The sequence below is a fragment of the Tamandua tetradactyla genome, chromosome 2, assembly GCF_023851605.1.
Source record: "Tamandua tetradactyla isolate mTamTet1 chromosome 2, mTamTet1.pri, whole genome shotgun sequence".
Taxonomy (NCBI): Eukaryota; Metazoa; Chordata; class Mammalia; order Pilosa; family Myrmecophagidae; genus Tamandua; species Tamandua tetradactyla.
In genome coordinates this window covers 21385859-21457947 of record NC_135328.1, presented here as the reverse complement: position 1 = coordinate 21457947, position 72089 = coordinate 21385859, and the positions used below count along the sequence as shown (strand labels likewise).

The 72089-nt window shown below is 35.9% G+C and overlaps 1 long non-coding RNA gene and 1 other non-coding gene across 2 annotated transcripts; both read left to right on the top strand.

The window, feature by feature from the left end:
• The first annotated feature begins 802 nt into the window (after positions 1-802).
• Positions 803-873, top strand: TRNAG-CCC (transfer RNA glycine (anticodon CCC)). The gene has a single exon. It is a non-coding gene; the product is annotated as a tRNA-Gly (tRNA).
• Positions 874-26705: 25832 nt separating this feature from the next.
• Positions 26706-64853, top strand: LOC143659168 (uncharacterized). The gene is made up of 3 exons (XR_013163445.1): positions 26706-26807; positions 63824-63878; positions 64779-64853. It is a non-coding gene; the product is annotated as an uncharacterized LOC143659168 (long non-coding RNA).
• Positions 64854-72089: the final 7236 nt, after the last annotated feature.

Sequence of the window (72089 nt, the reverse complement as noted above, 5' to 3'; positions counted from 1 at the left end):
CATGGCGAACATGGCAGCATCTGCTAGCTTTCTCTCCAAGCCTCCTGTTTCATGAAACTCCCTGAGAGGTGTTTTCCTTCTTCATCTCCAAAAGTTGCTGGCTGGTGGACTCTCTGCTTCGTGGTTCTGCGGCGTTCTGAAGCTTTCTCCAAAATACTTCTTCTTTTATAGGATTACAATAATCTAATTAATTCCAGTAAACCACTTAAAATGGGTGGAGACATACCTCCATCTAATCAAGTTTAATACCCACACTTGATTGAGTCATATCTTGGTGAAGATAACCTAATCAACTTTTCAACGTATAGTGCTGAATAGAGATTAGAAGAAACCGTTCTTCCCTCAAGATTGTTTAGGACTAAAACATGTTTTTTCTAGGGTACATAAATCCTTTCAGACTGGCACAATGATCTAGAATACATTTTACTGGATTTGATCACTTTGTGCATCAGTTCCTTCATTAATAAAATCGGTAAAATAGTCATTTTTAATGCATAGCTTTGTTATAAGGATGAAAGGTTAATATATATTAAAAGCTTAGATTAGAGTCTGTGCATTATAATTTCTCAATGTGTTAATTGTTATTATTATTATTGTTAGAAAAGGAGGATGAAAAGGCTATAGCCTCAGCAAATAATTTCCATTATTTATACATAATGTAGGATTATAAACTGTCATAGCTAATTTAAGGAAGTTTATGAGCTTGATTTTAATATTTTAGAATGAGAGGGGTGTCTTCTTCATAGATGGTGCCATGGGCTCTTGAGGCTATATCGAGTTAAAAAATATATCGTTGGGCGGTGCAAGGGTAGTTTAGTGGTAGAATTCTTGCCTCCCATGCGGGAGACCCAGGTTCGATTCCCGGCCCATGCACTTCTCAAACAAAAAAAAGAAGCCAACAAAAACAAACAAACAAATTCAACAAATGGTGCTACAGTAACAGGATACTCACACGGAAAAAGAATGAAAGGTGACCCCTACGATACAGCACACACACACATATATATATAGTTATAGTTATAGTTTATTTAAAACACAGCTTAATAAATCCATACTAAAACAAACCAAAGCCTCTCTGCCTTGCCGCTGGCCTTGTTTCCCCAGCTCTGTGTAAGTGGGATAACTCACGGCCATACATGCAAGTTGCCGTGTTAGCCAGCTGTGAAGAGAACATTGGCTCTGGCCCCAAACAGATGACGTTTATATTTATTTCCTGTGATCTGAGCAATCGGCTGGACCAGCTACTGTAGGATTCTGTGTTGTGTTTTTTCCACTGCAAAGTCTCCTTCATGCCAGCTAAGCCCAGAACACACCCACTAGGCTTGAAGTTTGGAATGTCAGGAAGTTCCAAATATGCAGCCCACCCTACTTTCATTGCCCCTAAGAATGTGCTTCTGCCTGTCTTCTTTTCTCTCAGTTCTAGCTCAGTCCCTCTGCTTAATAATACAAAAGCATCTAAAAAAGTGAAGTTTTGATCTGAGTATCACTGTCAGGTACTCATATGCTGAAAGTCATATTGTGTTTTGTTTATGGCAGCCACATTCCTTAGGCCAAGAAACTTGGGAGTCCAGTATCTTTGGCACATTTCCCTCTAATATCACCCCGCTGAACTGATTCCCAAAACTTTCACTTTTACTTGAATTTCCCATTAACTTGCTATGTTTTTGTTTGTTTGTTATCGTATGCTGTATTTTTCCATGTGAGTATCCTCTTATTGCAGCGCCATTTGTTGAATTTTTGTTTGTTTTGTTTTTTCGTTTGTCTGTTTGGGAAGTGCATGGGCGGAATTTGAACCCGGGTCTCCTGCATGGCAGGTGAGAATTCTACCACTGAACTACCCTTGTACCCCTCTAGGTATTTTTTTTTTTAAGCGTGGGTAGGCACTGGGAATCAAACCCGGGTCTCTGGCATGGCAGGGGAGAACTCTACCACTGAGCCACTGTGGCCTGCCCCCGCTATGTTTTTTGATAGACCAAGTTTGTCAGTTCTTGTTCCTTTTAGTCTTTGATCCTGTGTTGCCAAGGATCTGTCATGAAGGGTTAAGAAGACAAAAATATTGTCACAGTCAGTGCCCTACATGTTTACGGCAGGGTGGCTCCGTAGTCTTAACAAACTTCATTTGTTCCCTCTTCTGTTCTGCTATACAATAGCAGAGAGGTAGAGGGTAAATGGTATTATTTTTGCTGTACAAACTGGACCATACTAACGTCTATAAAATCATTTTAATATAAACCTTTCCAAACAATGTACAAGGACAATAGGATTTAAAAGTAGTTATCCTTATTTACCCAATGGAAAACCTGAAATATAACTTAAGTCATGTACCTCTGATCACTAGGGATTTAGCAGCAACAAGCAGGGCTGAAACCCAGCAGGGACTCTGCAAAGGCTTGTTCAATGACAGAAGGAACATAAGCCTCAGCTTAAGATTCGGTGTTCTGTACAGAACATTGCCCATTTGTGTCTTCTGGGCATGTTCTCAGCAATCACAGTTGCAATCACCCTAGATGTAATTAGAGTTCAAAGGGAGTGGGGAAGGACATTTTTCACTTTTAATTAAAGAGAGTGTGTCCCTGTTAAGCATCAGCAGTGTGTTTGTCACTCATTCCCAGGAATTGAAATCGTGGCTTATTTTACCTTAGAGGAAGTCTTAAAATTATAGTCAAAGAGAGTTGGAACAGTCAAAACTTAACAGCTGAAAAATATGTGTATTTATTTAACAGACTAGAACAACCTCTCTATTAGAATATCATTAATAGTGAGGTAATATGTGGGAAACAATCTACATAAAATAATCAAATAAAGTTTTATAACTACTAAATTAAGTTTTTAAAGATTCTGGTCCAGTTTTAGTATGACTAGTAAAATGGTATGATCATGAGTTAGAAATGGAAGTCTACATTTTGAAAAAAATTATAGTATTAAATACCATAACATACATGCATTGTTTCATTCCGAAGTCCTCTTAATTTAAACTTTAAAACATAGACATGTACCTAGCTATAGTTTTTAAAAAATATCTTTCGTATTTGCAAAACACAGAGACAATGTTAAAGTATAACATGGAAATTATGGTTTCATGAGTGAATTGCAGGTTTCTCAATTAAACATTTAGCAGTGATAAAATTACAATGGCCAAAAAACAGGTAATATGCTTATTATGTAATTATAAGCAAAAATAGAATATAAAATATACACCAAAGTTATAAGAGTATAAATTATGTATGTGTAAAGATAAAGTGGTGATTATGCAAAACATGAAATCAGTTGCTTTAAAAATGTGAATAGAAAATGATGTACTTTTCTGCTAGATTTACTTTATAACCTTGTTACGATAGCATTGCTGAAATGAAATATATGAGTGTAAATAGGTTGATTGTTACCCTTTTGTATGACTGTTGGTGAATTTTTTTTAACTATTTCAAAACTGTAGTATGAATTATTTCTAAATAGCCAAATGAGGCTATCCTTAAGTCTGAAATCCAGAGTTAAGGTGGGACCTTCATGTGCAAAATGAAGACCAAGATATCAGTTGAGGCAACAAATGATCTCTCCTTTTTTTTGTCATTGGCGTAAAAAGATTTAGAAATATTTTCATATTTAATGTTAAATATTATTTAATATTGCTTTATTGATATCTCACATTTGAAATCTTTGCTGTAATTACAGTGGGCTTTCTATTCAGAAATGCTTTGAATTGTCCCTAGAGATTCAAGTACTGTGTGACTTTCCTGAACTATGGATAAGTGTTGGTGTAACGTCTGATATAGCAGATGCATATTTTCCTCGAAAGTTTTTCAGATATTATTTGACATAAATATCTGAGTAAGTTACTCCTAAAATCATCACTGCTTTAATGAAAATACTTCTCCTATAAAATTGATACCGTGAGAAAATGTTATTGTATGATGGACATGTGAAAACTCTTGTTCATAGGTTTATGTCCTTATGAGAAAAAGTAAAAATCTCAGTCTTTTTCTTCCATCTATTATATTAAAATCTGTTGTATAAAGTTTATTGAATCTGGAAATATTATAGGTCCTTGGCATGGGCCTAGAAGAGCAAAATCATAGAAAATCATTATTGTTCTATTTTCTTTATTGCTTTCATTAGTTTCAACATGTATTGAGGCATTTTAGAGGAAAATCACAACCATGAAAGAGCAAAAATAAATCACAACTCACAAAAAGGAAGCGAGTGTTATAAGGGGAGAATGAAAAATGTTATAAAAAATTATGAGAGGGAGTTACACTAAATTAATATTAATCCTGATTCTACTCCCTTCTATGTTAGTGAGAGGAACATAGTAAGGGAACATAAAGGGTTAGAAAACTCTAATATTTAAAAGAAGTTCTTGTGGACAGCCATTTTACGCATCCTAACCTTCTGGAAGATTTATCGCAGGTCTTACGCTACCTGATGCTTGCTGCATGTTTTTTATTAGTAAATGGTAAATTGCATTTGGTCAGGCCCCAAACTTCAAGTCATCCTGGAACCCCTCTATTTCTATCACATGACAAATCCAACCCATCTACAACTCCTTTTAGGTCTACTTTCAAAATACATCTATAATGTGACTACTTATAACCATCTTCACAGTCAAACCACCTTGTCCAAAACACCACAATCTGGATAATTTCCATCACCTTGCAACAAGCCTTTCTACTGTCCGTATTCTCTTGCAATTTTTTCTCAGCAGTGCTAATAGCATGAGCCGCTTAAACATAAAACAGATCATCGCACACCTCTGCTCAGAGCCTTTCCGTGCTGTAGGGGGGTTTCTCAGCAGAACCCTACTCTTTTTTCTTCTTCTGCCACTTTCTATTGTGGTGGTTGTGCTATAGTCTCACTGGGTTTTGTGCATCAGGCATTTGCTCCTCAGAAATGTTCTTTCTGCTTCCTTCCTCTGGCATGCTCTCTTCCCCAGTGGGCTGCATATTCTACTCGCGTATTTCACCCACATCTCTCCTTGGAGGTCACTTATTAACAGGCACCTGTCATGATCCTCAGTTATAAAATCACACCTCCTCTCCATACCACCTGTTCTTACCCAACTTTGTTCTTTGCTCCTGAGCATTTATACTGCAAGTTCTCAGGCATATAGTTACTTTGTTTATTTGTTATAGGCTGAGGAAGGAAAGAAACTCAGGAAGTAAAAGACACAGAGACCCCTACTCTGGTTCTTAGGTTTTGTTGGGGCTTGCAATGCAAACAGATCCTGACTTTCCACACCCTTTATAGTGGGATAATTTAAGCCGCTTTAAGTCACAATGCTCACCTCTCCTTCCTCGATGATGTGAAGAGAGCCTGGGGAGGTATCACTATGTTTCATGTATCAGAGTGCACCCACTATGTGGAGCCATCCTCTCTGGGCACACCTGTTTGTTTTGTTTTATAAGTTCCTTGTAATTTTCATGAATCTTCCAATATGTTTAGCTTCTATGCAAAGGTTAAGTTTCCTCCCTCCCTCCCTCCCTCCCCTGGACCACCTTCAAGCAAGCCACGATTATCGATGATCTCTTTTTAGACAACTGTAATAGCTTCCTAACTAATCTGCTTTTTCCCTACTAAAGTTTTTTTTCCTTTTGTAGCCTGAGGTATTTAAAAAGTGATCACACTCTTTCCCTGCCTCAAAGCAACCAGTGGCTTCTCATTTCATTTACAATAAAATTTAAACCCCTTATACTGACCTACAAAGCTCTGTACAATCTGCCTCCTGCCTTTTTTGCTAATCTAATTTCCTACTATTCTCCTCTTTGCCCTTTTGCTTCAGTCTTGGTGGCCTTCTTTCTTTTCCTTAAACATGACAACCCTCTTCCTAGATGGTACTTATTGATACCTCTTCCAGGAATGCTTGGATCCTGGATATAAACGATCATCCCGTCTTTGAACCACAGTATATCATCCTGTCTTATTGTCCTGACAGCTCTGTCTGAATCGCCATGCTCCTTTTCTGTCAACACGCTCTAGGCAATTAGTATGAGTTGAGGCACCCTGTGTTTCTCGTGCATGCCTCCATCTGCAAGACCTACAAAAGGGCCTAGCATCAAGTAGACACTCAATACTTATTTTGAATAAACTCGTGAAAGGAACACCTGTAAATCCTAATGGTCTAAATACTCACATGCTTCAGATTAGAGTTTATGCAAGACAGTAAGCCATTATCTCTCCATTTTCATTTTTAATCAGATAAATTTGATGCATTTATAAATAGGGTGTCACTAATCATTGTCTCTTGACAAGTGTCTCCAGCTTGTTTGTTTTCACACTCTAAAGAGAGGAGTTTGGGCTTCTCACTATAACCTTCCAATGGCTTCCAGGGCCCTCCTGTTTGAACTTACAGGTTCTGGGGGAGATTGTGGTGGAGATGTGCACATAAACTGTCAGCAGGCGAATTTACCACAGATGAAGCCATATTTTCTGAGGCAGAGAAAGGAAGATCAATTGATTACAAGCAGTGGAAATTCTCTCCCTCTCCACTGCTAGGTAAAGGCTAATAAAGACGTAGCTTCTGTGTGACTTCTGGAAACCCAAAAACATCCATTTATCTTGAGGTTTCACTAGGTTGGGTCATATGACTCTTCCAATGTAATTCCAGGACAACTTACCTAGCATGAGTTCCCAGACATTGGGGGACTGACTGTCCACTTCATTTGAAGTTGCACCCCAATGATCTTGTGAATTCTCACAGGCACACTCATTTTATTCTTATGTCCAAAATGAAGGAAACAACAACAGGAAAACTACTAATCAACTTATAGTCCTATTGTCCTCTTGTTTCTTTCATAGTGAGCCTTGTTGGTCCATTAAGTGCAGAACCATGGATCATTAAAACATGGTCCCCTTTCATTAAGACTGGCTTCCAGATGGTGAAAGGGCATATTTGCATTACTCTTTTGCAGCAAAAGAAATAAAAAACAAACGAATTCTATTTTTACCCTAAAACAGGCTATAAGTTGATGTTATTAGGTTAAAAAATCCTTTCCCCTCAGGGCTGAAAAATGGGAATGGGGTGGGACAAGTGGTGGAAGAAAAAGAATCTAGTATAGTCCTTTGTGAGGAGTTACACAACCAATTATTTCTTAAGGGAATAAGGAAGTCTGTTTTGCCCCATTGGTGCCATAGTTTCCTAGAACCGCTGTAACAAAATACCATAAACTTGGGTGTTTAAAACAGTTGAGATTTATTGTCTCATAGTTCTGGAGTCTAAAAGTCCAAAATCAAGGTGACAGGGCTATGTTCCCTCTGTAGGACCTCGGGGAGAATCTTTGCTTGCCTCTCGTAAGAGCTACTAGTGTTCGCATGCAGGTGTTGACATTCCTGAGCTTGTACATGCATCACTCCATTCTCCATCTACCATGGCTTCATGGGGCCTTTTCCCTGGAGTATCTCTGTCTCTGTCCAATTCTCCTCTTCTTATAAGGACACCAGTCATATTGGATTAGGCCTGTCCTCCCCCACCCCCCTACCCTACAATCTAGTATGACCTCATCTTAATAATACCTTCTTCAAAGATCCTATTCCTAAATAGGGAAACGGTCATGGGTGGTTAAGACCTGAGCATATATATATATATATATATATATGTTTTTTTCTTTTTTTTAAATGGGGTGGGGGGTGGATTTAATCCAAAGCCGTGGGCATGAAGAACTGGCATTGGATGGTGTCAACCAGCTCAGTACAAAATGAGATTCATAAGGAGTTTAAAAACTCTGATCCATGGGAAGCCCCAAGGCAGCACATTTAAAACGACTCTGCCTTCCCAATTCCGATGAGGAGTGTGACCAAGGCAAAATAGGCAGATCAGCAGTTCCCATGCTCTTGGTTTCCCTGAGGGCCTTGAGAAGTGATGCTGACCCTTTCAGAAGTGGATGAAGACAGGGCAACGATGCCACAGTGCATAATATCATGGGAAACAGACTGGCACCTTTCTCAGGGGTTAGTGACATGATAATGCCAAGGCAGACAATGCCATGCAGTACGGAAACCCTTAGGGAGTTCAGTCAAGATACAGTGTGAAAATACTTGCATGCAGATTTCTCACTAATTTTAAAGTATTTCCTGCTACTTTTTTAAGGCAAAGGAAACCCAGGAAAAATGCTTAAAGCTTTTAAATTACCTGTCAATGATCATAATAATCAATGTAGTAGAAGGAACAAGAGATTTGGAAAGACGAGATTCTGAATCAAGACTCACCATTACCATTTATTAGATAATCATAGATTATTTTTGCTGAGCTACAGTTTCCTTATCTATCACAGCAATGATAGTTATAACTCTCGTGCAAGGTGGCTGTGAGAATTAAACTTTACATAAAATGTTCTAAATCATCTTCTAAATGTCACTCATTTTTATTTCTGTTATCACTGCTAACCTGCTGTAAGCACAAGATTGAGTGCCTGTAGCCTCAGTTTTTGGTCCATGGAGTACGAATATTTTGTGATGATCACAGAATTTCAGCATTGGGGAGGAATTTTCCTGAGCATCATCTAGTAACAGCACTCACTCAGTTCACTGTAGAGCCCATGCCAGTCAGCTCTGTGAACCCCCTTAGTGACAGGAAATTCACCAATTCAAAAGATTTTAGTCTTTAATCAGTATTGACTGTTAGAAGGGCCCTCTTCGAGCTGGGCTGAAATTTATCTCCAGTGAATTTGCATTCAGTGTTTTTGTACTGCATTGCGTTGTCTATTTTATACTCATCTCTACAATGCACAGTAAATGACCTTTTTCCAGAGTGTATTAGTAATTCAAAACTTGAAATTTTTAGGAAGATATTACTTCTCCTTCTATTTAGCAAGAATCACCTCATTGCATTCATTTCCCAAGGCAAATTGAACACAAGGTGGTGGTCTGTAATAGACTTTACCCAAACATGTGGGTGTCAGGGCATTGTGGGGCAGTGTGGACATAGGTGGTTACGGGGTGCACTTACGTGTTGCATAAACCAAAGGTTTTGGGAAGCACCATCTTAATTCAAAGAGATCTCTCTATTCTGGTAATCAGAGGATTCAAGTTGTCATGTTCATAGCTGATAATTGGGTCAAGATAGAGGATATAAAATGTCTTTATAAGTTGTTATTTTATGTATGCAGAGATGCTAGACTGCAGAGTTGAGTATGTTTGTGTCTTTGACCTGATTTTTTGACTTGAAAACAATCATCTTTGGTATCTCAGTTTTCATCTTGTAATTTAGAGTAATAATGGTTGATGATGACTAGCATCTAAGTTAGATGCACGTTAAATGCCTTACTTGGAGGATTAGTGATGTATCTAGAATGATAAATATTAAAACAAGTATTGGTGATATTTCCACTATTGAAGAATTTTGAAATATTTCATTCCCAGGGAATATATATTTTTTTCAAATTAGGAAAAGCAGAATCTAAATTTACTTTTTCTTATATCATAATGAATTTTCCTGTTTTATAAATGAGAAAAAGATGTTAAAAAAGGCAAAGTAACTTGCCTAGCTTGCATAGGTAGCAGATAGTGAAGGAGCTGTCATTCAAGCAGTGGACTATAAAACGTCAAAATCATTTCCCAATGCTGCTTCTTATGCAAGGATACTTATACATGTTTGATTTATGATAACCTTATTACATATCATTCGTGCATATAGGCTGTTTTATTTTTTAATTTATAGCCCGACTTATCTTTCTTGGGTAATCAAGATGTGAGTTTATAATGGATTATATCTACCAAAGTGTTTATTAATACAAAATATTGCCCCTTTCATCAATGTCTCTGACACTATTTGAAGTGCTGGGTACAGGAACATGAGAAAAATACACTCAATTTTTACAATCCAGGAAGGAAGACAGAAGCAATCAAACAAACAAAAAATAAATCAAAACAGAAACAAAAAAAGGTAAAAATGCTCTGATAAGGGAAAGAAAGTGTGTTTGGGGAGCAAATCATAAATTCCTCTTTTAGAAGGAATGATTTTAATGCAGAGATATAAAGAATATGTCACAGTGAGAAAAAGATAGAATATTGTGGGAGTGTCTGCTGGTAATCAAGAGCATCATGAATTTAAGAAACTGAATGGAAGTTCTTTAGCGCTGCATCATGAGTCTAAGAAGAGAAACTCTATTTGGTAAAAATAAAGACATAGGCAGGGATCAAGCCATGAAAATTCCTGTTGGCTCCTCAGAGAATTATCGCTTGATCCCAAAGCCAAAAACAATACTTAAAGGATTTGAGCAGGAGGGTAAGATGGGTATTTGCTTTTAAAAAGAATTACCTTGGATGGAAAGTAATTTTAAGTGGGAGTCGGGGGTGGGGAGTTGGGGTGTAAAACTAAAGATAGGGAACAAGATGAGATTTTTTTTTTTTTTTAACACGGGCAGACACCGGGAATCGAACCCAGGTCCTCGGGCATGGCAGGCAAGCATTCTTACCTGCTGAGCCCCCATGGCCCTTCCCAAGATGAGATTTTAAAAGCTTGATTTGTGCAAGAGGATAGATGTTGGGGACAAAAAAAGTATATAGAATTGCAGGATTTTTTAAGTGGGAGAAACAACAGGTTTTTGTGATTCATTGAATATAGGGAGGTGATAAATCAAAGTCAAGAATGCAAGTAACCTTCAAGTTTTATAACTTGGGCAACTGGGTGGATGGCCAATCTCTGAAGTTAGATAAATGGGAAGAGGAGCATGGTGGGACAAGGAGTAGGTGAGAAGTGATGGTCAAGGATATAATTTGGTTCAGGTGGAATATCTACATAAATGAAGAGAAGGGCGTATCTGATCTTAGTACATCTGATCTTGGTGGACATATTTCTGGAAATAAATGTATGATGGAAACATCAAAAATTTCAGGTTTGGAAATCATCAAGAAAAATCCATTCAGAAGAAAAATGGCCAGAATTTGAAAAATAAAACTGATAGAGAAGAATGTGAAAATAATTCCAGTGGGTGATGAGTTAAAGGCAAGGGCTCTTTTCTGAGTTTTATTTAGGAGTTGAGGGATGGGGAATCTTTCGAGGACTCGGGATGAATTGGCAGCTTCCAAAAAAAGACTGTTACCTAAGATCCATATGACATGACTCCACCCTGTGCCCTCTGGCAAGGAATAGCGAAAATTTCTCCTGGATGTTATTGATGAATTGAGTGACGCTTATTGATTTGCTAGCTGGCCACTCATTGGTTCCAGGTGACGACATAGGTGCCTGCAAATAGTTGGATACTGAGTGCACATGGCTGGAATGAATTGATATCTGTGTGTAATGGGGTAGATGATAGAGTTCTGAACAAATCTGAACAATATGTAGGATTAGAAAGCCCAGTGGAAAGTGTGTAGAACCAGTGAAAAATCAGTTGCTCTTTGGGAACAGTTTCCTGTGCCCACAATTCCCACTTGGGGTGTTAAGAATGATGGTAGGCGGTTAGTATGGAAAGAAGATATCTATTGTGTACCACAGTTCCAACTGCAACAGGAGTGAAAAAAAAATACCTAATGAGATGATCTTTGGAAAATGTAAAGCAATATACAAATATCAGGTATTAGTTATCTTTAGTGCTAATATATCCAGGTAAAGTTGCCACAATTAAACTATCTTGAGAGGCTTGTACTTCACTATGTTTAATAAAAACCACTGTGATTATTTGGGGATGTAATAGTAATTACATCCCACAGGATATTTAAGGATATTTGGTTATCTTACATAGTTATTTTCCTGACAAGCAACTTTAAAATTTGACATTTATTCACTACTTAATATGTGTCAGAATTTTTGCCAGTCACTTTCACATTTATTTTTATGTTTAAAATTCATAAAAATGTGAAATGAGTGTTATTATCCCCTTTGTATTTCTGAAGAAACTCAGAGAGAAGTTGAGAGTTATCTTTTTAGTGCCATTAAAAATGTGGAAATTGTTTATCCAGACTGAATAATTTAATCCAGAGGACCTTTTAAGTACTGTTCATTCCATTTCTATTGCTTATTTATTTGATATATACCATCTAACTTTTTTAAAAAGGAAAATACCACATACATTTAAAAACAAATTAATTCCCTGTACTCATCATTCTTAACCATTCAGAGTCAAGTTTTATGAGTATAAATGTATGCTTCATATTTCTTGGTTACCTCTCTTGTTTCCTGGTTGGATATATTCAACACTTCTATTCCAAAAACATTGTTGTGACATTTAGCTGATCTTCTTTTGAGCAGTCAATGTACTCTAACAAAAATTGCAATTACATTAAAATCTAATACTATGTTTATGTTGGAGGCTGAGTAGGACAAACCCAAACTAGATGATACTGCAAAGAAAAGTTTAAATAAACAGTTTTCTAAAAACCATATGCAACATATCTGGTGGAACATTTTTCTTCTCATTTAACCCATCTGTGTGCAACAGTACACTTTTTGGCATTGGGACCAACAGAAAGAAATTAATAGCAGATGTGGAGAATACAACATTTGATCTGTGGCTATTATACAGTATATATTTCCGGTCTAGGTTAAATATACCCTTATTTTAAATGCAGGAAGGCAGAGGAAACTAATCTCTTCCCATCAGCATTTTGCTTCTGGGATTTTCCCCTCCTGTTTCAAAAAGGACTCATATATGTGACTCCACTCTTTCTATAATAAAATGCTAAATCTGGTTTAGTGTGCCATTATGAATGAATCTGGAGATACAACCAAATTTCTCAAGAACCTATCAAATCTAACCACAGGGGCTTTTCATTAAATCCTTCAAAAAATGTAGTCAGACTCAAAATGCATAAGCATCTTGTGTGTATAGCAAATCTTAAATATAATATAAATATTGTCAGGAGAGGATATAAACCAAGCTGTATTTAGTAAGGCACCCTTTAGTAAACACCCCACTTTCCAAATTTCACACCATCATTTCCAGATTTCTTCAAGGAGATAACGCCTTTAATATTTCCAATTAAAGTAATTCAATATATATGGAAGTATTTAGTGATATATATATATTCCACAGAATATGACTCACTTAAATTCAATTTAAAAAATAGAATTATATTCTTAAATTCAAAAGTTAAAAAAAGAGTATTTTGAACATTTTAAAGTATCTTAAACAATGAATTACTATTGAAACATGTTTATATTCCAATTGTGACAAATTATAAATCTAGTTGTGCTGGTTTGAAATGATGTATGGACCCTAGAAAAGCCATGTTTTAATCCTAATCCCATTTTATAAAGGCAACAGCTTCTTTCAATGCCTATTCAGTATTGTATGTTTGAAAATGCAATCAGATCATCTCCCTGGAGATTGTGATGTAATCGAGAGTGGTTGTTAAACTGGATTAGGTGACAAAATGTCTCCACCCATTTGGGTGGGTCTTGAGAAGTTTCTGGAGTCCTGTAAAAGAAGAAACATTTTGGAGAATGGGAGATTCAGAGAGAGTAGAGAATGCTGCAGCACCACGAAGCACAGAGTCCATGATCCAGGGACCTTTGGAGATGAAGAAGGAAAACGCCTCCTGGGAAGCTTCATGAAACCAGAAGCCAGGAGAGAAAGCTAGCAGATGACACTGTGTTCGCCATGTGCCCTTCCAGCTGAGAGAGAAGCCCTGACTGTGTTTGCCATGTGCCTTCTCACTTGAGAGAGAAACCCTGAACTTCATCGGCCTGCCTGAACCAAGGTATCTTTCCCTGAATGAATGCTTTAGATTGGACATTTCTATAGACTTGTTTTTTTTTTTTTTTATTAATTAAAAAAAGAATTAACAAAACAATTAGAAATCTTTCCAATCTACATGTACAATCAGTAATTCTTAATAACATCACATAGTTGCATATTCATCATTTCTTAGTACATTTGCATCGATTTAGAAAAAGAAATAAAAAGACAACAGAATAAGAATTAAAACAATAATAGAAAGAAAAAAAACAAAAAAAAAACAAAAACAAAAAACCTATACCTCACATGCAGCTTCATTCAGTGTTTTAACATAATTGCATTACAATTGGGTAGTATTTTGCTGTCCATTTCTGAGTTTTTATATCCAGTCCCATTGTACAGTCTGTATCCCTTCATCTCCAATTATCCCTTCTCTTTTTTTTTTTTTTAATTAACGGAAAAAAAGAAATTAACCCAACATTTAGAGATCATACCATTCTACACATGCAATCATTAATTCTTAACATCATCACATAGATGCATGATCATCATTTCTTAGTACATTTGCATTGGTTTAGAAGAACTAGCAACATAACCGAAAAAGATATAGAATGTTAATATAGAGAAAAAAATAAAAGTAATAATAGTAAAATCAAAACAAAACAAAAAAAAACAAAACAAAAACCTATAGCTCAGATGCAGCTTCATTCAGTGTTTTAACATGATTACTTTACAATTAGGTATTATTGTGCTGTCCATTTTTGAGTTTTTGTATCTAGTCCTGTTGCACAGTCTGTATCCCTTCAGCTTCAATTACCCATTGTCTTACCCTGTTTCTAACTCCTGCTGAACTCTGTTACCAATGACATATTTCAAGTTTATTCTCGAATGTCTGTTCACATCAGTGGGACCATACAGTATTTGTCCTTTAGTTTTTGGCTGGATTCACTCAGCATAATATTCTCTAGGTCCATCCATGTTATTACATGCTTCATAAGTTTATCTTGTCTTAAAGCTGCATAATATTCCATCGTATGTATATACCACAGTTTGTTTAGCCACTCTTCTGTTGATGGAGATTTTGGCTGTTTCCATCTCTTTGCAATTGTAAATAATGCTGCTATAAACATTGGTGTGCAAATGTCCGTTTGTGTCTTTGCCCTTAATTCCTTTGAGTAGATACCTAGCAATGGTATTGCTGGGTCGTATGGCAATTCTATATTCAGCTTTTTGAGGAACCACCAAACTGCCTTCCACAGTGGTTGCACCCTTTGACATTCCCACCAACAGTGGATAAGTGTGCCTCTTTCTCCGCATCCTCTCCAGCACTTGTCATTTTCTGTTTTGTTGATAATGGCCATTCTGGTGGGTGTGAGATGATATCTCATTGTGGTTTTGATTTGCATTTCTCTAATGGCCAGGGACATTGAGCATCTCTTCATGTGCCTCTTGGCCATCCATATTTCCTCTTCTGATAGGTGTCTGTTCAAGTCTTTTTCCCATTTTGTAATTGGGTTGGCTGTCTTTTTGTTGTTGAGATGAACAATCTCTTTATAAATTCTGGATACTAGACCTTTATCTGATATATCATTTCCAAATATTGTCTCCCATTGTGAAGGCTGTCTTTCTACTTTCTTGATGAAGTTCTTTGATGCACAAAAGTGTTTAATTTTGAGGAGTTCCCATTTATTTATTTCCTTCTTCAGTGCTCTTGCTTTAGGTTTAAGGTCCATAAAACCGCCTCCAGTTGTAAGATCCATAAGATATCTCCCAACATTTTCCTCTAACTGTTTTATGGTCTTAGACCTAATGTTTAGATCTTTGATCCATTTTGAGTTAACTTTTGTATAGGGTGTGAGAGATGGGTCTTCTTTCATTCTTTTGCATATGGATATCCAGTTCTCTAGGCACCATTTATTGAAGAGATTGCTCTGTCCCAGGTGAGTTGGCTTGACTGCCTTATCAAAGATCAAATGTCCGTAGATGAGAAGGTCTATATCTGAGCACTCTATTCGATTCCATTGGTCGATATATCTATCTTTATGCCAATACCATGCTGTTTTGACCACTGTGGCTTCATAATATGCCTTAAAGTCAGGCAGCGCGAGACCTCCAGCTTCGTTTTTTTTCCTCAAGATGTTTTTAGCAATTCGGGGCACCCTGCCCTTCCAGATAAATTTGCTTATTGGTTTTTCTATTTCTGAAAAATAAGTTGTTGGGATTTTGATTGGTATTGCATTGAATCTGTAAATCAATTTAGGTAGGATTGACATCTTAACTATATTTAGTCTTCCAATCCATGAACACGGTATGCCCTTCCATCTATTTAGGTCTTCTGTGATTTCTTTTAGCAGTTTTTTGTAGTTTTCTTTATATAGGTTTTTTGTCTCTTTAGTTAAATTTATTCCTAGGTATTTTATTCTTTTAGTTGCAATTGTAAATGGGATTCGTTTCTTGATTTCCCCCTCAGCTTGTTCATTACTAGTGTATAGAAATGCTACAGATTTTTGAATGTTGATCTTGTAACCTGCTACTTTGCTGTACTCATTTATTAGCTCTAGTAGTTTTGTTGTGGATTTTTCCGTGTTTTCGACATATAGTATCATATCGTCTGCAAACAGTGATAGTTTTACTTCTTCCTTTCCAATTTTGATGCCTTGTATTTCTTTTTCTTGTCTAATTGCTCTGGCTAGAACCTCCAACACAATGTTGAATAATAGTGGTGATAGTGGACATCCTTGTCTTGTTCCTGATCTTAGGGGGAAAGTTTTCAATTTTTCCCCATTGAGGATGATATTAGCTGTGGGTTTTTCATATATTCCCTCTATCATTTTAAGGAAGTTCCCTTGTATTCCTATCTTTTGAAGTGTTTTCAACAGGAAAGGATGTTGAATCTTGTCGAATGCCTTCTCTGCATCAATTGAGATGATCATGTGATTTTTCTGCTTTGATTTGTTGATATGGTGTATTACATTAATTGATTTTCTTATGTTGAACCATCCTTGCATACCTGGGATGAATCCTACTTGGTCATGATGTATAATTCTTTTAATGTGTTGTTGGATACGATTTGCTAGAATTTTATTGAGGATTTTTGCATCTGTATTCATTAGAGAGATTGGTCTGTAGTTTTCTTTTTTTGTAATATCTTTGCCTGGTTTTGGTATGAGGGTGATGTTGGCTTCATAGAATGAATTAGGTAGTTTTCCCTCCACTTCGATTTTTTTGAAGAGTTTGAAGAGAATTGGTACTAATTCTTTCTGGAACGTTTGGTAGAATTCACATGTGAAGCCATCTGGTCCTGGACTTTTCTTTTTAGGAAGCTTTTGAATGACTAATTCAATTTCTTTACTTGTGATTGGTTTGTTGAGGTCATCTATATCTTCTTGAGTCAAAGTTGGTTGTTCATGTCTTTCCAGGAACCCGTCCATTTCCTCTAAATTGTTGTATTTATTAGCGTAAAGTTGTTCATAGTATCCTGTTATTACCTCCTTTATTTCTGTGAGGTCAGTAGTTATGTCTCCTCTTCCATTTCTGATCTTATTTATTTGCATCCTCTCTCTTCTTCTTTTTGTCAATCTTGCTAAGGGCCCATCAATCTTATTGATTTTCTCATAGAACCAACTTCTGGCCTTACTGATTTTCTCTATTGTTTTCATGTTTTCAATTTCATTTATTTGTGCTCTAATCTTTGTTATTTCTTTCCTTTTGCTTGCTTTGGGGTTAGCTTGCTGTTCTTTCTCCAGTTCTTCCAAATGGATAGTTAATTCCTGAATTTTTGCCTTTTCTTCTTTTCTGATATAGGCATTTAGAGCAATAAATTTCCCTCTTAGCACTGCCTTTGCTGCGTCCCATAAGTTTTGATATGTTGTGTTTTCATTTTCATTCGCCTCGAGGTATTTGCTAATTTCTCTTGCAATTTCTTCTTTGACCCAGTCGTTGTTTAGGAGTGTGTTGTTGAGCCTCCACGTATTTGTGAATTTTCTGGCACTCTGCCTATTATTGATTTCCAACATCATTCCTTTATGGTCCGAGAAAGTGTTGTGTAAGATTTCAATCTTTTTAAATTTGTTGAGACTTGCTTTGTGACCCAGCATATGTTCTATCTTTGAGAATGATCCATGAGCACTTGAGAAAAAGGTGTATCCTGCTGTTGTGGGATGTAATGTCCTATAAATGTCTATTAAGTCTAGTTCATTTATAGTAATATTCAGATTCTCTATTTCTTTGTTGATCCTCTGTCTAGATGTTCTGTCCCTTGATGAGAGTGGTGAGTTGAAGTCTCCAACTATTATGGTATATGAGTCTATTTCCCTTTTCAGTGTTTGCAGTATATTCCTCACGTATTTTGGGGCATTCTGATTCGGTGCGTAAATATTTATGATTGTTATGTCTTCTTGTTTAATTGTTCCTTTTATTAGTATATAGTGTCCTTCTTTGTCTCTTTTAACTGTTTTACATTTGAAGTCTAATTTGTTGGATATTAGTATAGCCACTCCTGCTCTTTTCTGGTTGTTATTTGCATGAAATATCTTTTCCCAACCTTTCACTTTCAACCTATGTTTATCTTTGGGTCTAAGATGTGTTTCCTGTAGACAGCATATCGAAGGATCCTGTTTTTTAATCCATTCTGCCAATCTATGTCTTTTGATTGGGGAATTCAGTCCATTGACATTTAGTGTTATTACTGTTTGGATAATATTTTCCTCTAACATTTTGCCTTTTGTATTATATATATCATATCTGATTTTTCTTCTTTCTACACTCTTTTCCATATCTCTCTCTTCTGTCTTTTTGTATCTGACTCTAGTGCTCCCTTTAGTATTTCTTGCAGAGCTGGTCTCTTGGTCACAAATTCTTTCAGTGACTTTTTGTCTGAGAATGTTTTAATTTCTCCCTCATTTTTGAAGGATAATTTTGCTGGATATAGGAGTCTTGGTTGGCAGTTTTTCTCTTTTAGTATTTTAAATATATCATCCCACTGTCTTCTAGCTTCCATGGTTTCTGCTGAGAAATCTACACAAAGTCTTATTGGGTTTCCCTTGTATGTAATGGATTGTTTTTCTCTTGCTGCTTTCAAGATCTTCTCTTTGTCTTTGACCTCTGACATTCTAACTAGTAAGTGTCTTGGAGAACGCCTATTTGGGTCTAATCTCTTTGGGGTGCGCTGCACTTCTTGGATCTGTAATTTTAGGTCTTTCATAAGAGTTGGGAAATTTTCAGTGATAATTTCTTCCATTAGTTTTTCTCCTCCTTTTCCCTTCTCTTCTCCTTCTGGGACACCCACAACACGTATATTTGTGCGGTTCATATTGTCCTTGAGTTCCCTGATACCCTGTTCAAATTTTTCCATTCTTTTCCCTATAGTTTCTGTTTCTTTTTGGAATTCAGATGTTCCATCCTCCAAATCACTAATTCTATCTTCTGTCTCTTTAAATCTATCATTGTAGCTATCCATTATTTTTTCTATGTTTGCTACTTTATCCTTCACTTCCATAAGTTCTGCGATTTGTTTTTTCAGTTTTTCTATTTCTTCTTTATGTTCAGCCCATGTCCTCTTCATGTCCTCCCTCAATTTATCGATTTCATTTTTGAAGAGGTTTTCCATTTCTGTTCGTATATTCAGCATTAGTTGTCTCAGCTCTTGTGTCTCATTTGAGCTATTGGTTTGTTCCTTTGACTGAGCCATATTCTCAATCTTTTGAGCGTGGACAGTTATCTTCTGCTGCTGGCGTCTGGGCATTTATTCAGATTTCTCTTGGTGTTGGACCCAGCAAGGTTGTAATATTTTTCTGTGAAATCTCTGGGTTCTGTTTTTCTTATCCTGCCCAGTAGGTGGCGCTCATGGCACACGTTTGTCTGCGGGTCCCACCAGTAAAAGGTGCTGTGGGACCTTAAACTTTGGAAAACTCTCGCCGTCCTGGGGGTTCGCTAGCCGAAGCGGCTTGAGCCGGCCCGGGGTCCGAACGCAGGGAGGGTGTCCGAACGCAGGGAGGGTTGCTGGTCGCCGCAGCCAGGGAAAGAGCCCGTCCGAATTTCCTAGTCGGCCCTGGGCAACAAGCGTGGCGGGAGGGCGCCAGCGGCAGCGGCCCGCCCGAGAGAGTGCACGTTCCCCGGGAGTCACGGGGTCACCGTTCTCCGCGGCCTGGGGGTTTCCGATCCAATTCTCTCAGTTGGTCCGGGGGCTGCGCGTGGTGTGGGCGCCAGTCGCCTTGGTTTCAGGGGACCACCTCTCCAATTCTCCCAGCTGGCCCGGGAAGGGGGAAGGGAGTAACTCCGGCCGCTTGCCACCCCGCCCGGTAAGGCCCGCGCGCCTCGGCGATCTCACCCGAGCTGCTTCTCTCAGCCAGCCAGCCGTTCCAGGATGGGGTACGCTGTCTTTTTTATCTCTGTTGTGGCTTTGGGCGCTTTCTGTATCGTTTCTACTCCCCTAGTAGGTGTCCTGGAGAAGAAACTAAGATCCGCGCGTCTTACTAAGCCGCCATCTTCCAGGAACTAGACTTGTTTTAATTGGGACATTTTCTCAGCCTTAGTACTGTAAACTAGGAACTCATTAAATTCCCGCTTTTAAAAGCCATTCCATTTCTGGTATATTGCATTCTGGCAGCTAGCAAACTATGGCACTAGTTAATATATTTTGAATTTCCTATTTGAAATATAGATCATTATTCATAAAAATCAATCATGTTTTTCTCAGTAAACAGACTAATTCTAAATGTACTAATATTGCAAGAATTACATTTATGAGGTAAGTTTTATTTGTCAATGAAATATTTAAAAATTACTTTGAGAACATAAATTTCCATCCATATCTAAATTAGAAAATAGGAAGTATTCACGAAGGAGGTATACATATTTATTATACTCACTCCATTACATATATGTATTTAAACTAATGCTGTCTACATACACATATATACTAATAACCTGAAAACATGAATAATATTGTAAAACAGGCATTAATCTATAATTGTAATTTGTGTATAGCCCTACTTTCTTGAGTAGTTTGCTCAACATATGACTCTCATTTTAAAATTAATTTTAATTTTTCTTATTACTAAATAATTCATTCTGATTTTAAAACTTAGATGTTATGAAAAATTAAAAATGGAGGAAAAACCCACTCTTTATCCTGTAACGGTTAACTTTTTCAAGCATTTACCTCCATTCTTTTTCCTGGTTTGAGTCGAGGTAGCTAATTCCTTTCATTTAGCATGTAAATGCATATCATGTTGTTGAGGATTGAATTACATACACTCAAAAAAGACATGTTCTCAATCTTATTCCACATTCTGTGGGTGTGAACCCATTTGTAAATAGGGCCTTTTGAAGATATATTGTCGAGTAAGTGGTGGGCTCATTTGTGCATAGGGCCTTCTCAATTCCTATTTTGGTGTGGGACACCCTAATCAGGATGGGCCTCAATCCATATGACTGGAGTATAGCAGAATTACATGCAGAAAACATTTGGGTGCATCAGTCAGAGAAGGCTGTGGGAAGAAGCCAGAAATCAGTGGAACCTGGAAGAGCAACACAAGGAGAGAGACATGACCAGGCTACAAAAAACAGAAATGCAAGTTATGGAATTCCAGGGATTGTGGTAAACCATTACAGAATATTACTCACTCTAGAAGAAAGCATGGGCTTACTTAAATCTTGACTTGGGACTTCTGGCCTCTAAAACCATGAGCCAATAAATTCTTATTATGTGAGATACTCTATTGTATGGTCTATGTAATAGCAGCTCTAGCAAACTAAGATATATATGTTCTTAACTCTAAGATTAAAACAAGTTTTTTCATGAATTGTTACAAATACTTCATAAGTCTAATTTAATAGTTATTCACTGTTCTGTCAAATGAAATATTTCTCAAAATCTCATCAATACAATCTGCAACAGAATCATCCTGAGGTACTTGAAGCAGAAATTGCGGGATTGGAGCTCAGTAATGTGCATGTTAATCTTCCCAGGTGATTCTGATACACTCAATTTTGAGAAGCCATGGTTCATTCACTGAACCATAGTTGTTTAACCTTTTTCTCATTCCAGTCACTTGTTTTCTATATTTTTATCATAAATAATAGCATTACATTTTTTTCATTTCAGATTTTTTAGGAGCTTTATTATATAAATCACATACCATAAAATTTACCAATTTAAAGTGTATAATTCAGTGTCAATTAATATATCTTCAAAGTTGGGGAAAATCGCTAATATTAATATTTGGGACATTCTCATCATCCTAAAAGTAATGCCCTACCCCAGGCAACTGTTTTCTGTCTCTACAGATTTACTTCTGGATATTTCATATATATGAAATAAGAATATGTGGTCTTTTCTGACTTGTTTCTTTGACTTAGCATAATGTTTTGAGGTTTATCCATGGGTTTCATTCCTTTTTTATTGTTTTTTTAATTGCTGAATAATATTCCAGGGTAGGGATATACCACATTTTGTTTGTCATTCATCAGTTGATAGAAATTTGGTTTGTTTCTACTTTTTGACTATTATTAATAATACTGCATGAAAATTATGTGCATGTTTTTGTATGGATATATGTTTTCATTTCTCTTGGTTATAAAACTAGGAGTGGAATTGTTTGGTCTGTGTTTAATACATTGAGGAAATAAGCTATTTTCCAAAGTGGCTGCACCACTTTCATACAAGCATCTTCTCATGTGCTTGCTGGCCATTTGTATATCTTCTTTGGAAACATGTCTATTAAAATCTGTCCACTGCCATGCTGGAGACCCAGGTTTGATTCCTGGTGCCTGCCCATGCAAACAAAAAACAAAACAACAACAACAAAAAAATTGTCCGATTTTTAAACAGTTGGGTTGTCTTTTCATTTTGAGCTGTAATAGGTCTATATAGATTCCAGGTGCAGAAATATGATTGGCAAATATTTCCTCCAATCTGGAAGTTATCTTTTTATGTTTTCTGATGATTTTGTTTGTAGCACAAACATTTTAATTTTGATGAAATGTCACTTATCTAGTTCTCTCTTTTCTCATTTTTCATTTTGGTGCCATAACCTATATACAGAATGATGTCATCTACAAATAGAAATAGTTTTACCTATTTCTTTCCTTACTGGATGCCTTTTATTGATCTTATCTAATTTCCCTACATACAACTTCTATTACCATGTTAAATTGAACTGGTGAAAGTGGATAACCTGTCTTCTTCCAGACCTTAGACATAAAATTTTCAGCATTTTATGATGTCTGATGTTAACAGTGGATTTTTTTGTAGATATCTTTTATCAGGTTGAGAAACTTCATTTCTAATCTTAGTTGAGAGTTTTATCATGAAAGTATATTGGAATATGTCAACTGCTTTAATTGCTGCAGTTGAAATTATCATATGGTTTCTATCCTTGTATTAATATGGTGGATTGCACTGATTGATTTTAAGATGTTAGAACAGAATTGTATTTCTGGGATAAACCTCACCTGGTTATCATGTATAATACTTTGTTTATGTTGATCAATTTGGTTTACTAGCATTTTTTAAGATATGTGCATCTATATTCACAATAGATATTGGATATCAATCTGTAATTGTGGTGTATGTGTGTATGTAAATATGAATAATGACTTTATTTGATCTTGCTATCAGAGTAATACTGATCTCATATAATGACTTGGAAGCATTCTTTCCTCTTTTATTTCTTGTAACAGTTTGTGAAGGATTGGTATTATTTCTTCTTTGAGTTTTTGGTATAATTTACCAGTAAAGCCAATGGGTTTCTTTGTATTAATATTTTGATTGTTAATTTGACATCTCTCTACTTGTTATCGGTCTATTCAGATTTTCTATTTCTTCGAGTCCTTTTTGATAGTTTGTGCATTTCCAGGAATTTGCTCAATTTGTCAGAGTTTTCTAATTTGTTGGCACACAGTTCTTTGTAATATTCCCTTATAATCATCTTTATTTCTGTAAGGTCAGAGGGCATGTCATCTTCTTCATTCCTGCTTTTTAGTAATTTTATTCCTTTTCATTTCTTAGTCTAGCTAAAGATTTGTCCATTTTCTTGGCCTTGACAAAGAACCAACTTTTTATTTCATTGATTTTCTCTGTTTTTCTGTACTCTATTTTATTAACTTTGCACCAATCTTTATTATTCCATCCCTTCTGCTTGTGCTGAGTTTAGTTTCCTAAACTAAACTGGAAAATGTTCTGTGTGCGTTTGAGAGGAATGCACACTCTGCTGTTGTGGGGTGTACTGTTCTATAGGTAGATATTAGGTCTAGCTGGGTTTATAAAAGGATGTCAGTAATAGGATTGTGACTATCCTGCCTTAACTGAAGTAACCTCATCAGAGAGTCCAATTTGCAATGGGTTCACACCCATAGGAATGGATTAAGTTTAAGAATATGTTTTTCTGGGGTACCTAGCTTAAAAGCACCATGACTGACCTTTCCTTTTAGCATGAATTACTCTCTTAGATCAGGTAAAGCAAAACTGTTACTTTATATTTAAAGTATGTGTAATGATAAATAGAAAGATGCCATAGTTTTGATACATAAAGATTTCTGAAAAGTAAATTTTCAATAAGTACATTTTTATATTCTGAATGAATATTTAAAATATTTTAAAATATTTAAAATATTTTAACATGAATTTATTTTTTCATTTGTTATTTGTTTGTTGGTTCGTTTATTTGTCATGTGTGTGGTATGGTTTTGCCTGCTATACCTTTTACTTTTATCCTCCTGAACCATAAGACAGTACATACCATTGATCGCTACTTCCCATTTGGAATCTCCTAAAGAGGATTTTTACATTTCACACTTCCTTTTTCCTACTACATGCCATCTTTTTCAGCATAAGGAAAATGGCATTTTTATTACCAGTGTATTATTTTAAGTTGACTCAATTAGCATTGCACCTGAATGACATTTCTCAATTTCTTTAGTGATTTTAGAACCAGTTCTAGTTTTCTAGTTCCCAACTATTTTGTTAATTTTATTTATTTTACTAGAGGAAGATTTTGTAAACTTGCAATTTATGTCCTTATCTTTCCTAGAAATGCTGAAGTTAATTTCCAATTACTGTTCAGTTTACAATATTTAATGGATTATTTTCACATATATTTCACTTGTATCACTAATTAACTCATTTAGTCAGTCGTTTGGCTAAAATTTTTCTGGACCCGTATTTTATGAACAACTCTTTGAAAGTACATAGAAATGAATGCAATACAATTCTTGTTTGCTTGGGCCTTGGCTCTTATGGTTCATATGAACAGTCTGACTATTTTTTAGAATTCAGTAAAAGTATAGGCTGATTTGATTCATTTTTCTCAGAAAAAACTCTTGGTCAGAATTTTGTGACCTGTGGTTTGGATAAAAGCTAGATGGTAATAGTTATGAAGTGAGCAGGTTCTGAGACCTCCAGATCTTGGGGTGAGGTGACTCCCCTCATTGCTGAGGGTAATCTCCTTTGTTGATTGTAGATTCAGTCAGCCATAGATGCAATCAAGTATTGATGGCTAGTCCATCTACAAAATAACCTCACAGTAACAATTATGCCAGTGCAACTGGACACAATAACCCAGCCAAATTAACACATGATAATAACTATCATACCAAGACTGCTTTCTTTATGATAAAAATAGAATACCTGAACTGATCACAGCATAAAATGTACCCACAGAACCTCACTGGTACTCTCTTTCTTCATTACCTGAAATCTGTGATACAGCAAGACTTTCATAATACAGTCCCACTTATGTCTCTGATATTTAAACCCTGTCCTAACTGCCTTCACTGAGGGTTGTGGTTCTTTCTGGCTGTGGTGTCAAGATGTTGTCCTTTTATGACTGGCCTCTCTTTAAATAAATTTTGGTGACCTGTTTTGTTAAGCATCTAAAATCCTTAGGGATCCTTGAAAATTGCCATTGGCTTTTGAGCTTTAAAAGGCACTATTAAAAAATATATTGTTTTTGACAAATCTTCACACACATACATTCCACACATGGTGTACAATCAGTGGCTCACATCATCACATAGTTGTATACACATCACCATGATCGTTTTTTAGAACATTTGCATCACTCTGGAAAAAGAAACAAAAAGAAAAAAGGAAAACATTCATACATCCCATGCCCCTTACCCTTCCCTCTACTGTGTTTCCATCTACCCAATTTATTTTACCCCTTTTCCCCCTATTATTTATTTATCCATATATTTTTTTACTCATGTCCATACTCTGGTTAAAAGGGGCATCAGACATAACGTTTTCACAATCACACAGTAACATTGTAAAAGTTATATTTTTATACAATCATCTTCAAAAATCAAGGCTACTGGAATATAGCTCAACAGTTTCAGGTACTTCCACCCAGCCACTCTAATACATTATGAACTTAAAAGAGATATCTTATATAACACATAAGAATAATCTCCAGAATAACCTCTCAACTCTGTTTGAAATCTCTCAGCCATTGAAACTTTGTCTCATTTCTCTCTTCCCCCTTTTGGTTAAGAAGATACTCACAATCCCACGATGCTGGGTCCCTGCGAATCCCAGGAGTTCTGTCCCACATTGCCAAGGAGAAAAAGATCCCACCAGCAATATTGAGTGAGGATTAATGAATTTGGCTTTTCTGGGATACACAACAGATTCAAAGCAGCACAGCTTCCTTCATATCTCTAGTTGAAGTCTGATCATTTTCTCAACTTTTTAAACAGTTCTTGTATGGATTGCTGACTTTCATTGCTTCAGAGCTCTAACTATGAGTCTCAGGTGTCACATGAATACTCAAAGTTAAAAGACACTTTTAAGGATCTTATTTTTAGAGACCAAACAGATACTTTCAGTGTTGTTCTTCTCACTACTACACACTACTTAAACAGACTAGCACCATGTTTTAGAATTATGTACATGATTTTATTTTACTATGAGCTGAATGGTCTATTAGACCATAGTGATGCTCAGAAAAAATATTCCTTTTCACTTCCTTCAGGGCACAGAGGAGGATTGTATTTCACCATTCCTTTGAAGTTAAACATAACCATGTGACTTGCTTTGGCTAAAAAAATATATAAGCAGTAATACATTATCTCTTTTCTTGACAGAAGCACTTCAGAGTCAAGACACAATTTTTCACCATCCCCTTTCTCCTGCACTCTGCCATTGCAATGTTGTTCCAAATGATACAACCTATAATTTGTTCAGAAGTGGTCTGTAAGGTAAGAAATAGACCTTCGTTGGGTTAAAAACTGGTAGTTTAGATATGCACCAATATCTAGCATAACCTGACTGATTATAGACATGGACCCCTAAATTCTCTTTATACTTTTTATGCATGCAGATTTATGAATTATAAAACTTTCCTAAATATATGCTATTGGGCATAGAGTGATCAAGTAGTAATTACATGAACGGTCTTTGCCTAATGTTGGGGACAATTAAGGTAGCATGTATAAAATCCGCCCTCAGCGATGCCGGAAACATGCAACATGGCCGCCAGGGCTGAAACAAAGAACAGCCTAAACTATAATCAGCCTTCTTCACGGAAGTAATAGTAGTTCGCGCCTAAAGTTTGCACCAAAAGTACTAACCGTACATCTGCCCTCTGCCCTAGCAACAGCAGTCACCAATCCCAAATCATCCCTTTGTCCTTATTCACCCAATTAGAGATCGTCACCTATCCCTACTAGCTACCCCCTCTCCTAGAGTGTATATATACCTAACCTTTTCAATAAACTTTTGCAGCTTGATCAGAATATTTGTCTTGCTGCCGTTCTTCGCGTCTCTTTGTCCCATGCCATTCTTCCCTCACAGGAGTTCGAGCTTCGGTTGATCGTCCCGCGGGCCGGGACAGCCTAAGGAATATTTAATGCTATACCCAGGGAGTATTATAAAAAAGTACCTTGGGCTTCAACAACTGTTACCATAGTATCTTTCCTATTGCATTGGCAGAAGACTCCAGAATGCTAACCACTGCAGAAAGAACAGTTCTGCCAATGATGTGAGACTGAACACATAACCTAGATGGACTGGAAGCATCATGAATAGAGACGGCCTTTTACATGTTGGAGGAAAGCACAGCTTCCATGAAGACAATGTGAAAGCGTACTTCCAGCAGGTGACCTGGAAAAGAATAAGGCCTCAGCTGTAAGGCTGAACAAATAAATACACTTTCTGGTGAAGATAACACTGGATAAGACAAATGTAGGTGATGTCGTAGGAACCTCTCACTTAATAGAAGACTCTAATAACACCGGGATTTTCCCTTCAATTAATTTGAAGGGAAGGGCTTTCATAGATTCTTTAGTGGAGAAGCCAACTTGAGATGAAGTTAAACACCAAACATAGAATTTTTGAATTAGAATATATTATCATTTAGTTATCATTAAAATGTGTGAAGTCACTAATTCAAGAGATTATATTTTCAACTTCAAAAATTTCTGAGTAAAAGAACCCAAACAGCATTGTTATAAAGGCCTGGACAAATGATCTGATGTGTTTATTACTGTGCAGAGAAGACAAAACTGTGAGTCTGCCTCTTACTGTCTCCTCTCTTAACGAGCCCCGTTTCTGTTACATGTGGTATTCACTGTATGCTGCTAGATTCTTACTGACAGTTAGTGAATCCATCGTGTCCAGGTTTCCTCCCTGGGGTTGGATGATTTCCAGGGAAATACAATTTGGAGGTTCATCATGTGTTAGAAACTGCAATTTAAAGATGTAGTGCTAAGATTGACTGAATTATTAGCAGGGAAAACCTAAGTGAAAACTAGAAAGAAAAATGAGTGTATATCAACATAAATAATCATCTATGTTTATTCTGACTGAGTGTGATAGATGTAGTAAGAGAGTGAGTTGAAAGGAACAGGGTAGTGGTTTGAATGGGATGACATATTGCAAGACGCAGTCCAAAATGTTCTTGCTGGGTTCTCCTTTTGAATAACAATAGCAGTGTTACCAGCTCCCACTTACTGTGCGCCCACTGTGTCTCAGACCCTCTTCTAAGTTCTTATATGTAACTTGTTTAATCCTTACAACAACATTATGATATAAGTTTTTAAAAGTACCAGCCTTTCACAGGTGAAGAAACTGCTTTATAAAGGGATCAAATGACTTGCCCGAATTCACATGATGAGGAGCACACAGCTTGGATCCAAGTCTCCCTCACGGGTCTGTGATATTTACCTAGGATGTCTGAGGGGTCACTAGTGTTAAAGGAGCTGAGCAAGGAGAAGAAACAGATTCCTTCCTAACTTTTTGTACAAAGTCTGAAGAAAACAACCAATAGGAGTTTAATGTTCTACTTTTTAAACTGGTTTAGTGCCCTATACCTATGGCCCGTTCCAACCCTACTTCTCTTCCTGCTTTTAAGAAAATATGTAACAGTTTTCGTATATAAACAGGAAACAGTTTAATGAAATCCAACCAACTAATAAATATGAGGGATTCAAGCTAATGTACACTTCCGGTCACTTCTTTACTATGTCCAAACGGCATCCCTGAAAGTTTATGACATTTTGATGTCACCATATCACTTATCTGACACCACCATTTAGTTTCCCTTGTTTGTAATCTTCCTTGTTTATTTTAATCATGGTAAACACGTAAGTGAGATGCTGTTTTAAGCTACCATCATGTTGGGGACTGAATCTTGTTCCCCCACAAGACATATGTTCAGGCTCCAATTTCTAGTCCTGTGGGTGTGGTCCGTTTATAAATTGGACCTCTGAAGATGCTGTGTGCCCAAATTGAATGAGAGTGGGCCTTAATCCAACATGACCGAAGTCTTTGTAACAAATGAATTTGGACACAGAAGAGGAAGCTACAGGGAGCAGCCAGAAGCTGGAAGTCAGCGGAACCCAGAAGAGAAAGCAGAAGGTGCTGCCATGTGGACTGCCATGAGGTGGAAAAGCCCAGAAATCTCAAAGATTGCTGGCCACCCAGTAGATACCTGGAGGAAGCAAGCCTTCTGGCTTCCAAAACTGTGAGCTAATAAACTCCTGTTGTTAAGCCAACCCATTGTACGGTATTTGTTTTAGCAGCTAGAAAACTAAAACATATCTCTTTATAAAGTCCAAATTTTGTTCAGTGATAGGCAGAAACTGGACAGTTTTCATTCATTTATTTTTTCTATAGTATTGAAAATTTTACTCATTGGACATTTATTTTATTGTGCTTCTTATCAGAAAAGCATTTAAAATGCTATATGAGTGCAGCACTTAAGAAATATATTCTCTCTGAGAGTGTTCTAGGAGGTTTTTCAGATACTTGAATTGAATCTTGAAGGATGTATAGGAGAGGAAGGTGCTAAAGGGAAAAAGTGCTTGTGGTAGGTGGCTGGAAATCCATTCTGTTCCTTCATTTGTGGCATAACTGTCTCTGCCCCTGTCACTTGGCCATCTCTCTGTGTCTCTCTGCATCCCAATTACTTCTGAAGGACACCAATCATAGTAGATTAGTAATCCAGTTTGGCATCGTATTAATTAATAAAATCTTCAAAGATCCTATTTACAAATAAATTCACATTCACAGGACCAGAGGTTAGGACTTAAACATGTCTGTTTTGGAGGACACAGTCCAATCCATAACAATGCTTATGGTTTCTAATTTTCAAGTCAATTAAAAATATATAGAAAAATAGCAGATATATATTTCAGCTAATAGCGTGTTTTTATGATGTAAACATAGGTTAAAAAGAAATAATGCAATATTAAGCAATCACTCATTTTTAGTCCATATTATATTGATAATATAACTGTTTTCTTCCTTTTAAGATGATTAAGTTATTTTGGGTTTATTAGGTTATTTTGTTTTCATATAGACACAAGCTTGGAGACTCGCCTCAAATTAAGGAAACTTTGGCTCTTTATACAGGAGGAGTTTTCATTGTCTTCAGTCTTCATGTGAAAATGAGAAGCTGGGAATTTACAGCTCAACTGCTTTAAAATACAGCAATTATCAAACACTTGGAATTTTAAAATTTGGTCTTTACAGGATGTGCTGGTTTCAAGCTGTTGTGTACCCCAGAAAAGCCATGTTCTTTAATCCTGATTCAATAGCGTTGGAAATCTTGTTGATTAAGTTGTTTTTGTGGAGATGTGACCCACCCAATTGTGGGTGTGACTTTTTGATTAGATAGTTTCCAAAGAGGCGTGTCTCCACCCAATTCAGGTGGGTCATTTACTAGATGATTTTACCAGGGAACCATTTTGGAGAAAGTTTCAGAGCCCACACAGACAGAGACATTTGAACATGCAGGAGGAAAACACCCCCAGGGAAGTCCTTTGAAAGGAGAAGCTGGGAGAGAAAGCTAGGAGATGTCGCCAGGTGTCTTCCCAGCTGAGAGAGGTGTTCTTGACCCATCAGCCTTTCATGAGTCAAAGTATCTTTCTGTGGATGCCTTAGTTTGGACGCTTTTCTGGCCTTAGAACTGTAAACTTGTAAAGTAATAAATTCCCTTTTTAAAAGCCATTCCAGGGTGGGCCATGATGGCACAGTAGGCAGAGTTCTCACCTGCCATGCCAGAGACCCGGGTTCGATTCCTGGTGACCGCCCATGCAAAAAAAAAAAAAAAAAAAAAAGCCGTTCCATTTCTGGTATATTGCATTCTAGCAGCTTTAACAAAACAATACACAGGGTCTAACTGGTTTTGGATATTTTAAACATTGCACATGCATTTTGTGGGAAGTTCCCATAGAAATTATATAGATAGGTCATATCAATAAATAGCCTTAAAATGAATTTTATTATAAATAGAACCACTAACCTCTTTTAAATACAGTTAAACTTGTACTTATTTTATGAAGTGAAAGATATTTAAGTGAGGTTTCAAATAAGAAAAACAGAATTAGTTATTAAATTATTGGAGATATTTTCTATTTGAATTGTAGTTTTCTAACAGTATTCTTGAAATTTTTTTAATGTGTATTAACCAGGGAAGAGTTTTGTTAATTTGCTAGTTTTTTAAAACATTATAAATCTAATACTACATTTTATAAAATATTCAGTATAAATGTTTTACTGTATATTCATTTGAAAAGCACATCCTTTATTATCTTATCTCTTAATCAGAGACTTTATTCTGTGAAACATGAGGAAATAAGTTGAGTACTTCCTTGATCCATTTTTGGTAATTGCCTGGCACCAGAATCTAAGCATTTTTCAAAAAATTTTTCCAGAATATTCATGTTTTTTACTACCCAGTATTTTAAATATGCTTAGACTGCACAAAGGGTCATGATTTTGTGCTCTAGCAGAGTGCCAGCCTAAAAGTTATTGTTGAGTGATTTAGAGTGTTGAAATGCAAAACTTGGCAGGGATTTCTCAATTTCATTCTTCAAAGGTGGTTGCTTGAATAATATATGATCCAAAAAATGAATGCAAATTACCTTTCCTTATAATTTTAAACATGTAAATCTATAATTAAGTCTCAAAAGATCATTTAACGACAGCCTTCTTCAAACAATTCACTCATATCCCACATTCCAATTACATTTAAACTGTATATCTTTAAACGGTGTAAATAAATTACTCTATGCAAATGTAATTTTTCTATTTTATGTACTATGTTCTACAGAATATTTAATTGAAGTAAATCTTACTTAGATATAAATTAGTAGTAAATTGAAACATATTTGCAAGGCCCAGATTTTCTATTAGATTTAAAACAATTTTATAATGTCTCATTTTATCTGCCAAAAATAAGAGTAACACTCTTCACAATTCGAACTTACTTGAACATATGTTGAGGGTGTAAGAGCTCTACATACTGTTTCATATGCTTCTTTTCTAATGCTGTGAAGTATGGGAAGTAAACATTTTGAGTTAAGTACTACCTAATCAATTGCTGAGTGTGGGTTAGATATTGGATTTTCATTAGCCTTGATTCCCCACATACCCTATCATTCCTGAAATATCTTCTACTTTCTCACCTACCTTTCACCTGTTAAACTTGCCAATTCTTTTTGTGATGATCCTTTTTACTCGACTGATCTAGAATCTTTTCTTTGCACATAATCCTGTATTATTCCATTCCTTTGCAATGGGAACTTTCTTTTAAATAAAAAATATCCCCAGGTGTACCTTAAACTAAAACTTTTCTATCAGATTTCTTACTCTCTCACACATCTAATAATAAAACATTTTGAAAGTGGTCTATGAATATTGTCTCTAATCTCCGCATCTCCAGTTTACAAATTGCATTGCTTCAGCTATAACAAGTGAATGGAAACCATCCTAAATGGTTTGTGTTGTCATCTAACTTTAAGCCCATAACAGTGCACATGGCAACATATTCTCCTCCCCTTTATGGAGTCCATTGACTTCCAGTTTCTGACTACTTCCTTGTGGCTTTCTCTCATGTGTGAACTTCATTCTGCTTATAAAGGAGTCCAGTAATCTGGATTAAAATCCATCCTGATTCACTTGGGCCATACCTTAACTGAAGTGATATCTTGAAGAGAACTTATTTGCAATGAGTCCACATCTGCCAGGATGTAGATCGAGACCAAAAGCATGTCCAAACTGGGACACACATTTCAGGTCACCTGCTGGGGAAGTTATGAACACACTTAGCGGCCATCTCCCAGCCCTGGCCTACTCCTCTCCTTTTCCCTTCTTGCTTGTTTGGGTGAATATGTTTATGTTTCCACCCTTGCTTGTTTACATGCGGGAGCTTCATACGTTCTACTCTTATTTGTTTGTGTGCAGGTGTTTGATATGCTTCCAGTTGTACTTGTTTGCATGCAGGTGTTTGGTAGGGTTCTATTTTCCAAGAGACCACAGGTAGCTGGGGGAGATGTAAAATCTTAACTAGCCCCAGATGCATGCCAATCCACAAAAGGTTGCTCACTGCCAGACCCTGTTCCCCCCAACCCCAGAGTATATAAAAGTTCAGCTTTTAAGAAGTTCAAATGTCTCTCATTTCTCATATGAAGAGAAGCATGCAGAGCTGACGAGAGTTGCCTCCCTGGGGAACCAGCCACAAGTAGTCCCTTATCTCTGATATGAAGCAGGGTGTGTGGGGCTGCCATCCACCAATCCTGACCCTGAGTAGTTGATATTTCTGGGGGGCCAGTCAAGGTGGAATCTTTTCCCCTGATCTTTTGGACCTTTTGTTCTGCATATGTAACAAAGCAGTCATTTGTTGAAAGTCTCAGTTTTGTTTTCCCATGGCACATCTTATAGCAACTCACTACTTACCCCAACTACCTAGCTGAAAAATTTGTGGTAGTTTCCTATTGTGTTCCAAGACAAATTTTTTAGAGACTTGGCACCAAACTACTATTTATGCCTCTCACCTGTCACACTTACACACATACCTTATACTCCATCCTTAATATATAACTTGCAAAACCCCAGAAATAGTTCATATACCATGCAGTCCTTTCCAAGGGGAACAATTAATGGCTTTTAGTATAATCACATAGTTGTGCATTCATCACCACAGTCAGTTTTAGAAAACTGGGCACCATCACCTGGCTGAGTTGACACCTGCACATAACTGATACAATACTTTATAAGAATAACCTCTAGAATGACCTCTAAACTCTATTTGAAATCTCTCAGCCACTGAAACTTTATTTTGTCTCATTTCTCTTTACCATTTTGGTCAAGAAGGCTTTCTCACTCCCATTATGCCAGGGCCAGGCTCATCTCCTGGAATCATGTCCCATGTTGCCAGGGAGATTTACATCTCTGGGATTCATGTCCCATATAGGTAGGGAGGGCAGTAAGTTCACCTGCAGATCTGACCTCTAATTCCTAGAATAAAAATAATTTCAAAGCATAGTATAACCTACATTTTACCTAACTTTAACCCTAACCACTCTCTAAATCTTTAAATGTAGATAATACCAAGGAGTTCTGATCTTCTTTTCCATGTTTATTCCCAATATCATTCTCAATATATTACTAGCTCAATGCAAATCACTTTCATCTTCTGTAAGTCTAGTCTTTATTCCTCACTTATGGCCAAAAGTCCAAACTTTCAAGTGCCTGCTGCATATTATTTGTATATCCTGATGATATCCCACATGATAAACACTAGAAGTGTTACCTTCTCTGTCAAACCATCTCTTGTTGCTTTCCTTTTACCTTTGCAGATGATAGCACAATACTGCCCCTAGTATTAAAGGATTAGATCCTTGAGAGTTTATATTCTTGCATAAATGTTCCAAATCCTACAAATTCTACATTTTAATGTATTAATACACATTTTCATTCTTTTCAATCCTACAACAATCATCCTAATTTACTCCTTTATTGTGTTAAAACTGGCCAACATGCATTAGCCTCCTAAGTGATTCATTCCATTGCTGTTACTTTAATTCTAATGTATCATACTCAGGCACATGCTAATATTATATCTTAGAGCCCCTCACTTATTATGCACAACTTCTCAATGCATTAAATTAAAGCAATGCCAAAAAACACTAACCCAAGCTGTGTCAAGACCCTTTGTTACTGAGTTCATCTAATTTGATGCCCAATCTCATATCACTTGTTCCCTTACTTGTAATTTTATTGGTCTATTACCTTTCAAAAGAAGGAAATAAACTCCTTGAGTCAGATTTTTGCCTTTTTAAAAAAAAGTTTCTACTCCCAGTCCCTAAAATACTGTGTAACACATAGTAGGCTCACATTAAAAATTGACAAAAGAATGAATATTTTGTTCTGTAAGCAAATGGGACTACTTTGTCTCCCTAACATAATGAATGCTTTTCATTTATTTTTAATCATTGCTGAATGCACAACTTCAGTGTAAAGACCTTTCTTTCTATTACTTTATATCATAAAGATACAATTTAAAGATAGATCTCAAATGTAGCAATTCTTTACAGCTCTTATTGATCACCCTGACTCAATGTTAGTTCTTTGTCCTTTGAATTCCCATAGCACCTTGCAGCACTTTTAAAAGCCTATTATTACCAGTCCCTTAAGACTGACTTAAAAATGTAATTATTATTCTCCCTAATAAACACTCTTTTATTTGAGACCAGAGCTGTGTCACAGGTATGTTTGTAATGTTAGTACTTAGTGGAATAATAGGTTAAATAGTAAACATTCAGTGCATGCTTGATGAATTGGACTAGGTATTTATCTCTGTGCAACATAAATTTGACAGAATAAACCAGTGTTTATCATGCATGAAAATGTCAAAGGATATTCTATGAATTTTTCTTTCAACAGATTAATTTGTTTGTGTCTGCTAATAAAGAGTTTAACTTCCGTTCCTGGGAACCAAGGGAATACTAATTTTATGAACAACTACCAGTGTAAATAATCTCTGTGGCTTCATGTTAAATGTCGTATTCTTTATTTTAAGATAGAAATCATTAAGGAAGGATTGTCCTATTTCAGTAAGAAAAACATGTAACTCATGCTCTGCAAATATAAATGAAGTAGAGTACATACAGCTAGCTAGTCTAAATTTCAGTCTGGATACTTAACATGTTAATTTATACAAATGTATGCCAAATTAATGTGTCACATATCCAAGACGTTTTCAGAATATTATGGAATATGTTCTTTGGGTTTATAAAATGAATATGTAATACATAAATATATAACCAGAGTAAAAAATTGTGGTATGATGGAATCCATATAAAATGGAAATAACAATCATATCCTTGGGACGACTACTGGACACTTACAGCCTTTCCGAGGTGCATTTGGATAAAGTGAATGTTAAATTGATTAAGAAACAGTACAGTGCAGTCAAGTTGGAGAATCAAACAGATCTATGTTTATCTCCATGACCTGAGGATAAACAGTGCCTACCCCACAGGGTGGTGCAAGGGTTCATAAGTAAAGAGATCATCTCAAAATAAGCATGCAACTAATATTAATTTCCTCAATTTGAGATGTCATTGAGGTCCTTATGAGGAATAAATGGCATAATGGGGTGGAAGTCAATATTTTAAATTATAAGGGCTTCATATCAGAAGCAGTTGTAGATCTTCATTCCTCATAAAATCATATTACTGCTTTTATATTACTATAATATAATTAATATTAATTAATTATATCAATAATTAATATAATACATATTATATAAAATAATATAATTTTATAATTATAATTGCATATCACTGCTGAAAAAAGAAAAATCAGTGAAAAATGATTACAATTTTTAGTAATTTAAAATGATTTTGACTTATTAACTCTTATATTTATATAGCTTTGAAAAGATCAATGATACATATTGTTAATAAGACTTTTTCCCCACCAATGGATATTTGCCCTATTAAAAAGGTCATCCTGACCTGTCAAGTGATTTAATAATTTTAAAGAAGCTAAAGATGTATTTTGATCTTTCACATAAATTCTCCAACTCATGGGTTAAACATTTTTCTTTACAGAGATCTAATGTACATAATCATTTACTATATTTTCGTAGCCAATAGTGAGTACTCAAACAAAACCACTCTTGGCAATTTTGGTGCTATTAATTCTTTCAACAAATCCAAATGAAATTTACTTCAAAAACATAAGCAGAACAACATAACTTCTTGTTAAAAGGAAAAACATTTACATTTCACAAGCAAGGGACTTCCAATGTGGCATCCCAAATATATTAAATGTCACTGATAATTTAAGAGTTTGGTGTTTTATATTTCCATATGCCCTTCTTAAAGCCAGCTGCAGATGAATTTGGCTGGATGCCCATTAGTGAGGGGAAAGAAGAAATTCACAGTTAAAATGTTTCCTTTATAATGACATTTTGTCAGCTGACTAATCTTTTCTGTTACACAGCTAAAGAACACCATATGTTAGCCCCGAGTTTATTGCTATAAGATACAGAAGAGGTCTACCTGATGATAAATGATTTGGATATTTTCCAATTGAAAGTGGAAGAGGGGAAAAACGCTGTCAGAATTTTGTTTCCAAAATCACTTATGTTATTTGGTTATATGAAATATATCATAGAAATGAGTGTGTGTTCACAAATCAGAGCAACACTGTATGTTAGCCCTTCTGAGTTAGGTCTATAAGGGAAAACACAACTTTTTCTTATATGTATTTGTATTATGTTTTCCTAAAATGAGATATTATTTACAACACTAGGTACTGGAAATTTAATTAAATGCTGATGATATTTAAACAACAAAAAAAATTCACAGTACATTTTGTTTGCTTGTATGTTAAAGTCAAATGAAGCCTGAAAATTGATTCCATTATTTTATTCTCCAGATGTTTTAGATTTATAAAATAAATAGTAACAACAGTATTACAACGAATAAAACAAATGACAGTGAATTTGAAATTATTTTCTAATATTTATTTAATTTGATTCAGGTCATTCAAATATTTATTGAATACCTGTTACTTTGCACACTCTGGGGATTTAATAATGGTGAAAACAGAGAAGACCAGTTCTTATTGGGATTCCATTCTTGTTAGGGAAGGTATTCAGTGATGAATGAATAAATACATCAATCCGTCAACATAATAACATAATATAATATCACCCAATTATTAATGACATCACAATGTACTCATACCATGAACAATTTTTAGTTATCAGAATTAAAATATATAGATGCTATAAAATCAATATCATGGACCGAAAAATGAAATAAAATAAAAGTTAAATAGCTCAAGCAATTCCTTCTTCTATTCGACCTAATAAGCAGATGAGACACAGAACTTGATCTTATTTGGGTTCTTAATTTAAGCAACTTGCTGTACTTGGTGTATTTCTATATTTACATAGATGTTTTTGACATTACTTTTAAAGGGAAAAGCTTTACTGGCATTCATTAGTTCATCCATTGATTTAACTTTAATTCATAAATTCAGTATTTAGCAGAGGCAGCATAGTACAGCATAGAACAGTTTGGGCTCTGGAGTCAGACTGCCTGACGTTAATTTGACTTCTTTTTAGATGCTGCCCTTTCCTTCTTTATCTTCATAGTAATAGCACCTGCCTTTTAGAGTTGTGAAGATTAAATGAGACAATATATGGTATGATGGTTTGAAACTGTGTATATACTCCAGAAAAACATGTTCTTAAATTTAATCCATTTCCATGAGTGTAAACCTTTTGATGGGCCTTTTGATGACACTATTTCAGTTAAGGTATGACCCACCTCATTCAGGATGGTTCTTAATCCTGTTACTGGGGTCCTTTATAAGAGAATGAAATTTAAGCTAAGAGAGAGAAAGCCACAGCAGCGAGATGCTGAAGTCAATGAAACCTGGAAAAGGAGAGAGAGAACAGCCTTGCCATGAGGGAGAGGAGCCAAGGATCACTGGCAGAAAGCCCCAGAATGCTGATCTTCAGGGAAAAAAGCATCACCTTGATTTGGATATTTTTATGTTCTCAAAACCATAAGCAAATAAACTCCTATTGTGTAAACTGAGCCATTTAATGGCTTATACTAACTATTAAATGATAATCTTCCCTTCCCTTTGCATTTTAATTTTTATACCTTCATATTATCATGCAAGAAACATTTAATTGTTTATTTTTTGTCTTCATCAGTATATAAACCCCATGAGGGTAGGGGTTTTATCTGATTTTGCAGTGCCTATTTGAGTGGCTGTTACACAGTAAGTGTCTACTAAATTTTTGGCGATTGATGAATTAATGAATTCCAAGTCTAATAAAGTAGTGGGTAAGTTTGGGGAAGGTCACAAGGAAAGAGGGTAAGAAAGTACAGATTGCTTGAATTATGTATCCCAGTGGCAGGGGTGGGGTGGAAAACATTCTTAGTCTACCCCTGTGGGTGTGAACCCATTGTAAATTAGACCTCTTAAGGATGTTAATTTTAGTTGAGGTGTGGCCCAACTGATTGAGGTGTTATTAAAAGAAAGACAAGTGGAGAAGAAACTGGAAGTCATCTGGACTCAGAAGAGGATATGCCCTTATGACAGGAAGGCAAACAAAGCCAAAGATTACCGGCCAGTCAGAGGAAGGAAATCATCTAGCCTCTGAAACCGTGACTCAGTAATCTTATTTGTAAACCAACCCATTGTGTGTATTCATCATAAAATTTGCAAAACTAAGACCGAAGGATATATCAAGAAGAGGGAACAGCACTCGCAAAATCTTGGAAGTTAGACAGGCACTGTACTATAATAACCATAAATTAATTCTTCATTCTCAAAATTGTCTCTCTGGCAAGGCAAAATGCTCAAACTCTAGTTAATGCCTGGATGCCCATTCATTTCCAGAACCAAATACATAGCAACATTTCCATATATCTCTACCCTCCTTCACAGAAATGTCCTAAATTACCAGATGATAGGAAAATGCCCAGGTGTTTATTATAATCTTTGAAATAGCAATAAAAATGGTGGTTACATGCACTGGAAAGATGAGAAATCTGTGCATTTAGGCATTCTACAAGAGCTCTGGGTCAATTTCAGGACTTCTCAAGATAAGCTGTAGGCATTTTATGTTCTTCAGCTTACAGAAAATAAGCATTGAAAGACTTGCATATTTTTTTTCTATTAGTTACCACTTTATTCTTCCCTTCTCTTTGTCAATCATCATCAAGAAAACAGGTCAGTAACAATATTGCATATAACACACATTATCAATAAGGGCAAGTGTTAAAAGCTTAGCGGTTGTCATTTTCTGAATCTGTCTACCAGATAAATGAGATACAGCATCATGTCAAATATAGAATGATGTAAAACAGAACATTGAAACCCAGAATGTTTCCCCAGTTCAATTAAGCAATTGACATGCATTATTTAAGATTTTTCATAGCTCTGAAATTGTGTTTAGATTATATTCTACACTAGAATATTGAAACCCTTCTACAATAGAGATATGTTCTGTGATTCACAAACTTTTTTGTCAATAATTTGCTCTGATGGATAAAACTAATCCTGGATCTCTTACTACAAAACTTTTCACTTAGCAGAAGAGTTAAAAAATCATTTTACACCCACTGCATAAGTAAAATAGTCATGAATCTAAGACTATTCATGGAATAGTCATTTGTTGGGTTCTACTGGATCAGCAGCAGGATTCACCCTGAAAGCAGAAATAGGGGGAAAACCAGCTGTGACTGCCCCAAATCACCCTCAAGTTGGCCTGTTGAGATTCTGAAGAAAGAAGCACTAAACACCAGGGTGATCTGTCCTTAAGGATTTATTAGGGGAGCTTACAACTGCAGAGAGCTACAGCTACCTTGGACCACATGGTGGCATGAGGTTCACTTGTCCACATCTATGGCAATTACCCTTTAGATATTACAGACCTTGAGGACAAAAGTGGCTGAATGCAGGAGGTTTGCATACAAGTTTGAGAAAATACCTGGGTGTGTACTCCTTTCTTAAAACAAGATGGGCTTGGGTGGGCAGTTATCAGACTCATAGTAGCCAAACTCTGTGTGCTTTCAGGGACTTACCAGGATGTTTGAGAAGCAGGGCAGGGGGGTGAAATCAATCTTCAGACAGGTGAGAGATGCTGTATGTATCATACAGTCACTGTACAAGCCTATTTTGGATAGGAATTATGTTTTTTGCAATAGAGATTTGAAAGTGTCTATATGAAATAAATGAATATGTCCTAAATTCTAAAGACTCTAAAAATGACCAGACATGCTTTAACCTAACCCACTGTAGTCATAACCAACAATGCAAAAAGGATGACTATCATTGTAATACTCTATTGTGTAATTATTATAGTGTGAAGTATCAATAAAAAATCAATTGCTTTATTTATAAATATTCATTAAGGGCTACATGACAGTTTAATTAAATTCTGACACAAACAGGAAAATAATTTACACTTTAAAAAGTGAATATATATAATCATAATCATACATATATATATAAAACCAAACATAGAGGATATTTTTCTTGCCATTGCTATTATAACTTTTATTTTTAGCCATATTATAAAGTTTTAAGTTTTCAACAATACCTTTTTTTTCCATCTCAGGACCTTGATGAGGCATTTTTGTACACACCAAGGAAAAGATTCACCTTGGAGCCCTGCTTCTGCCATCCATTTTTAGCTCTACTCCTCAGGGCTCAAAATGGCAGGGCATGGAGGGGTGCAAGGGTAGTACAGTGGTAGAATTCTCACCTGCCCTGCAGAGACCCAGCTTTGATTCCCAGTCCATGCACTTCCCCAAAACAAACAAACAAAGAAAACAAACAGACAGACAAAAACTCAACAAATGGTGCTGCAGTAACAGGACACTCACATGGAAAAATAATGAAATGTGACCCCACCATACAGCATACAAAAAAATATTTAAAAAATGGCAGGGCATGGAAATCCAAGCAATGTCAAGAATATTGACATCTGAGAAACATGAACTGCTTTCAGTACTGGTTAATTAGCTATCTGTTGGGAAAAAGCTCCAGTTTTGTAGCGCAGGATGAATTCCATAGTGTAAAATCCCACTGTGGTTAATTTCAGGTTACAAATAATTTAATAATTATTGGAAAAAAGTTATGACTGTTTACCAGTCAGCTTTTGTGAGCAAATAGGTGGCTGGCTGCAGGAGGTGACCAAAGCATGCCACTGGATGTAATAAAATTTTATAGAGAGGGAATTTGAAATTTCAAATGGTAGTGTGGAAAGACAATACCAGGTCCTAAAGAAAAGGATTTTGTACAAGCTCACTGGGGAAGCTGTGTGCCATATCAAGAAAACGGCATTTCTTCCTGTGACAAAAACAGGAGTCCCATCAAAGAAATTGACAAGGACTGATTCACCAATTAGAAAAATCATTTTGAGCATTACATGGAATACAGACAAGAAAAGATGGGTCTAAAGGCTGAAAGATAACTTAAAGAACCTTTAAAATATGGTGGGAGGAAGACTAATTTAGAAATCCTATTAGTGAATCACAATGGAAAAATCTATCTAAAATTATTGTTTTAACATTCAGGGCTTCATAACTTGATGACTCCTGGCACTGTGCTATTTTCTCTTTCCCATATCTCATTTCTTCGCTGTCTACTATTTGTGCCTATAAAATATTTTGACAATAGAGCAATCAGAATAGAAGTGAATTGATTAGATCTGGAAGAATTTTAATAATCTGAAAAGACACTGCTGACAGGGCAAGAAATGTGATCTGAAAGAACTCAGTGAAGGGCAAGCAGGAGGTGTCAGAAAGGAAAATTGGTTTAGGTGGAAACTAGTTTACTGTGCTGACATTTTCAGTGTCAGTCCCAGGGAGACATGGCAACCCAGGTCTTAGCTTATGTCTGAGGCAAAGTTTCAGACTCCTCAATTCCTACTAAGAGCAAATCATTAGCCCAGATCCAAAGGAAATGGGGGGCGGGGGTGCCGGTCTGAATCTGTGGTGGACCCCAGAAAATCCATGCCCTTTGATCTTCATTCAATATTGCTGGATGGGAGCATTTTGATTGTTTCCATGAAGATTTGACCCACCCAATTGTAGGTGGTAACTTCTGATTAGATGATTTTCATGGAGATGTGTCTCCAACCACTGAAGGTGGAGTTGCTTACTGGAATCCTTTAAAAGAGGAAACATTTTGGAGAGAGCCCCTTTTTGGTAGAGCCACAAGAAAGCCAGCAGACACCGCCATGCTCACCATGTGCCCTTCCAGCTGAGAGAGAAACGTTGAACGTCGTTGGCCTTCTTGAACCAAGATATCTTTCCCCAGATACCTTTGGTTGGACATTTCTATAGACTTGTTTTAATTGGGACATTTTCTTGGCCTTAGAACTGTAAACTTTCAACTCATTAAATTCCCCTTTTTAAAAGCCATTCCATTTCTGGTATATTGCATTCTGGCAGCTAGCAAACTAGAACAGGGGGTCAGCATTGCAATTAGAGGATCTAGTTCCTATAGCTGTCATTCAATGACAGAAATGTTCAAAAGGAATGAAACAGATTTCAATTAGGAAAACCAGAATTCAAGATCATAGTGACATAAGCAACAAAATTCATTTGAAGCATGGTTATTCAGTACTTGAAATTAGGATTAAGTCCTGATGACAAGAAAAGGCCCATTCCCCATATCTGGGGTGGGTCTAATGCTACAAGACTGTGTATGTGATGCCAGATTCAGAACTCTGTGAGATCAGGGAGAGAGAGCTAGGCAGGTTAGGACAATACTATCTGTGATAAAAAGGAGATCTGTAAATTGAACAGAATATCCATTCATAACCAGAACTTTCTCTTTGATAGGGATGAATTATTGCCAAGGGTATCAAAGATCAAGAGCTGTAGAATCATGCGAAGAGAAAACATTTTGGTGATGACTTGTGTTTAGTACATAATTTGTTGCCAGAAATTATTCCACATAAAAGTAGAGGTGTCAAATATTAGAAATCTTAAGGTATGTACCTTTTTTATAATTCCAAAGAGAATTTTTTAAAGAAATATATTGTACCATGATATACAGAGCAAAATTTTTAATTATTAGGAAAATCTTATATTCATGAGCACCGATACTACAGAATGTATGATAAAATGGTAATTTTCAAATGATTTCAAATCTCTCATGCATAGTAAAAGTCTCACTTGATAGTTATAATGATTTAAATATGAATGAGTTCCAGAGTAGTTTTAGGGCAGTACTAAAATTAAAATCCACCAATCATAGGTGATATTGTCTGACTGATATAAATAAGAATTTTGAAAATAAAATTTGTATACACAGTACAAGATGTAGCAGGGACATGAAAATAGATTAATAAATTCATATAACTTTCATTTAATAATGCTGACATTGCAAAGAATATAATTGTAATTAGATTGCAAAAAAAACTGGTGAAAAAGTCTTATATTCTATATAGTGTTTTTTAAATAGGTGAGTGTCAGTTATTTATGGCAATCACTATTTAGTTGACCACTGTAACCTTGCATTATGAGAAAAATATGTTATAATGATGAATAATTATGATAGAGAAGCATGTGGTTTTTTAAGAAAGCTAAAAGATATCCAATGCTATATATATATAGTATTTTGTATGGTAGGGGCACATTTCATTATTTTTCCATGTAATTATCCCATTATTGCAGCACCATTTGTTGAATTTTTTTGCTTGTTTGTTTGTTTTGCTTGCTTGTTTGTCTTTCTGGGAAGTGCATGGACTGAGAATCCAACCCTGGTCTCCCTCTTGGCAGGCAAAAATTCTGCCACTGGACCACCCTTGCACCCCTCCAATGTCATATTATGTAGATGTTTGCTGAGAATTTACCATGCATCATGGATCGAATATTAACTTCTAGTAAAGGCAAAAAGATAAATTTGACACAGTCTGCTTCTTGATGTTGTGAACCTCACATGTTAGTGGAAACAATTATGAAAAGAAAAAAATACTGCAATATAATGAAAGGGCAATCTATAGTAGTTGCCGCTTGTAATTTGGTAGGACTTGTGTACAATGTAGGGAAAAGGGGAGTGGAGGAAGGCATTTCACTCTTTTCTCATTGTCTAGAAAATTAGTTATTAACACCGAGGGCTGGGTGCATCATTGATTCAGTGGAAGAATGCTCTCCTTTCATGTGGGAGACCCAGGTTCAATTCCCAAACCATGCACCCCAAATAAACAACAAACAAACAAGCAAACAAAAATACCGATGGCCTCATTTATGGGTTTTCTCTTTGAGATTGGGTGGTTTATTCCTTTTTTTAAAACTTTTTTTATTGTATAGTATAACATATTTTCAAAGCAAAAAAATAGAAAAGCAATAATTTTCAAAGCACTCTTCAACAAGTGGTTACATGACAGATCCCAGAATTTTCATGGGCTGCCATATGATCCTCTCATATTTTTCCTTCTAGCTGCTCCAGAATATAGGAGCCTAGAGGGCTTAAATATTTTTTTATCATCACAATTGACTTTTTCCCCCTTCTTTTTTTGGTGAAAAATAACATATATACAAAAAAGCTATAAATTTCAAAGCACAGCACCACAATTAGTTGCAGAACATATTTCAGAGTTTGAAATGGGTTACAATTTCACAATTTTAGATTTTTACTTCTAGCTGCTTTAAAATACTGGAGACTAAAAGAGATATCAATTTAATGATTTAGCATTCATATTCATTTGTTAAGTCCTATCTTCTATGTATAACTCAACCATCACTTTTGACCTTTGCATTATCTCTTTAGGGGTGTTTGGGCTACGGCAATTCTAAATTTTTCATATTGGAAGGGGCTGTCACTAATATGGGGTAAGAAGATGGAATATCATGTTCTGGAGAGGCTGGGTTAGGTTTCAGGACTTATCTGGACCAGGAACCCATCTGGAGGTTGTAGGTTTCTGGGAAGTTACTCTACTGCATGGAACACTTGTGGAATCTTATATATTGCCCTAGGTGTTCTTTAGACTTGGCTGGAATGGTCCTGGTTAGGGTTTGGCATATTATGATAGGTAGCAAGGTCTAACTGAAGCTTGTATAAGAGCAACCCCCAGAGTAGCCTCTCAACTCTATTTGAACTCCTTCTGCCACTGATAACTTTATTAATTACACTTCTTTTACCCCTTTTGGTCAGGATGGAGTTGTTGATCCCATGGTGGCAGGTCTGGATTCATCCCTGGGAGTCATCTCCCATGTCACCAGGAAGACTTTCACCCCTGGATGTCTTGTCCCACATAAGGGGGAGGACAATGATTTCACTTGCAGAGTTGGGCTTAGAGAGACTGAGGCTACATCTGAGCAACAAAAGAGGTCCATCAGAAGTAACTCTTAGGCATGCCTATAGGTAGTCTAAGCTTCTCCGCTATGTACATAAACGTCACAAGAGTAAGCTTCGTGATCAAGGGCACAACCTATTGATTTGGGTGTCCCTAAAGTTTGACACAGTATCAGGGGATTCCCTGATGGTAGGGTTTACTAGTTCCATATTGTTTTTCTCCCATCCCTCAGGGACTTTGCCAATACTTTTTGATTATCTGCTTAATATACTCTAGGTTGTTTCCAGGCATTACAATAATCTATACAGGATTAAAGGACCTATTTTTTATTCTGTGTTCCCTGCTCTACAGATAGGTTGAATTAAATTATGCACTACAGAAAATTTCAGTTCCATATCAAATAAACCTTTCTTCCATTGGTCTCAAAGAGTATATGTGGTTCTAAGATATAGACACTGTCTTCCCTACACCTATGTTCTGAATTATTTTAACCCCAACCTGTTTGGCTTCGTTCTTGTCTCTAAATTGGGTTATATATATAAAACAGCCTCTCAAAATCCAGAAATAACTATCACCACTCTGGACTTAATGTGTCTGCTCTGTAAACTTACAATCTAGACCTCTATTCTCTTATAAGCATTTTCTAAAGGTGACCATACCATTGTATAAACACACCCTTGCCAAATAGGAAATCTAAACCTTCCCTTAACTCTTGTCCCTTCCCCCAATTATTTACTTCTGCTGTTGCTGTGGTAGTGCTGATGGTTTCCTTTTGAACATAGCTCATAGCATGCAGTAGCAGTTTTCCCCCTGTAGCCTGGACTTAAACACTTTTTATACAAGAATCACATCTTTGAAGTAATTCTTGTGGGAACTAATTTATATTTCTAGTGTTAATCAGTGGGAAACATAGGTCTATATGACTCCTTTCAATCTTGTTCATCTTCACTATGGTAGTATTGCTTATAGACCCACTAGAGAACCACCTTAGCTCCTGTCTATTCCCTTACATTGGAGTTCAACCTCATTTGCTAATGGTTCACCCATCTGTAGTTTCTATGTATCTCTAAGCCCCCTATATTCTGTATTATAAGCCTTTGATTATACCTTTATGCTGATCATAAAAACGGAATCATACAGTATACATCCTTTTCTGTCTGACTAATTTCACTCAGCATTATGTTCTCAAGGCTCATCTATCTTGTCATGTGCTTCAACTCATCTGTTGATGGGCATTTGGTTTGTTTCCATCTTTTGGTGATTTTGAATAATGCTGCTATGAACATCAGTGTGCAGATGTCTTTTTGTGTCATTGCTTTCAGCTCCTCCAGGTATTTACCAAGTGCACTATTGCTGGATTGAAGGGAAACTTGATATTTATTTTCCTAAGGAATTGCCAAATAGTCTTCCATAGTGGCTGCACCATTATACATTCCCACCAGCAGTTCATAAGTGTCCCAGTTTCTCCACATCCTTTCCAACATTTATAGTTTCCTGCTTTTTTAATAGCAGCCACTCTTATAGGTGTGATGTGGCATCTCATTGTAGTCTTGATCTGCATTTCCCTCATAGCCAGTGGAAATGAGCATCTCTTCATGTACTTTTGAGCCATCTGTATTTGCTCTTCAGAAAAATGCCTATTCATATCTTTAGACCATTTTATAATTGGGTTGTTTGTTCTTTTGTGTTTGAGTTGTATGATTTCTTTTGCATATACAGGAAATCAAACCTTTGTCCAAACTGTGATTTCCAAATATTTTCTCCCATATCATTGCCTGTCTCTTCACCTTTTTGACAAAGTCTTTTGAGGTTCGGAAGCATTTGATTTTGGGGAGTTCCCATTTATCTATTTTTCTTTTGTTGCCTGTGCTTTGGGTGTAAAGTTTAGGGAGCTACCTCCTATTATTAGGTCTTGAAGATGTTTTCTTACATTTTCTAGAAGCTTTAAGGTGCTAGTTCTTATAGTTATATATATTTGATCCACTTTGAGTTCAATTTTTGTGTGGGGTATAAGATATGGGTGTTCTTTCATCCTCTTGACTATTGATATCCAATTCTTCCATTACCAGTTATTGAAGACTATTTCATCCCAGTTCAGAAGATTTGGGGGCTTGTCAAAAATCAGTTGACCATAGATTTGGTTGTCTATTCTTCCAGTCTTGATTCGATTCCATTGGTCAATGCTTCTATCTTTGTGCCATTACCACGCTGTTTTGATGACTGTGGCTTTATAATAGATTTTAAAGTCAGGGAGTGTTAATCCTCTCACTTCGTTCTTTTTTAGGATCCTTTCAGTTATCTGGGTTTTCTTTCCCTTCCAGAAGAACTTGGTAGTTAGCTTTTCCAGATCTTCAAAGTAAGTTTTTGGAATTTTGATTGGTACTGTGTTGAATGTGTAGATCAATTTGGGGAGAATTGACATCTTAACTATATTTAGCCTTCTTATCCATGATCAGGGAATGTCTTTCCACCTATTTAGATCTCCTTTGATTTCTTTTAGCATGTTATGTAGTTTTCTGTGTACAAGTCCTTTACATCCCTAGTTGAGATCATTCCTAAGTATTTGATTCTTCTAATTGCTATTTTGAATGGAATTTTTTCTTAACTGACTTCTCAGCTAGGTCGTTGTTTATGTATAGAAATGTTACTGATTTTTGCATATTAACTTTATATCCCACCACCTTGCTGAATTTATTAGCTCAAGTAACTTTGCTGAAGATTTCTCAGAATCTTCAAAGTATAGTATATATCATCTGCAAGTAATGAGAGTCTTGCTTCTTCCTTTCCAATTTGGATGCCTTTTATTTGTTTGTCCTGCATGATTGCTCTAGTTAAAACTTCTAGCACAATGTCGAATAATAGTGGTGACAGTGGTCATCCTTGTCTTGTACTTAATCTTAGGGGGAAAGGTTTCAGACTCTCTCCATTGAGTATGATGCTGGCTATTGGTTTTTCATATATTCCCTTTTTATCATATTGAGGTAATTTTCTTTAATTTCTATCTTTTGGGGTGTTTTTATCAGAAAAGGAGGATGAATTTTGTCAATGCTTTTTCAGCATCAATCTAGATGATCATGTGATTTTTCCCATTCAATTTGTTAATGTGCTGTATTAATTGATTTTCTTGTGTCAAACCATCCTTGCATTGCTGGTATAAACCCCACTTGGTCATGGTGTACAATTCTTTTAATGTGCTGTTGGATTTGATTTGCTAATATTTATTGAGAATTTTTGTATCTTTGTTCATTAAACAGATTGGCCTTAATGAACCAATTTTTTTCCTTTCTTTTGGCATCTTTACCCAATTTTGGTATTAAAATGATATTAGCTTCATAAAATGAGTTAGGTAGAGTTCCTTTTTCCTCAAGTTTTTGGAAAAGTTTGAGCAGGATTGGTATTACTTCTTTATGGAATGTTTGATAAAATTCCCCTGTGAAGCCATCTGGCCCTGGTCTTTTCTTTGTATGAAGATTTTTGATGATTGATTGAATCTCTTTACTTTGATTGGTTTGTTGAGATCTTCTATTTCTTCCTGAGTCAGGGTAGCTTATTTGTGTGTCTCCAACAATTTGTCCATTTCATCTAAGTTGTCTATTTAGTTGGCATATAGTTGTTCATAGTATCTTCTTATGATTTCTTTTATATCTTCAAGGTCTTTGGTAGTGCACCCTTCTCATTTCTGATTTTGTTTATTTGCATCCTCTCTCTTTTTTTCTCTGTCAGTCTTCCTATTGGCCCATTAATTTTATTGATTTTCTCAAAGAACCAACTTTTGCTTTTATTGATTCTTTCTATTGTTCTCCCATTCATTTATCTCTGCTTAATCTTTGTTATTTCTCATCTTCTGTTTGCTTTGGGGTTAGTTTTCTGTTCTCTCTCACGTTCCTCCAGGTGTGCTGTTTAGTCCTTGGTTTTTGCTCTTTCTTGTTTTTTAATATAGGCATTTAGGGCAATAAATTTCCTATATAGCACAGCCTTTGCCACATCCCGTAAGTTCTGATATGTCGTTCTCTTATTTTCATTCATCTCCAGATAGCTATTGGTTTCTCTAACAATTTCTTCTTTGACGCACTGGTTGTTTAAGAGTGTGTTGTTTAATCTCCATATATTTGTGAATGTTCTCATTCTTTAGTGGTTATTGAAATCCAGCTTCATCCCATTGTGATCAGAGGAAGTGTTTCGAATGATTTCAGTGTTTTCAAATTTATAAAGACCTGTTTTGTTCCCCAGCATATGGTCTATCCTGGAGAATGTTCCATGAGCACTAAAGAAGAATGTATATCCTTATGCTTTGGGGTGCAATGACCTATTTATGTCTGTTAGGTCTAATTCCTTTATCAAGTTATTTAACTTCTCTTATTTCCTTGTTGATCTCCTGTCTGGTTGCTGTATCTATAGAGGAGAGTGGTGTATTGAAGTCTCCTACTATTACTGTGGAGACACCTATCGCTGCCTTCAGTTTTGCCAATGTCTGTCTTATATACTTTAGAGTTCCTTGATTAGGAGAGTAAACATTTATGATTGTTATATCTTCTTGGTGAATTGGCCCTTTAATTAGTATATAGTGTCCTTCTTTGTTTCTTACGATGTCTTTACATTTAAAGTCTGTTTTATCCTATATTAGTATAGCTACTCCTGCTTTCTTTTGGTTACAACTTGCATGGAAAATCTTTTTCCATCCTTTCACTTTCAATCTATTTGTATCCTTGTGCCTAAGATGAGTCTCTTGTAATCAGCATATAGCTGGATTATGTTTCTTAATCCATTCTGCCAACCCGTATCTTTTAATTGGTAAGTTTAGTCCATTAGCATTCAAAATTATTACTGAAAATGTGTTTCTTGAGTCCACCATCTTATCTTTTTTATTTTATTTGTCAGATCTATATAGTCTTTTCCCTCTTTCTCTTTGTATTCTTTAAATTACCCATAGTGATACTCTTCAATTTTGTGCTCTCCTCCAGAACTCTTTCTCCTGTCTTTCTTTTTTTTTTTCAGCCAGCAGAACTCCTTTTAGTATTTCTTGTAGGGCCGGTGTCTTGTTGACAGATTGGCTTTCAGGACTGCTTTGTCTGTGTCTCTCCCTCAATTTTGAAGGACAGTTTGGCTGGGTACAGAATTCTTAGCTGGTCTTTCTTGGTCTTTCTCTTTCAGGACCTTGAATATATCATACCACTGCCTTCTCACCTCTAGGGTTCTAGTTGGGTAGTCTGAACTCAGTCTTATTTGGTTTCCTTGTATGTGGTAGATTGTTATTCTCTTGCCACTTTCAGGATTTTCTGCTTCTCTTCAACATTTGACAGACTGATTAGTATGTGCCTTGGGGAAGGCCTATTTGGATTTATTTTGTTTGGAGTTCTTTGGGTTTCTTTGACTTGTATATTTATGTCCTTTATGAGTGTTGGGAAGTTTTCCCCCATTATACCCTCAACTATTCTTCCTAGCCCTTTTCTCCTCTCTTCTCCTGTGGCTGAGGGCCACCAATGATTCTTATAATTATGTGCTTTGTTTTGTCTGTCATTTCCCTGAGTTCCAATTCAGTTTTTTCCATCTTTTTTGCCATTTGCTGTTTTGAGTCTTCAAAGTCAGTTATCCTGTCCTCTATATCACTTATTCTTTCTTCTGTCTCTTCAAATGGTGTTGTGTGCCTCTAGTATGTCTTTTATTTGATCAACAGAGTCTTTAATCTCTGTGATATCTGCTATTTTTTCTATTTATTCTTTCAAATTCCTCTTTATGCTCTTCTACTGTCTTCTTGATCTCATTTATGTCATTTGCTATCACAGTTATTTTATTAAGTAGAGTTGTATGAATATCTTTGTTTAGTTGTTCCAATGTCTGTGTCTCATCTGGTGTTTTAATTTGGTCATTAGGCAGGATTATATCTGTCTGCATTGTGATTTGCTTAGTGATCTTCTGCTGTCTTTGTGGCATGTAAATATTTTGATTGATTTACTTTGGGAGTTGATTTCTTTCAGTAGTCTAAGGCCTTGTGTTTGTGGGACAGTTGTACAACAGGGAGCAGGGCACAGGATGGGGCACTTAGTGTGGTGATTTGTTTCAGGGCAGGTATAAGTGCAGGTTGGGGAAGTTATGCTGAGGCTTGTGAATGTGGGCACCCAGTGGCCAGGGAGGATGCAGTTGTGTGGGTGCATGACTCTGGGATTGAAACCCTGGTGTGTGCTGGACTAAGGCACTGGACCCTTTGTGTGCATGCATAGAGCTATGGCAGCAGGTCAGCATTATGCCTTCATGGATTGGGGGCAGATATGACCCAGCTGTGCAGCTTGGCATTTTCTCAGAGCTGAGAAGTGTGGCTGAGGGCCATGTACATGTGCTATTCTAGGACTGCTGTAAAGTGTGGTTGCCAGAGCTGAAAGGTGTGATTGGGGTCTTGTGCACATATGTGGGCCTGGGAGTGCTGTAAATGGTTGTGCAGAGCTCAGGCAGGGTGGAGTGAGGATGTCTGATACTATGGGCAGGGGGGCAGGGGTAGCCTAGGTATGTGGGTTAGCACCCACAGCCTTTATGTGCTAGCAGCAGATTGCAGGGAATAGGGAGGGGGAGGTAGTGCTCAGGAGGGGTGCAGGAGAGGTGGTCTGGGCTGCACTTGGGATTGGGATGTAGGGCAGTTATGTGCAGTGGGGGCTGGTGGGGTGGGGGTGCTTGGAGCACAGGAAATGGGAGTGGGTGACAGGATTCGAATGCATGGGGTGTGGGATGAGTCACCAGTCATGGGGCTGCACTGCTGAGGGTAGCACACCCAAGGAACACTGCCTGCCTTACTTCCTAGTCCTGGGCTCCCGTCTGTGCACTCCTGTGGGCTCCGCTGCTCTGCCCCTCCACACCAGGCTCCAGCTTTCTCCCTCTCAGTTCCCCAGCCTCTGCAACCAGGAGACTAAGGAGGAAGAAGGAAAGGATCCTACATCTAGAGGGGAGAAGGGTTGCTAGCACTCCTCACCAGTAGACTCTGTATGGCACAGAACAAAGGTGGAGAGAGGGGTGTATGTCATCTGTGCAGTCTGAGCTTCTTCATCTAGTCAGCAAAGGGGAAGTAGTTGTTCCATTAGGTTCTAGCTGATGTGAAATGGACATTTCTAGCCAAATGAACATTTGGCTGAACAGGTAATCTCAGAATCTCAGAAGAGCATAAAGGCATCCTTTTATAATTTTATTCTCTTACCTAAACTGTTATGCAATAGTAATTCTTTAAATTACACAGCTTAAAAACAAATACATTCTCTTTATTCAAACAGCACTTGGGTCAAAAATGAAGCCACAACATAAAATATTGTCATACGTTTTCTTATGATTTAAGATCTAACAAGCTTCAAATAATTTAAGGGGTGGTAGTGTATCTTTAGTAAGGAAGGATGTTAAAATTTTGCTTAGCCTAGGGCCCCCCAAAAGTGAACTATTCTATAGGATCCCTAACTATATATAAAACTATTTTCTCTCTTTTATATGCTCTTTCATCCCATACTGTGAGCCTCCCAAGTGACCCACTCCCCCGTTGAGGTAGGTAGCTGGCTTCGTCTTCAATATTTCTCAAGACATGGTAAGTAAGAATAGCTACCAATTCCTTCTTACTATATATATTAGAATCCTATAATGATTTTTAAAATAACAGAACAAAAAAGACAAAACAAAGAGACCAAAAAAACATAGACATGGGATGTTAAATGATGGAAAAGGAAAATGAAAATTAATCAGAGAAATAGACATAATTGTGGGAAAAACACAGAGAAGAATTTTTCCCTGATAGAAAGAAATACAAATATATTATTGTTTTATCCCATCCTAGGAGAGAGATTGCTACATTTATCATAAATGTGAGTTTATGCATTGAGATCTATACATGTTACATAATAATACACCTTCTTTTTATTTAATATATTGACAGTAATGTGCAACTTAAAAATGCAGAATGTAACCATAGAAGGTATTTTTGTATCCCCCATTTCTATCACATTGTTTGGCCCATAGTGCATGTTCAGCAGTGTGTGCTGAATGAATGAATGGCTGTCCTTGATCATATCAGAAAAAATATAACCACAAACTTTGAAGATAATGATCTGGAGCTAGTCCAGCAACATGAAAAGTTTGGATTGATCAGGTCTTGGCATTTGTTCTCTGGGTCTGTTGCTGCTGCTTCTAGAAAGCAACTGACTGTCCAGTTACTGGAAGGGTTTAAGGCTCAGACATTTATTGAAGCTTATCTATCAATTCTTTTGGTAGTTCAACTTTTATAATTTCTGTAAGGTATGGACTTTAGTAATCTATTACAGACTGGAATTAAGAATTGTCTAAAAGGTAAAATAAAGTCAATTTTGTAGACTTTAGGGAAATTGTAGATGATATAAAATGACATTAAACTAGGCATTTGTAAGAAATCTAAGATAGAGATATATAATTGTCAGTACTGTTGAAGTTACTTATCTGTTTGTTTCTCCCCGATATCATCCACTGACTCTACCCAAGAAAGAACCCTTTCTTGAACTGCATGTAGCATTTGCTTATTTTTTTCAGAATAGCTTTAATGCATATAAGGGGATTTTTCAACAATATCAATATATTGTTTGGTTTGGCCTATTTTGGGTTTATGTAGGAAAAAATCATGTTCTATATTTATTCCAGTGACTTGATTCTTTTCCCTTTATTTGTATTTCTAAGAGGTCGCCAGTCCAAATTGCAGATAGCTGAAGTTCATACATTTTCACTTTTGTGCACATTACTCCCATTGTGTGGGGGCTGGGGGGTGGGGCATTTATTATCTGTTTCCCTGCTGAAAGCTTTTAGTGTTTTGTATTAAAACCAATATTTCTAAGAATATTCGATATTTATGCCTCTTGGTGCACATGAGCAAAAGTACATACTTAGGATATGTATCTAGAAGTAGAATCTGAAGTCCAGCTTCATAGATAATGCCAAATGGTTGTCTATTGTGGGTGCACCACTGTGTGTTCCCATTTGGATTCACCGTCACCAAAATTATGTCAGACTATTTAATTTTTGACAACTCTTTGGATCTGCAATAGTGTTTCATTGTAGATTTATTTTCCATATTCCTTTTCTCTGCCATGAATGCTGTTCTTCCATTTCATTTGTTTATTCATTCAATACATATTTATTATGGCGCTCTTACTATGCACATAACTAGTCCATCCATATGTTTATCAGCCACTCTTTTTCTGGTGTCTGTGAAATGACTCTCCATATTTTGCTTATGTTGGCTATTTTTCCTTTTGATTTATTGGACTTTTATATATATATATAATGATCTAGAATATATATATATATATATATATATATTCTAGATAAAGTATGTTGTCAGTAATATGCATTACAACTATATTTTCACATATTGTGGATAATTTCCCTGTTTTATCTATCAGTCTTTTGATGAAAAAAGATATTCTTAATTTTAAGGTACTTAATTTATACCTTTTGTATGATTCAGATTGTTGTGTTTTTCCTAGAGATCATTGAGAGCTCAATATTATATATGTTCCTTGATATTGCAAGTTTATTGATATATTTAAAACTTCATTTCATTTGAAATATATTTATTTTTATACACTATGAGGTAGAGAGCAAATTCTAATCCATATCTATATCTATCTATATCTTTATCTATATCTATCTTGCCAGATGGGAAACCAGATATCTCTAAACTTTTATTGAATTGTCCATCCTTCCTCCAACCAGCTACCATATGTTGATGATGCCACCAATACTCCGATGTTCAGTCTCAGAGTTTTGGTCAGCATTCAGCAGAGCCAGTCCTTCAGCCATCCCTGACAGGAGGGAGGCATTTGAGTGAAGAAGCCGGGTTGGAATTGGATATTTGAGCCTCGGCTGACCTAGCCCCCATTTGTTCAACTCACTCCAGCTGTTCGAATCATTCTAGCTCAGGCCCCCATCATGGAGCAGAAAAGATCTGCCCCTGCTGTGAAGTAGAGCCACACAATATATACAATTACATGTACTATTAAGTTTTGTGGTGTTTGTTAGGTGGCAGTTGGTAACTGGAACGAGGACTGTTTTAGTTTCTTAGGCTTCTCAAAGCAATACCATGAAATGGTTCAGGTTAAGCAATGGGAACTTAATCACTTACGGTTAGAATCTGGGAAAATGTCCAAATCAAGGCATCATCAAGGTGATGCTTTCTTCCTGGAGACCAGCTGCCAGTGATCCCTGCCCCATGACAAGGTGTACAGCGGCATCTGCCAGTATCTTCCATTCTTTTGCAGGTTTCACTGATTCCAGCTTCTTGCTTCAGAAAACAAGAAGGTACATACAGTTCCAAAGCACCACAAGAAAGATTTAGGTTTCTATTTCTTATTTGAGACATTTTTCTAAGTGTATTATGGCCTAATAATATACAAAACACAGTGGATTGAGTAAAGTAGAGTAAAAGTGTTTCATTGTAGTGGGCTGTTTCATTATGGACAAACAAGGCTTAGTAAAATGCCCAGAACTAGTAAGGTGACCAATAGTACTGGAGACCCAGGTTCCTTCTATGTTGCTTTATTATCATCCTCAACAAACAGTTTCCATCTTTTGATTCAAGATGGCTGCTCAAGCTCAGGCTTCATGTCTGCATTCCATTTAGCAGGAATAATAAAAGGAGACAACAGAGAAAGCAAGTTTCTTTCCTTAGTGATGCAACCCAGAATTTCACAAAACTCTTTCACTTACATTGCATTGACCAGAATTTACTCATTTAGCCATACCTACCTGCAAGTAGTACTTGAAAATATAAACTGTATCTGGACATCAGGTACCAACTAAAACTTCTATTGCTTAGAAGGAAGAGGAAAGGGGGCAATAGATACTTCAAAAATAAGTCTGCTATGCCAGAATATATATATACATACACATATATCCATTTCAACTTTTTCTAAATAAATTGGCATAAAATAATTCAGATATTCCCTTATTATCTTTGTCACTTCTATTGTTTTCTACAGTTGGATCCCATTTTAAATGTATTTTTAATGTTTAATTTTTATTATATATTTCTTTTCATTTCATTTTTCTCTTACTCGTGCCTTTTGATTATTAGTTTAAAGCCCAGTTTATGAAATTTTAATACAACCATTTCAGTTTGTTTGGGTCTTTTTTTGGTCTAGACATTTCTAGGTAACTCTTCACATTAGACGAGAAATAACAAAGATTAAGCAGAGATAAATGAATGGGAGAACAATAGAAAGAATCAATAAAAGCAAAAGTCAGTTCTTTGAGAAAATCAATAAAATTAATGGGCCAATAGGAAGACTGACAGAGAAAAAAAGAGAGAGGATGCAAATAAACAAAATCAGAAATGAGAAGGGTGCACTACCACAGACCTTGAAGATATAAAAGAAATCATAAGAAGATACTATGAACAACTATATGCCAACTAAATAGACAACTTAGATGAAATGGACAAATTCTTGGAGACACACAAACAAGCTACCCTGACTCAGGAAGAAATAGAAGATCTCAACAAACCAATCAAAGTTTTCTGTTCTCATACTACATGAGCATGTAGTAAAGAAAATACAGCTAAAATATTTTTAATGAGATGATCTATGTTCCATAATTTTAAACCTCTTTTTCCTATTTCCATCTCTTTGATTCTCTGAGTTGCGTTCTAGGTACTCTAATTCCTTCTTCTCACCTCATCACTGTTAAATCCATCCAATAAGCTTTAATTTTGATGATTGTATTTTTCATTTTTAAACGTTCTATTACTCTTACTTAAGATATCCCTGGTGTCATTTAAATTTGTTTGCTAGACATTGCCCAGCCTTTTATTCAAATTTTTATTACTTTATATATTTTGCTTATGCCCGATTTATATTCCATAGTGTATAATTCCAATACTTGAAGTCTTTGGCTCTAAGTCAACCACATCACTCATTGTAGAAGGATTCCTTCTGGTTAAGTGGCTTTCTATTTCATTCCATTCTCATCCTTTCTTTTCCTTTCCCTTCTCTTCCACTCCCTTTCCTTCTGTTCTCTTTGCTCCCTTCTATTCCCTTCCTTTTTTGCTTATATTTTATTGAATTTATTCCCAATAATCCTGAAGTCTTATGTTTTGACTTGCTTACCTGCAAAGAGAATTTTACTTGCCATTAATGTGGGACCAATTTAGCTCCCTCTGAAGGTTGAGACTAAATGTGGAAGTTTTATATTCATCAGCCCAACTTCCAGGAGCCCCAGGCCTAGTCTCCTGATCCCAGGAGTGGCATAGACATTTGAGTAAAAATTCTTCTATTTTTGCTCTGTTCAGCAGCTTGCTATGTGAATTCTTAAAGTTTTTATTGGGTTTTAGCATCTCAAACTTTCCAAATTATTTTGGAGAGCTTTGAAATGTTTAAAAGTATGTTTTTGTAAATGATTCAGGATTTTGCTGTATTATAGTGGGAGGGCCTTTCGAAGTTTCTAGTAAAATATATTGTTGAAAACAGTTGTCTATTTAAATTGTCTCTTTAAGACTGGTAATGATAATTGCTTTTCTACTTATATGGAGATATGTACAGGAGAAATAGAGAAATGGATGTAATGATCATAGACCTTTAAGGAAAATAACAACAGTATGTGCTTCTGAGTATGTAGCAAAAATTTCTGATTGCATAAATGGAGCCATGCATTTGATGTTAGAAGCCATGCTGAGTTATCTCAATTAATTGGGTCCTACTGTTGGCCTGGAGAAAAACTCAAATGAAATCAAGAGAATCATGCTACCTCTCAAAGGTAGAGGCACCAATAAATTGAGTATAAAATGGAGGTGAGCCTTGAGAAAGTAATCAGTGTCAATGTCAAAGTTATTATTTTTTTTTACTTTCCCCAAAGAAAATGATATTGAATCCAGTGACAGAAAAAGTTTTAAGTAGGACATGCTTTTCTTTTTTTTACAATGTTGTTTGACTGCCCTTATGAGGCTGGATGTCCAGAGAGTGATGGGAAATTAAGTTAAGGATGTCCAGAGATGGATTTTTAAATTTGGATACTGTTTTGGTTTGCTAAAGTTCTTGAAAGGCAATATACCAGAAATGGATGGACTTTTTTTTTTATTTTGGCATGGACAGGCTCTGGGAATTGAACCCTGGTCTCCAGCACAGCAGCCGAGAATTCTGCCGCTGAGCTACTGTTGCCCACCCTGGATTGACTTTTACAAAGGGAATTTATCAGGTTATAAATTTTGCAGTTCTAAGGCTATGAAAATGTCCAAATTAAGGCATCAACAAGAGGCAAAAGGATACCTGCACTCAAGAAAGGCCAATCATATCTGGGGGTTCTCTATTACATGGTAAGAAACATGGTGCCATGTGCTGTCCTTTTTTATGGCTTTTGGTTTCAAATGGCTCTCTCAGTAAATGCTTCCAGCATTTGTTGGTCCTCACTTAGCTTCTCCAGGGCAGACTCTGGGTTTCATCTCTTAGCTTAATATCTGCAAACGTCTTTGTCTGGTTTCATCTCTCTGCTCTCTGGTCAGTTCTGAGCTGTAACTATATTTCCTATTTTTTATACTCTTCATAGAGAGTTCCAGTAAGAGGATTAAGACCCACCATGAATGGGCAGAGTTACATTTCTGTGGAAACAACCTAATTAAAAGGTTATACTCAATAATATGTCTGCCCTCACGATATTGGATTAGAAGAACATGGCTTGGGGGGGGGTGTTACATAACAGTTTAAAACCAGCGCAAAGCCCTCTGCAAAACATATAAATGAAACAGTGGGCTTGGATGAGATTTCCTGGGGAAAGTATGTAAAATAGGAAGAGGAAAGGAGAAAAGGTGGAACCGGATTATGACATTTAGTGGTGGGAAATAAAAATCATCAAGCAAATGGTTAAAAAAAGTAGTCCAGAAGATGTGATCATTTAAAATAGTGAAATATAACTATTCCAAGGGAAAAAAGCATTCCAAGAGGAAAAAGCTGATTAATAGTAGTAAATTCTGAAAGAAGTTTGCTTAGATTTAAGGCTTGGATAATTTAATGGAATTTGTACAGTTCACAGCTTCGAGTAAACATTTTCACTAGTAAGTCATATGCTCTGTACTTCCTTTGGGTGTTGGTGATATATTATATTCTGGGGATGGAAAGATAAATAAGACGGTTACTCTTCTGGCAGTCCCTAATACAGAAAAAGGGAGGCATACCAACAATTATATAACAGTGTGGAAAATTTGTGTATTAAAAATGTATCTACAGGAACTCAAAAAGATGCAGCATGTTGGGGAGTCCCAATAAATAGTCCATGAAGGACATGGTAATAACTGCTTTTATAGAGCATTCATCAGGGGAAGCAACATGATTAGAGGCATAGTTTTGGGGTCATATGGAAAGATGATGGATTGTGGGGCACTCACTGCATGTATAAGAGACAGGGAAATAAAATGGGAAGAAATAAGAGAAAGGGAATTAGCAAAAATTAGGTTAGCGAGGTCCATAGTGGTCAGGTCTCAAATTCATTGTTTAGAAAATTGAACTTCTTCCCCCTAAGCAGTGGGGAAAAATAAAAGTCTCTTAAGATAAATTGTGAAACAGCAAAAATCTATGTTTCATAAAGATAACTTGGATTAGAATGTGGATGGGGAATAGGAAAGGGTAGAACTTAACGGTAGGGTATCAGACAGAGATTAGCATTAACTGAATTAGATGGAAATGAAGGTGAGTTCTAAGGGAAATCTAAGGAAATTGAAATGACTATAGAAATTGAGAAATGATAAGGGATAGAGATGCAGGAGCAATTTCATAAATAAAGTTGAAAAGATTGGTGACTGATTAGTTTTACATGAAGAAATCAATGAACATTCCCATATTGTATCTTTTTTGGGGAGAAGTGTATGATAACATTTGAATAGATTCTAAACAAACTGTTCACACCAAATTAAAATTATTTCCTTTACTGTGAAAAATTTTGATATGGTGAATTCATATATAATTTAGTGTCCTGATTAAAACATGGCATGATTTAGGTATTAAGGTGCTTGTTTTAGAAAGACAGTGTTTTATAAAATATATTCCTTTAAAACTATCAGTGGCTTGTTAAATGTGTATGTATATATATAAATGTATATATATTCAAATATATATACACATACTTATATATACTTACATGTACAATAATCGATTCTAGAGTTGGTCTCTATTAATATTTATATGTGATATAAGAAAATGTTGACTGCATTTCAATATTTTTCTCATTATATAGTATTAATTTTAAGAAACATTGTTATAAACCTGACAACTCCAGAAAGTTGTAGCAGAAATTATTTGTAGCACAAATGCATAAAATTCCACTTGTGCTTCAGTACACAGGTATTATTTACCACCTGAGACAAAGGGTGATATATAATATACATTTAATTCTGACATTCTCTATATATTCATATCATTTGGTATTTAAAATACATTAAACATACCCAAGACTCATTCACAATGGAACTGTACCTGAAAGAAGGAATCTATCTGTGGGGTGGTTATTATAATTTTGCCCACTTTAATCTGAGCATATACTTTTGGTGTTTCATTGACATAGTCAGTGTTTCAGAGTTAAATAAATTTGGCAGATCCCAGTTTATCAGGTGATGTACTTAAGATAACTTGTAGCTGATGTTGATTAATGGATCAATTTTTTTTTTTTTTAGATTTAAAAAGCTTATTTTATTTTTGGAAAACAGCTTTTTAATTTAATTTAATTTTTATTAATTTTTTAATTAAAAAAATAAAACAGCAAACAAATGCAAACATTCTTATGATCATTCCGTTCTACATATATCATCAATAATTCACATCATCACATAGCTGCATATTCAGCATCATGATCATTTCTTAGAACATTTGTATCAATTCAGAAAAAGAAATAAAAGACAAAAGAAAAAAATTCATACATACCGTACCCCTTACCCCTCCCTTTCATTGATCACTAGCATTTCAATCTAAATTTATTTTAACATTTGTTCCCCCTATTATTTATTTTTATTCCATATGTTTTACTCATCTGTTGATAAGGTATATAAAAGGAACATCAGACACAAGGTTTTCACAATCACACAGTCACATTGTGAAAGCTCTATCATTACACAATCATCTTCAAGAAAAATGGCTGCTGAAACACAGCTCTACATTTTCAGGCAGTTCCCTCCAGCCTCTCCGATTAATGGATCACTTTTAACCAGCATAATTGTACGTATAATTTTACAATATTCAATTATTTCATTCACTAATTAAGACAACTATGTGTCAGGTAATTTTTTTTAGACATGAAAAGATGCCTAAAATGAAAGTCCTGATGTCCAGGAATCAACTTAAGCAGGAGAGACAGAACTACATATTCAAATAGTTACAGGAAATTGGTAAAAACTAAAATTTAAATACAGTGCAATGACACAATAGCTGAGGACATATTTGAATTTTGCCTTGAGAATTGCCTGTAGCTTTAAAGGCCCAGATGTTCATGTTTATCCAGCTGGTAAGGCAGGAAAAAGTCAATTTGATATTTCCTGAAACAAAAAGAACTATAAAGTATGTTTCCATAATTCCCCCTGTTTAACTCTGTTCTAAGACATTTGTTTTCCCTTCCCGTATTTATTGTTGCTTACGTTGGATGTTTACCAATTTCCTGATATTTAAAGATTTTTTTAGGCAGAAATACTTAGATAACTATTTCCCATTTTTTGTGAACAGTAAACCAGACAATGTATCTAAAATGTCTACCTAACATTTGTATGTATATTGTCATCATCTCCATCAAAATCATTCCCCTTCTAAATTAATAACCACATATAAATTTCCATATCATCATGTTTGCCTTAATGCATAAGATAAAGATTGTTCTAATATCTTCACTCTGCTTATGTCTAGTAATCTTTTCCTAAATTCTGCTAATGTGTTCTTAACAGTCTATTCCTTCAAATACTGTTCATCAAACCAGGACTTTTATCACTATTTCTGATGAAAAGGACAAAGAATACAAATTATATTTGTATCTTCTTTGAGCAAATTGCTTTATAAATATTTCTAACTAATTCAGAATAGTTAGTAAGTAGTCAGGATCTAGGCAGAAAACAAAGTTTTATTCCCATGATTATAATGAGAGACTTCAGTGAAGGGTTTGGGTAGGCTATAGGGACTGCAGCACCCTACACTAGCAAGTGGGAGGTTGTTACCACTCTTAGGGTTGACGGGTCAAAAAATGACACTGTTATAACATGCAGTGAGAGCTGAAATGATGGAGCAGGGTCCAACTGGCAGAAAACAATGAACTGGCAGGCATATGACATTAGAGAACAGACAAGGAGAGAGAAGGAAACCTAAAACTCTCTCCTCTCCCTTTTTGATCTCTTGGCAATGTCTTCCATTGGCTGAACCAAATAGAAAGCAACTAGCAAGGGAGTCCTACTGACAAAACTGACAAAAGTTCAAGTCATCCTTTCCAGGCATAGAGCAGGGCACAGAAAACGGGCATGGTTCAGGCGGGCGCAACAAGGGAGAATAATCTGCATGTGACGTGATGAAAATCTCTGAGAGTGTTTTTCTGAAATTCTTACTAATTCTCCAGGCGTATTCCTCTGTATACTTAACATTAAATAACTCTTTAAAACTTCTACCACCTCTATGTGTTTACTACTATTTTGATCCCCAGGTGAGGAAACTGAAGGACAGCTTGTGAGTTCCTGCAGAGTTTTCTCTACTCCAGGGTAAGATTTTTGCCTGAATATTCTAAGAGAAGAATTCTATAAAACAATGTCGAGGAACAGACTGACAGAGTCCTAATGTAGTCTCCTTATTTTACAGATGTGACAATTAAACCTCAAGTAGGCAAAGTGACTTTTATATGGTCATTCAGTGAAGGGTAAATCTAGGGCCAGATTGAAAACTTCCAGGCAGATTACGGTTGCAAAATATCAAACTGCTTTTCTTTGCTTACAAGGATACTTGATTTAGTGTTACAAAGAATGATGATATGTAAACTTTTAAAATTATTTTTTATTTCTATTTCAGGACACTGCTATTTTTCCCAACACAATAAATACCTTCAAACCTGTGCTATCTATAGATATAGAACATACGAACCTCAGGTGTGTGTTGATACTTAGCTGAGTTTCATTTAGCACAACAGCATATGGTAGTGAATTCCAGGTGCTAAAGCATGTTATTAGTGCCAGTAAGAAATGTGATTTATTAATCAAATCACAGACACCTTTCCTTTCTCATCTTCCCCTTCTTCTTCTGCTTTATTTTAATTAATTAATTAATGTATTTATTTATTAAGTTCTTGGTGTCCATATGTTACTTAAGAACTTCATATTTTAACTTCAAAAAAACTTATTACAATGGAAAATGTGTGAACCGATTTTTATTTAAAAATGTTTATTATTTTCAGATCTTAAAAGAGTTATAAGTTCATTTATTAAATTTATGAAATAAAGAAAATATAAAAAAGTCTTTAAAGAGATGACATTATAGAGAATGTCTACCCAGAGATGGTAGCTCTGAACATTTGGTATGTACTTAACTGTACCTACCTGCTCAAAATCCTTGAACTATGACTATGTTTGTCAAAATTTTATTTTTTCACAAAGTATTATTTTCCTCAGGAAGCTACTCATGAATTTCTAAGTAGCCTGTATGAATATCTAAGGAAGAAAATGACTCTTTTGCAAAAGAAATACTACCTCATTTCAAAAATGAAGCTTGATACGGAATGTAAAGAACAAAATGAGAATCACATATAAATCTATCTCCAAATCTAAACACAAACTTCTCTGTCTTCCTCTTTTATTATACCTCTTCTAAACAATAAGTTTAAAAAATATTAATTCATCAATAATGTGAAAGATTAGTAATCCACAAGGCAGGCACTATTTTAGCAAATGGAGAGATGACAGTGAATGCAATAGAGTTCTATCCTATTATCCTATAGGATCTCTTGCACTGTAAAGGGAGGCAACAATAGGCTTACTAACAATTTAACAAATAAGATAATATGTTATGTGATGTTTTGCGTTGAAGTAAAATAATGTAACATTATAGAGCATGCCTAGAGGGCTATTTTGCTTTAGCTGGCTCAAGTAGGTCTTAGAGGGAAGGCATTTTTTTGAAGAAGTTTTAGTATCACAATAATTGAATTAATTATATTAGAATTATGTAAGGCTTTTCCTTTTACATTTTTGTCATGTAAAATTTGACAAATTGAGTACATGCAACATACTGATAAATTATGAAGCATTAGAAAATGAACCCCTATGAACCCATCACCTAACAAGAAAAAAAAATGAGAATCATTACTTTTGATTTCTATTTGGCGATACTACTACTTTCTCATCCCAATTAATATGTACAAATCTGTGTTATTTACAGATACAGTACATACAAATCTCAGGTGTGTGAAAGTCATATCTCACATCCCCTCACTTCCTCCTTCCCTCCTTAACTACTCACATCTCCTGGCCAGTTATCCTAATTGCTCCTTGGTATGTACTTTCAATTGCCTTCCTCCATATTATACTTCCTTGACAAAACCTCAGCCTTGGTTAAATCCAGTTCTTTGCTATTCACAGTGTACCATGGCTGGAGCAAAGCAAATATCCATGTACAGTGGTCTACCTTAGAAGTCATGACCAATACTTCACAGGCTTCAAATGTTACTCAACAATTATAGTACGTTTCTCTAGTCCATTCGGATTCTTCCTTACTCTTTTCTCAAAAGTTCACAGCTTCTCCTCTCTCAAACTTCCCACACATCCTCTGATACTCCCTCTTTGATGATTACTTATCTCCTATTTCACTGAGAAATCGAAGCTATCAGAAAAGATATCCCACAAAAAGCCAGACACTATGACAACTCACTTATATTCATTGATGTGTTTGCTGCCTTCCCATTTGCTTCTGTAAATGAATGGTTTGTGTTTTATGGTCTAAGTCAACGTTTCCATCTCTACAATGGATCCTCTCCCTCTCATCCACTGATGAACTTCACTCTCTTTTCAGGTCATATTCAGCAACAGAACAAACTCTATATTTTACTAGGATGCAAGTGAAAAGAATTTCCTGCTCCCCAAAGACTCAGTATATCTGATATGTCATCCTTCTAGAAACGCATCCCTAATGTGAGCATTTCCAATATTTTTTTAATTCTTAAAATTATGACTTGTAAAGGCCACCTAGTATTTCACAAGATATATATATCATCAATTACCTTCTCCATTCCTATATTTGGATTGTGTTTCAGTTTTTCATTCTATATAGAATTGTCACATCCATACTCTTATAAACATCTAATATTTCCTAGTGATGAAATTATTAACAGTTATATAAATGTTTATGGCTTTTAATATATTTTGTCAAATCAACTTACAGAAAAGTTGCACTAATTTAAATGTCACTAAGTGTACAATTATGCATGATCTCTACTTCTGAGAATGATCATATTTCATATCTTTGCTAGTAACCAGTAAATCATTTATTTGACTGCTAGAGCATTTTTTGTTTTAATTTCATTTTTGTGACTTGCCTTTGTCCACATGAATACTGTTTTTCATTTTTGTCTTCCGAAATTGTAAGTGCCGATGATCTCTTGCACACTCTTTCTCTCACACCACTTATATATCTAATTTTAATTCTTGATATATATTTTTTGCTGTCTTGGTTACTGAATTGACTTAACTTTTGTTTCTGTGGTGTTTTAAAATATGGGCATTTAGGGTAAAACCTAATATATTTCCTTTAGGCAGTATGAACCCTCCAAACATGTAGATCTGTGTCAGAATTCTGTTTCTGGCCCTTACCATTACTTTGGAGATTATACATCCTTTCTGGCTCATAATGTTGGTGTGGGAATTGAAAAAGATGATTCACGTTTAATGCTTAAAAAACATTAAGTGAGAACAGCAAACAATAAATAGGTTCTTAAAATGTGTAGGCACTGTGCTAAGTGCTTTGTATAATTATTTCATTTAATTCTTAAAACAATTTTAGGGACTAGGTGTGGTAATTTAGCTTATGAAGATTTAGTAACTTGCCCAAGATGACAATGTAGATAAATAACAGAGTGTAAAGTCTGCATTTTAATCATTACACTCAACGGCCTTCCTTGCCAAGTATAAGTTTGAAGGGAATGATTACAGGGGTTTTTGAGACAGAAATTTCCAGAAGATATGCCCCTTGCCACACCCCCACCTGCAACAGAAGACTTGTTACAAAAATACACATTCCTGGGCTCCACACAAATCTGAATCAGTCTCCAGATTACCTGCATATCCAGGTAGCTTGCATATTTAACATGAAATAGCAAGATGCTTCTTACCAGTAGGTAAACTTGAGAAGTATTTCATTAGGTCAAAACCTTGTGGTTACTTCTCTTCAAAATGCCATTTGTTCCATTATTGTCTAGATTTTCCATACTATGTTACTAGACACCTATTCACTAATTTTTCAGATCCATTTTTCCTTTTTGTTCCATTTATTAGCTGATAAGTCCTTCAGACAATATGATTCTATCCCTATTATATCAAATAATAATTCTTAAAATTTTCTAACCATGGGTGGCTCTGTTTGATATTTTCTACTGAAAATAGCATTGTCATCCTCATTTTAATTTTATTTTTATCATTGCAATGGCGATATTAGGACTTGTGGAATAAGATAGCATTTGCCTCCATTAATTCTTTCCTGAAGAGTTCCATGAACTTTCCTTTAATTATTTTCTTTTTTTTTAATTTCTAAATTTGATTATTCCTTATTTTTCTATGTCAAAATTCAAAGCATTTTAAAAATGAATTTTCTTAATATTTTAGTATTTTCCCAATTTGAAATTTTCAATATGCTCTAATATCTTTATCTTATATCTAACAGTCTATGCTTGCTTTAAATTCTCTGTTTATTTCAGGAATTACTTTGGGTAGTCTTTTTCTTTTTTTCATATGATTTTCTGTGGCTGTTTGCTGAAGCTTTAAAAAATATATTTCTAGTTTTATTTTGGTCAGAGATACAGAATGTAATTTCTGATTCATGGAGTTTATGGGGCCATTATATTTACAATATTTTCATTATTTCAGTGGACGTAGTAAAAAGTATATAAAACACAACATATATTTCAACATGTTTATTAATCATAATATTTGAGTAACCTCATCTGTACATAGGTTTTTGCTCACATGAGCTATTAACTGAGAGAGATGTGCTCTTTTTTCTTCCATCTTTATTCTGTTTCTACCAATCTTCTCCATGAATAATTAATTTTTTCTATATATTGTCAAGCATGGTATTACTCAGCACATACATTTTTATTTTCTCATCTCTTCATAATGGATTATAAACCTTATAATTATAAAATAACACTTTTCTTCCTGTTTAATGCTGGTTATTTCAGATTCTATACTTTGAGAGTCTAATGTGAACTCTGATTTATTTGCATAACATATAAAAGCTTTGTTCTGCAGCTTTAGTCCAACTTGTTATTAATGTGCTTTTTACATGCTTTTTGTATCTGTTTTGGATAAGTTAGCTTCCATGGTTCTGTCTTTACAGTCATTTTTCCTTCAATCTGTCCATTTTCTGTCCTTTTTAGTCCAGGCTGGCAGTGGTTCCATTCATACAGATCTCACAGAAACCTTGTTGGTTTTACAAGCAGCTCACGGGGGTCCCAAACACCATACAATAGGACTTTCCACACATCCTTTCCAGATAACTCTATCTCCAAGCCTGTCTCACACTCAAATGGCTGACTGGTTAAATCCTCATTGTGGTTCTGTTCTCTGGCAGTTTGCTTTCCAGAAACTCAGAATTTTCCAAACCATCAATTTCTTGTTTCTTTATACCCAAAAATTCAGTTCTCAGCTTATCCCTTTCTTCTCACATTTTACTATAAGCAGCAAGAAAAAACCAGAGTACATTTTCAGTATTTTAGTTTGGAAATTTCCTCGGCTAGATATCTGAGCATGTCACTTTCAAATTCTCCCTGCCATACAATACCAGGATTCAATTTTGGCAAATTCTCAGCCACTTTAAAACAAAGATCTCCTTCCTTCCAGTTTGTGATAATGCACTCATCTATATATAACTTCAGCTTGCATAACAGGGTCCAAAATTTAGTCAAAAGGTCACACCAAACTGCAATTAAGACTGGGCAATGATGCCTCTAACTGACTTTTCACGTATCTAGCTAAAATCTTGGCAGGGAACAGGAATAATGAGAATGGACACCAGGGGACAATTAACATAATTGCACGAGTGATACTCTGTGCTTTCTAGATGTAGTTGCCTTTCCTTTACCCCCAAATTTTCTTCGTTTTACTTACTCTTAAACAAAAGTTGGATATATTCAGATATGATGTTGCCCAGAGAGAGGGAGTAGGGTTTGCTGTTTCTGCTAAGTGGCCAGAATCCCAAACTCAGCCTTACAGCTGGAAAATTCACCCAATTTAAATCTTGACTTTTAGAATAGATCTCAAGCAGCTCTCCTCTAATGAGGCAGTATATTGTTTGGCTTCCCCAAACCAGATTTTTTTTTTTTTAACTTTAACCCAGTGGAGTCTGTGAAAACAAGAATTCACAGCATTTATTCTTAAAGAAGCCCTAGCATCTATTAAAAATTGATTCATTGTAACTATAACTTATAGAATACAATGCTCTCCAGGGATGTGGTGGAGCAATGGTAAGAGATTTCCTGGTTGTTTTGAATGTTCATTGCCTATTTTTTCTGGCTCTTCTGTGGGGCAGGAGGCAGGCAGTGAAAAAGACATGAAACAGAAGACGTGCTATATATAGGCTTATTTTTACTTCTAATTGATGCACTCAGACAAGTTACTTCCTGTTTTTCTGTTTTAAGTTCTTACTGTGGAAATTATAAGCTGCTATTTAAGTATGAAACTCCAGCATATGTGTGTTATTTGATTCCAATGGGGTCAGACACATAAAGACAATTGAATCACAAAGAGCAATACTAAGTAGGTAACAGGGAAACTATGAAGGATATAAGTTATTAATAGAATATATGATTCTATATTATAAAGATCATAGAAAGATTTAATGGGAAGCTATCCTCTGTTATGTGCTGTGCTTGGCCCTCTAGAATATATACATGTGAGTAAAACAGAGACTGCTTTCAAAGTATTCTACTACTGGGGAAGAATATTGTTTTGGTTTGCTAAAGCTGTTGGAAGGCAATATACGAGAAATAGGATGGTGTTTTCAATGGGAATTTATTAGGTTACAAATTTACAGTTCTAAGACCATAAAATGTCCAAATTAAAGTATCAATAGGAAGATACCTTCTCTGAGGAAAGGCTGTGTCATTTGGAGTTCCTGTCACATGGGAAGACACGTGCGATGTCTGTTGGCCCTTCTCTCCTGGATTCTGGTTTCAATGTTTTTCTCCAAAATGTCTCTAAACTTTATCTCTCTCTTATCCTCCTAAAGGACCCTAGTAAAGGGATTAAGAAGGCCCTGAATGGGCTGGGTCATATCTCAATTGAATGAAAAGGTCATACTCATCATTTCTTCAAAGAAATCTAAGCTTTTCCATCAAGCTCCTCACAGTTCTTCCAGAATCTTCCCCTTATCCATTTATAAAGCCATTCCAACGCTTTTGGTAGTTGAAAATTGCATTATCTCATTCTTCTGGTACCATAATCTGTTTCAGTTTGCTAAAGCAACTGGAATGCAATATACCAGAAATGGTTGGATTTTACAATGGGAATTTATTAGGTTACAAATGTACTGTTCTAAGATCATGAAAATGTTCAAATTAAGGCATTAAGGTGCCTCACCTTTTCTGAGGAAAGGCTGCTGGCACATGAGACAGCACATTGCGCCACTTCCTGGTCCTTCTCTTCTGAGTTTTAATTTTCATGGCGTTCTCCAAAATGTCTCTGGGTATTTCCTCTCTTATCCTCCTAAAGGACACCAGTAAAGGGATAAAGACCCACTCTGGGTCACATCTCAGTTGAATCAAAAGATCCCACCACAATAGGTCTATGTCCAAAGGGATGGATTGAAAGAACATGACCTTTTCTGGGGTTCAAAACAGCTCCAAACTAGTACAGATATGTGCTAAATAAAACAAATTCAATGGCAGAATTCTATATTTTTTTTATGAGACCATTTTTTGATATGTTCCTGTTGGGAATCAAGTAATATCCTCTACCAAAGACATGTCAAATTTTAGTCCATGTTCCTATGTGTGTAAACCAATTTGTAAATAGGATCTTTGAGACTATTACTATTAATTAAGATGTGGATTCATTTGTGAATAGGATTTTTGAAGATCCTATTTAGATGAGACCAAATTGAATCAGGTGGACCTTAATCCATATGACTGAGGTCCATATAAGGATACGAAATCTAGACAGAAACACAATTGACTGAGCAGGAGAAATAGATGCCAGCAGTCAGCAGAAATAGAAGCAGCAGGCAGGTGTAAGGAGAGTGAATTCACCATGTGAATGAAACAGAAGTGCAAGCCAAGGAACCCCAAGAACTGCAGGAAGACAGCACAAGGAAGATACAGACTCTGGGAGAAAGCATAATCTATCCAGATCTTGATTTTGGACTTCTAGTTTCCAAAACTGTGTGACAATAAATCCCTATTTTTTAAGGAATTTGTTTGACATAGCAGCCCTAGCAAATTAAGATAGTTCCCAAATTAATTTTCCATTCTGATATCTCAATTATCAAATATTTTGTTCCAGCAAAATGAACCATTCACAGCTCTCTGCACATTTCAGACCTACCTGTGTCTCAACCTAGGATATGCTTCTCTGTCCTTCCCATAACACCTTGCTCTTCCTTCATAAATGCTCATAAAAATAGCCATCATATTGTTTTATAATTGCCTGCTTACTTGGCTGGATTCCCCCATGTGGCTAACTGCTCTAGAAGAGCAGAGCATGCATCTTCCTTTGTCACTT